The sequence below is a fragment of the Medicago truncatula genome, chromosome 7 (genome assembly GCF_003473485.1).
Source record: "Medicago truncatula cultivar Jemalong A17 chromosome 7, MtrunA17r5.0-ANR, whole genome shotgun sequence".
Taxonomy (NCBI): domain Eukaryota; kingdom Viridiplantae; phylum Streptophyta; class Magnoliopsida; order Fabales; family Fabaceae; genus Medicago; species Medicago truncatula.
The window spans coordinates 27,668,004-27,740,092 of NC_053048.1; the positions used below are offsets into that span (position 1 = coordinate 27,668,004).

At 32.0% G+C, this 72,089-nt stretch overlaps 5 protein-coding genes and 1 long non-coding RNA gene across 6 annotated transcripts in view; 2 read left to right on the forward strand and 4 right to left on the reverse strand.

Moving 5' to 3' along the window:
* LOC11421107 (uncharacterized) overlaps positions 1–4,754 on the forward strand; it is a 5,762-nt gene extending 1,008 nt beyond the window's left edge. The window contains exons 2-4 of the long non-coding RNA XR_003006765.2: positions 1,097–1,638; positions 1,732–1,834; positions 4,524–4,754. This is a non-coding gene — a long non-coding RNA (uncharacterized lncRNA). The remainder of the gene's footprint in view (positions 1–1,096; positions 1,639–1,731; positions 1,835–4,523) is intronic.
* Positions 4,755–10,143: 5,389 nt separating this feature from the next.
* Positions 10,144–13,327, forward strand: LOC11405430 (vesicle-associated membrane protein 722). Its single transcript, XM_003622921.4, has 5 exons — positions 10,144–10,481; positions 11,403–11,544; positions 11,629–11,749; positions 11,945–12,007; positions 12,835–13,327. The coding sequence occupies exons 1-5, from the start codon at positions 10,292–10,294 to the stop codon at positions 12,982–12,984; spliced, it is 666 nt and encodes a 221-aa protein (XP_003622969.1). The 5' UTR covers positions 10,144–10,291; the 3' UTR covers positions 12,985–13,327.
* Positions 13,328–14,468: 1,141 nt separating this feature from the next.
* Positions 14,469–20,887, reverse strand: LOC11410880 (pantoate--beta-alanine ligase). Its single transcript, XM_003622923.4, has 4 exons — positions 20,182–20,887; positions 15,904–16,017; positions 15,546–15,677; positions 14,469–15,198 (listed from the first exon to the last, which is right to left on the reverse strand). Exons 1-4 carry the CDS (start codon positions 20,752–20,754, stop codon positions 15,082–15,084), a joined length of 936 nt encoding a protein of 311 aa, XP_003622971.2. The 5' UTR covers positions 20,755–20,887; the 3' UTR covers positions 14,469–15,081.
* Positions 20,888–21,498: 611 nt separating this feature from the next.
* On the reverse strand, positions 21,499–25,717 carry LOC11409859 (protein SULFUR DEFICIENCY-INDUCED 1). The gene is made up of 4 exons (XM_003622924.4): positions 25,467–25,717; positions 24,088–24,300; positions 23,680–23,835; positions 21,499–22,238 (listed from the first exon to the last, which is right to left on the reverse strand). Exons 1-4 carry the CDS (start codon positions 25,596–25,598, stop codon positions 21,837–21,839), a joined length of 903 nt encoding a protein of 300 aa, XP_003622972.1. The 5' UTR covers positions 25,599–25,717; the 3' UTR covers positions 21,499–21,836.
* A 33,550-nt stretch (positions 25,718–59,267) lies between these two features.
* On the reverse strand, positions 59,268–62,448 carry LOC11426232 (protein SULFUR DEFICIENCY-INDUCED 1). Its single transcript, XM_013593339.3, has 4 exons — positions 62,205–62,448; positions 61,345–61,557; positions 60,772–60,927; positions 59,268–59,873 (listed from the first exon to the last, which is right to left on the reverse strand). The coding sequence occupies exons 1-4, from the start codon at positions 62,370–62,372 to the stop codon at positions 59,472–59,474; spliced, it is 939 nt and encodes a 312-aa protein (XP_013448793.2). The 5' UTR covers positions 62,373–62,448; the 3' UTR covers positions 59,268–59,471.
* Positions 62,449–70,896: 8,448 nt separating this feature from the next.
* LOC11415491 (glycine-rich protein DOT1) overlaps positions 70,897–72,089 on the reverse strand; it is a 5,208-nt gene continuing 4,015 nt past the window's right edge. Inside the window, exons 7-8 of the mRNA XM_003622930.4 lie at positions 71,950–72,012; positions 70,897–71,623 (exon numbers count right to left, since the gene is read on the reverse strand). Of these exons, the coding sequence (XP_003622978.1) occupies positions 71,199–71,623; positions 71,950–72,012 (488 nt within the window). The 3' untranslated portion in view covers positions 70,897–71,198. The remainder of the gene's footprint in view (positions 71,624–71,949; positions 72,013–72,089) is intronic.

The following is a 72,089-nucleotide window of genomic DNA, read 5'->3' on the forward strand; positions in this document are numbered from 1 at the left end:
AACAGGCAACCCTATCTTGTCTATCTTACCAAGGATAAAAGGGTAATTCTACTATTCTAGGTGCGCCGGTTCAGTCACAATGTTCCTTGTTAAGACAATTTCCCTAATTCTAGGTGCGCAAAAATCAATTATTTTCCGAAACTAACATGCCTGGGGCGCTCATACCACACCCAAAGGGTGCCTAGATGTTATTTTGTGTGCATGGGTGCATGAAAACCACCTAGGGGCGCATGAGTGTTTTTCTGCGTGCCCGAAACGCATGGTTCACACCTAGGGGTGCAATAGTGCAATTTCTCGCATGTAATCGCTTGTTTCTTCGCTTGGGACTTGGAACAGAATTCCTCCTTCTTGTGATGTCTTTCGAGACCTCTTGAATCACCATCCATTGCCTTCCTAAATCCTCATAGATATTTTGTTTTGCCGTTTTGCATGATTTTTCCTTGAATTACATCAAAAACACCCTAGAACTGCTTCGTTTCGAGAAAACTATAATTACATGATTCGAAATGAAAACATTAAAAAATGTCCCAAAAACCATAGGCAATTGCTCTAAAACTCCTGTAACTTGGATCAAAACTAAATAAAAATGTTTGTAAAAATGCTTACGTAAGATGACATGTCATCAATAATCTATCTATTCTTTATTATGAAAGGCTAGATAATAAATAAAATAACTAATGAAAGGTTTCTAAACAAGAATGAACTTTAATTATAGCCAAAGCGACAAATATGATTCATCAATGTACTTTAGAGATATTTAATAATTATTCTAATTAAAAAAAGGATTTCTTACAACGACATAATTATAAAAATAAAAATAAAAACATGTTATGGTGTAAACATACAAAGAGGTTTGTTACTATATAATATGATCAAACCATTTTATATTTGTTACATATGAAAAGGTAAAAAAAAATGGATGAAACTCTTAAGTTTGTATATATTTTGATCCTTTTTGTTTCCCTATGTCTTGTTGTAGCCGATGGCGTAAAGAATATTAACAGTTATTATTCTCATTCTCATTTTGTTGCTTATTTGATACACAAACTTTAATCCAATTTTAGTAATATTTCGTCATTCTTATTTTACATTACAGGAGAATGCACACAAACTAGTGATTGTTATAATTACATGATTCGAAATGAAAACATTAAAAAATGTCCCAAAAACCATAGGCAATTGCTCTAAAACTCCTGTAACTTGGATCAAAACTAAATAAAAATGTTTGTAAAAATGCTTACGTAAGATGACATGTCATCAATAATCTATCTATTCTTTATTATGAAAGGCTAGATAATAAATAAAATAACTAATGAAAGGTTTCTAAACAAGAATGAACTTTAATTATAGCCAAAGCGACAAATATGATTCATCAATGTACTTTAGAGATATTTAATAATTATTCTAATTAAAAAAAGGATTTCTTACAACGACATAATTATAAAAATAAAAATAAAAACATGTTATAGTGTAAACATACAAAGAGGTTTGTTACTATATAATATGATCAAACCATTTTATATTTGTTACATATGAAAAGGTAAAAAAAAATGGATGAAACTCTTAAGTTTGTATATATTTAGATCCTTTTTGTTTCCCTATGTCTTGTTGTAGCCGATGGCGTAAAGAATATTAACAGTTATTATTCTCATTCTCATTTTGTTGCTTATTTGATACACAAACTTTAATCCAATTTTAGTAATATTTTGTCATTCTTATTTTACATTACAGGAGAATGCACACAAACTAGTGATTGTTATAAAAAATATCCGTTTATTCCTTGGGGAAAAGTGAGGTGCGTTAAAGGTCGTTGCAGATTGGATATGTAGTTAAGGTAAAATCATATTTCTCTTATTAATATAAACCTTTCAGTTTCTTTTTCTCATCATAATGTTGCTACTCTTATGGTTTTTCTTACACTTTCGTATTATCTGAACTTGATAACCTTGCATTTTCTTACACCTTCAATTGAGTGTGTGTCAATATATATATATATATCTCTCTTAACGTAAATGTGTGTGTGTTCAACTGTTAAAATGTACGAGGGGTACTCCAACCGACAAAAAATTCCAAAAACCTATAAAGGAGAAGCATATTAAATATATTATGAAATTGTTAAAACTGTTTTCTTTGGAATAATGTGAATATGTTTATCTAGGTGTTTGATATATAATATAAGAAAATAAGGATTGAGTTATATAGCTCAATAGAAGAGATAAATGATTGAGTTTTACAACTTTCAAAGGTAAAATCTAAGTAAGTAACCTAACTCATGGGAAGTACACAAGAATTTAAAATTATAATTCACAAGCAGTAATTGAATAAGAGTATTTCAAAATATAAATTTTATATCCTAACATTAAGGTGGGTATGATGGTTGGATTAGGCAAGTATATCAAATCGTTTACCAAATAATAAAATGATAAGTAGAGTATCGTATTCATAGGGATTATCGTTTCGTCTAAGCAATTTGTGTTACTTATTTGAGAACAAAATAATATAAATGAGTTAAGGGTTTAGAGTTTGCAAAGTTAATCTGTTTGTAACAGAGCAAAGTTAGTTGTTTGGTTGCATAATGTTAATTAACAATCAAGTCGCGTTCAGTTATTCTAAGTAGACTATCTAAGTAATGAGTTTGTTGGGACGTGATAACCTAATCCATTTGTCAAGTTGCACCTTCTGGTCGTGTAACGCCCTAGTCGTTAATTTATTTATTTTAATTATTTAGAGTCATTTGTATGATTTAAAATGGTATTTGTTGAATTATATGGTGTGCATTATTTTATTATATAGTTTATTTTAATATAATTAGAATAATGTGTGAATTAATATTATTTTGGAGATTGGGGAGTTAATTAGGATTTAATAAAAATTAAGGGAGTTTAATGAAATAAAGGGGGAGTTATAGTTTTGGGAGTTAGGAAAAGAAAGAGTCAGAATCAGTTTTTACGTTAAACAAGTTTTGGAGAGGAAAACCAAGAACAAGAGAGAAGAGCCTAGGAACCGATTTTGCTGTGCAATCTTTCTGCAAATCTAAGGTAAGGGTGAGACTATCTCTCAATAATCATAGTATATAATTTCTGAAAATTGTTTTAACATGAATTGTTCTTGAGATAAAAATTGGGAATTAGGGTTGATGCTGATTCTGAAAGGAATGGTGTAAGAATCATGTTTAATGTGTTGTAATTTGGTGTTCAGAATGATTTCTTAATCTATAATGTTGTTGTGATCAGAATTTGAATGAAATTAGAATCTGTTGGATAAATTGGAGAAGTTTTGTATGATTGCTAGAATGATCTGAATTGTTGTTGTTGATGCCTGATTTGTGTTCCTTTAGATGTCTAGTTGTGTATAGGACCTGTAAACATCTGCTGGAAAACATTTAGGGTGATCAGGGGATTAAAATTGAGTTTTTGGAGTGAGAAGAGGTTGAACCCGTAGGTTTTTGCACTGCCCAGATGAATGGTCGCTTAAGCGAACGACCCGTCACTTAAGCGAGCATTCAAGCAAGCTGCCCAAAATGCGATTTTGTCAGTTCGCTTAAGCGAACAGTGAGCGAAAATTTAATTTGATTCTGCCAAGAGTTCGCTCAAGCGCACCATAAGTGAAAAATCATTTTCATTCTACCAGAAGTTCGCTCAAGCGAACCGTCAGCGAGCGGAACCCCAACTTTCTGTGAGCTGGTCGCTTAAGCAAACTGGTCGTCGCTTAAGCGAAGATGACCTTTGTCAGCCACTTTTGAACTTTGCCTCGTGCACTAGGGGATCCTTTTGAGTATTTCTAAATGTTCCTTTCAACGTGTAAGACCATTATATATACCCTGAATCCTACTAAACACATTGTTAACCGAGTTGGTATAATTTAATGAATTTTGGATTGGAGTGAGTATGAAACCAAGTGAAAATATATTATGTAGAATGAACTTGATGTATTAGTATGATTGTTATTAATTATACATTTTTCTGATGTTGGACTGGTTGTGATGAAGTTGTTTAACTATGAAGTCGTATGTCATATATATATATATATATATATATATATATATATATATATATATATATATATATGCATTAGTTGAGTTGTATGTAGATATATACAAGTGGGTCAGTTGCATAAGCATAAAAGTGGGAGAGCTTCGGCTCTGGAACGCCTTGTCGTTCAAAGCGGTGGAACACTAGTTGTTCAAAGCGGTGTTTAGCGGTGAGGACTTATGTCCTGAAAATGAATGCTTTAACCATTCATTAGCGGGAGGGCTTCGGCCCTGAATATGGTACCACATGCATAGTTGCATTTGTCGAGGAGTCTTAGAGGTGTTGTCATGGCATTACATGAGTCGTTGTTGTTGGTCGAATTGTTATATTTTGATGATGTTGTTGATTATGAAATACTTATGCATATTGAATAATCATTGATATTTTAGGGTGTTAGATTCAATTGATGTTATTATATATTATTATTATTATTGTTTGTGAATCTCACCCCTTCTGCTTGAAAATGTTGTCATTCCTATGGGTAACTTGCAGGTGATCCTGAGTAGTAGGTGGTGGCTCAAAGTGTCTAGGGCTCTGATACGTGGGATGGGATTTTAATGTTACTTTCATTCCTATGTATTAAATTTTGGAACTTGATGTGTAGCCCTATTTGATTGTTGAATTATGTTGTTGAGGCTTTTATGCCAAAACTTTATTGGAGAATTAACATGTTGGATGTGGTGATTATTTAATGTTAAGAAAATATTTCCGCTGCATAATTAATGATGTGTATTAAATAGATTTTATATTCTATTTACGAAATTTTGAATATGTAGTGTGACATGCCCGTTTGGGAATTACTCTGATGCATGTTTGTTTATTAATTATTTGATTTTGGGAAACGGGGTGTTACAGGTCGCACGGTGATCCTTACGTGCGAGGTCTTACTCTCTCGGTTGATTTCGGTCTATCCATCCGCCTGTTGAGTTGCACCTACTAGTCACAATGTGATGCCTACGTGTGGGGTATTACTCCCTCAGTGGTAATTGAAACATAGACTTAAATTAGTGTTCCTAAATTTCCAAAGGTATGGTTGCTAATGTTCGTAAAGGTTTTCCCATCTATGAATCTTAGAAGTACATATCACACTCTCCCTTTTAGTTTTACAAATGAGCAGCCCTATCAGCGTCTACCTTACCAAAGTACGAGGAGAATGGAATTACTGGGTTGATTTAAGTCGTGAAGTCACTTGTTTCGTTAATTACTAACTAGTTACATCCTACTTTCAGCAAATTTTACTCAATATTAGTTATGTCACCTCCTAAGTACTTACTACCAGGGTCCGCTCACTTTAGATTTCTTTTGCTGGTTACTAATTAATTACATCTTGGTTAGACATATATAAATATTAAGATATAAATATCAATATTAGGCCTTCTCATTACCTAAATGCCTAAATCAAGGTTGTGCTCCAGAGGAGACAAATCTTACGCACTATAGTAAAACAAAATAGCGAACAGAAAATAATTGAATAAACGAGTTAAATTAAATAATTATCCAACAAATAAAATTGAACCAACTCTAACCTAAAAAGATTTAGTTACCCATGCTAACTAAAAGAAATTACAAAAAAAAAAAAAAAAAAACACACACCTTAGAAAAAATTGGAGAAAGGAGAGAGAAACTCTAGTGCTCGCCTTCCTCTTGAAACGCTTCGTTCTTAATGAGAAAATAGTGAATGAGGAAGGCAGTATTTATTGGGACAGGTTTTCACCTGATTTTGGGTTAAAAATGCAGGCTTTCTTCACGAAAAAGTTACAAACAATGTCTTGGGCCGCAAGGCAAAGGCGCCAGGTGCCCCGGTGAAAGTTCATGGGTGCCTGGCGCCCCTTTCTGTGTGTTGGGGCGCTTGTGAGTACGTCCGCTGCTAAAAATGCTTGTTTCTTCGCCTTCTAAGGTGTTTGCTTCTATGCAAGATGTCTTGGAACTTAGGAACATAACTCCTCGCTTTGTAAAGTCTTTTAAGACCTCTTGAATCTTCATTCTTCATCTTTTCAAGGACTTCAAAAATCTTCGAATGTCTTGCTTTTCCGATATGCATGATTTCTCCGTGAGTTACATCAAAAACATCCTAAATTTGCTATATTTTGGGAAGAATAGAATTATAAACTCAAATATAGAAAACATTACAAATGTCCCAGAATCATAGACAAATTCTCTAATACTCCTCTGTTATGCTGGTAAAACCTATTAAAAATGACTGAATAACATGCTAAAAATAATGTTGACCGCAAAGTACATGGTGCACTACACATGAAACCAAATCCAATTAAATTAGTCATACATCTAAAGAATCAAAATAAATGATTTCAAAAGATAGATCATCATCGAGAAAATTATCTACATCAGTGACAATGACACGTCTATATATGGTTAGTTGTAAAATGAATGAAATGAAGTACTCCATCTATTGTCACCGACTATTCCTCGACAATATCTAATGAGTTATGATACATAGACATCCTTAGGTGACAATACACCCTTTGACACTCACACAAAAATTTGACACGTAGCCACATGTACCCCGCACAAGCACATTTTCTCTTACCTCTCCTTTCCTCTCTTCCTAATGTATGGGGTGTACAATGGTGTATGAGAATAAAAGGTGTCTATGTAACATTTTCCTATCTAATAAAGGGCAAAATACAAGGGAAAATATATATGAGATCGAAGTAAGTATACTAATCAATTAATAAATACATCACACAAAAGCAATAATATATCCTCGAGTCAATCATATGATACACCTTCAATAAATTGTCTCTCAAGTCATTCATATTCATCTGATGCATCCTGACCAACAAGTTGAAAATAACATTTGACAATCTTGATGTCACAAACACTCTCACTAATGGCATGCACGATCGAGCCATTTGACTTATCCTAACCCTATGTGATTTCCCTACTCGTATGTTCATCGTATTCCATAATGATCATTATTTATATATCTTTCTTATAATCCTCATGTTCATAATCATCAATGTTCTCATTAAGACTTATATTATGCAATCATACTCAAGATAATATATTATAAGGCATTTTAAACATATCAACACTTTAAACATATAAAGTACGTAAATCATGTTATAAAAAAGGAAATATATATCATTTATAACATATATCATATAAAAAATGATTTTATGCATTTTTCTACAATCACAAACACATGCAAAAAAGTAAAACAACACAAACAAATAAAAAAATCAATATTTTGTTCAATCTTGTGAGAAAACCTATAATGAAGACATATCTCTCAAACAATGATACTAAGAAATCACAAGATAATCCTTGGATATTATTACTTATTCCATCCATAGTAGGGCTTCAGTGACCCTTCACATATTATTTGAAATAAAATTTACCTAACTATTCATAACATGTATTGAATATTTTTCCCACTTGAGAATAGTACATGAATGTGTTGGTACACTAGTGAGTTCTTGTGGAAAGTTGGAAAGAATAAACACATAGAAAGAACTAGTGTTGGTATGACTTAAAAATGTCTCACATTGGAGAGGTACATACTACATAATAAGTGTTTATATAAGTGAGGGGTGACCTCCAAGGGTGTTCCCTTTGGGTATCCACTTTTCAACGTGGAATAATATGTTTTATCCTGAATTTGGGAACTCACTCAGATCACAGTATCTCATTCCACTTTGTTGTTTTCTTTTTTCAGGTATAAGCTATTTTGAAGTCAATCGGCTCCATATCACAATGTCTAGAGCTTAGGGTTCTTATTTTTACTTTAATGTTTCCCTCATTTGTAAGAGGACATCAAATGGTATTTAAGTTCTATTTTAGTTTCAAAACCTTGTGCTTCTAATTAAGTCCACTATAAAAGACTTTTATCGAGTAAACTTTTGGTTTAAAAATTTTCGGTTCTTACATCAATGGTATACACCAATCATGGAATCAAAGATGATTAATGTCGATGTAATTTACCAAAAAATTTAACCAATAGGTTTGTGTCATCAGATATCCTTATTGTCGAAGAAGAAGAGAAAGAAAAATAATATAACACTTTTTGTATCATGCCAATCTTATTGTTAATGATTTTCTTTCAATATCATTAGAAACTTTAGACGACAATCTCTCACTTTTATAGGGAAGATAATATGTGAGTTGATAGGCTTGCCAATGCAGGTTTCTTTGTTGTTGACCACGTTTTGTGTGATCAATTTTCTAATTATTCTCGAACTTCCTACTGTTACATCATAGGGTCGTGTCATACTCTCTTAAATAAGGCAGGTCATAAACTAAAAACTAACCTAGTTAATTCCAACAAATAAGGTAGATGAGATTTAAGGAAACCCTAATCACCGTTAAACATCTAAATCAAATAATCTAATCTTGCATTGTGTAGGACAATTAAAAAACCTGTTATTACTTAAATATATTATGTTAATTGCTAAGTTGAACGACAATTTCTGTGGAGACGATAACTTATTACTTTATTACTTGTTACTATTTGAGTGCTTCACCTAATTTGATTTTTTTTTTCTTTTTTTATGTTTTCTGTTTTCTTTGCTTTTCGTTTCTTTTCCCCTTGTAACCAAAAAAAAAAAGAGAAGGGTGGCTATAGGGGTGGCAAAAATACCCATGCCCACGGATACCCGTGGGTAAAATCGTCACGGGCACGGGATGGGTAGCTAAACGGGTATCAATGGTTATAATAAACGGGTATTTGACTATCCATTATTATATGGATACGGACACGGATTTGATTCTATCCATACCCGATAATAAATTAAGTAAATTATTAAAAATCCTTATATATCTTATCTTATTACTTAAAGTTGTTACCTTATTAAAGAAAATTTTACCGTCCACCTAAGATTCTCCATTAATAATCTAATTTTTATTTTTGATTTTTTTTTAATTCATCTTATTAAGTTCACCGTTTATACTTCATTTACATCAAAAAACATATCATATGGATTACGTAAGATAATGAATTTTCTATGGATTATGTATGATTTATGAAATTTTGAATAGATGTTTAAAACTTCAAGTTTTTTGGTAATTAAAAAAAAGTTATTATTTGTATAAAAAAAATAAATAAATTCATAAACCATGGGTACCCATGAAAACCTCAATACCCGCAGGTACCTACATAGTGGGTACCCACGAGGGTACGGGGCGGGCACGGGTATCATATTTATCCAACGGGACGGGGATGGGTATCATACTATCCGTACCCATGGGTACCCATTGACATCCCTAGGTGGCTATAATAGCACCCTATCTCTCTTCACTTTTGTCAGCGCACCACGTCATCCGACGAAGGTGACACAGCATGCCACATCAGCAAAAATGCACAGTCAGTTGGCCTAGGGGGTTTTTCAAAACAAAAATATTTTACAAGGATTGAATAAAATAAAAATTATAGGGGGCAAAACCAAAAGTGACCTATATTATAGGGGGTAAATGCCTATTAACCCTTAAATATATGTCATCTAGACTAATATACTCATAGAAATTCAATGGAAACTTTTATAAAATGACATATATTTCCTTTTGTTAAGTTTCTTATTTTCTTTTTATTCCAAAAATGTATTTATATGCTATTTGATTTTGAACTTATAAAGATGAAATCTTAGTCTTTTACATTTCTTACATAACATAATTACTTTTTGTCCACAATTTTATTTTGGTCTATGGTTTTCTAGTGAAAATTAAATTGTAATGTTGGATGAAATTAAAAACATTGTCGAAAACATTGCTGAAAATATGTTGTGCTCTAATTTTTTTAACTTGATTTTAATGTTGAAAACAAAAAATTGTTTTGTCTGATAAAAAAACCGCACAAACCGTTCCAACCGAAACCGCATTGGTTTGATTCAGATTTTATTTTAAAAGTCAATCAAATCAAACCAAACCAAACCGCATTATTTTTTATCTTATAGTTTGGATAATTTTTAACCTCAAAACCAAACCAAACTGCATCACAAACCCCTAACTAGACGTCGCACTAGTTAAATTTCAAATTCGAAATACACCATCGTACGCCAGGGCATTCACGTAATAACCAATAAACAACACAAGGGCAAATTAACAACAACTTCACCTTTTCTTCTATTTCACGTTTACTTACCATCTAAGCTAGCAAATACAAAACACACTTCACATTTATTTCCTTTCTCTTTTTGTTCAACACTTTCTTCTGCTACAAAATAACAAACCCTACTCATTCATTCTTCTTCTTCATCGCTTTCTCTCTCTCTACAACCGGCATTGTCATTCTCTGCGTCGAGACGATGGGACAACAATCGTTGATCTACAGCTTTGTTGCTCGGGGCACTGTCATTCTCGCTGAATACACCGAGTTCACCGGTAACTTCACCGCAGTCGCTGCGCAGTGTCTTCAGAAACTTCCTTCATCGAACAATAAGTTCAATTACAACTGTGATGATCATACCTTCAATTACCTCGTTGATAGCGGATTCAGTAACTTGCTTAACTCTTCTTATATTGATTTGTTTTCGTTTTGTGATTTTGTTGTTTCTATTTTTAGATTTGAATGTGTGTTAGTTGTTAATCCTTGATCTGTGTACAGTAGAATGGTAGTGACATTTTGTATTCGGTGTGCATTGCTTGATTTGATTTGATTAACATTTTTGAAATATGTGAATGGTTTTGTTGTTTGAATATAAATAAGGCGTAATAGGAAGTAATAAATTTGTGTGACTGATAATTGACTTGATTACATTGTCGATATATATCACTGAGACACTACATTGACACCGATATGTAGACACTGATAATAATTTAAGAAAATAAAAGTGAGTGAGTGATTGAACATAATTACATTGCTATGAAGCACATAAGCAGATACCAGACAGACACAAGTACATTGAAACTGGTAGTAATTTAAGAAAATGTCAAAATTGAATGTAATCACATGTGTTAGTGTGGAGTCAGACACCAGACATGTCTTCGATTAGAAAAGTCGGTGCTATGAATACTACATGTGTCGTGTCAGTTGAACATGAGGCACGCCTTCAATCTGAAGCGTCGGTGGCTAAATAAGTTGTATTCGATGTAGGTGCTCTGATACTTATTAACTTTAAGAGCAACATTTAAAATTCTGGTAGTAAAAATTATTTGTTGATAAAATAGAAAATTGAGGGGAAGTTTCTTTTTATAGCTATATAGAATGAAATCCGAGGAAGAAAGAAAACATTTGGTTGTTTCAGAAAATTTACTATCCCAAATGTAAATTGTGAATTAAATCTGGTTTTATTGTTAATAACTTGATTGTTTTTAGAATATTTGGTTTTCTCTTGGTGAAGTTTGGTTTTCCTTTTTCTGTTGAGGTTTAAAATATTATGAGTTTGGAACTGACTTGAAATCTGCTGAATGTCGTAGCTTACTGTGTTGTTGCTGTTGAGTCTGCTGGACGGCAGATTCCAATCGCTTTCCTTGAACGTATCAAGGAAGATTTTAGCAAGAAATATGCTGGAGGAAAAGCTGAAAATGCAGCTGCTAAGAGTCTCAACAAAGAGTTCGGGTATTTGCATATTCTGAAATTTTTATTTTGTTAATTTGATAGTGGCATACATTTAGTGTGAAATCTTTGTTGTTCATGGTGTAGATCTAAGTTGAAGGAGCAGATGCAGTACTGTGTTGAACACCCAGAGGAGATTAGCAAGCTTTCTAAAGTGCAAGCTCAGGTTTCAGAGGTCAAAGGAGTTATGATGGAGAATATTGAGAAGGTTTACCACTTACATCCTTATCATTTTCCCTTCTCTATTGCCAGGAAAATTGTTTGCAGAAACTAAACTTTCTCATGATTATAATTGTTGTTTCTATTTTTTTTTTATCAAGTGATCGTATTTAAAGTTGTTTAATCTACTGAATGTGAGTGTGTGAGATATGGAATTCTCTATAATATTTATCCATTTTGGCAGGTTCTAGACCGCGGGGAGAAAATTGAGCTTTTAGTAGACAAGACAGAGAACCTTCGCTCTCAGGTCTGTTGGTTTCTATAATTTCATTTTTTATATTAATAACCTTTTAGCACAGCAGTTTTATAAAAGTGCAGGGTGATAGCTTGTTATAGATGGTACAAAATCGTCCCCTGCTCTCTCCTGCACAACTCAAAGTTGTGTTTTTAGTTTTCAATATTGAAGTCGTTATTATTGTAAGCATACGCATCTACAATCTGAAATTTGATACTAAATTACTAATATCCAATCTATACTTTGTGTAATCTTCAATCATAAAAATGGTTTTGGACAGATGCAACAAAGACCCATATATAGTTAATAGGCAAGAGGATTTTCATGAGCAATTATCAAACATTATATGTAATGATAAATGTCATAGTTACATGGAATGGAATGTTGTAATAGGTATGTGATTCATGTGGGTTTGCATTTTGCCACATTTTCGTTTTACGTTATCACAACAAAGACTTAAAAGGTAAATCTGGTATATTGTACACAATATTGTTGAGTGTTAGTAACATTAGTAAACCAAATTTTCTCAAGTACCTTTTGATGCGTGTATGTTTGTAAAAACAAATCATCAGTAAGGCAAGCATGTGTACAGTAAGGCAAGCATGTCTATATCTATTACACGATTCATAGTATCGATTAATTTTTTGAGATGGTGTAAACTGTAGTATATTTCAGACATGGTATTGTTTTTCTTCGTTTCTTTACTTTCAAACACTGAATTTGGTTCACATTGTACCTCGAAAGATTGATGTCTCTTTAATCAAAGTTGACTTTTTTGAAAAAATTTCAAATTGTTGGCTATCATTTTTGTGACTTTCAATTCATATATGATTTTGCAGGCACAAGATTTCAGGCAACATGGAACCAAGCTTAGGAGAAAGATGTGGTTCCAAAATATGAAGATAAAGCTAATTGTTCTGGGTATCATAATTGCCCTAATTCTCATTATTGTTCTTTCAATCTGTGGTGGCTTCAACTGTTCTAAATGAATGAACCTTTCCGTTGGTGGCTTCAACTATGTCAAAGTCTCTCCCACTCGATATGATTTTCGCTAGCTGATTGCAATTGCCTCTACTATCCATAGTGCTTTTGACCTTTTGAGATTTACATTCTTCTTACATCTATGATATTCATCAGTTTTATATGACACTGTTTGTATAGTGTGCAATGCTAGTCTTCACTTCACCATTTTGTCTCACATAGTTTAGTGCTAATTTGTCGTTCTCTATATAGTTTAGGTGGGATTTTCAGCATTTCGTGAGGATTATGATGTTTTCTCTATTACAAACCAGCCATTGCTTAGTTAAGTTTCATATTGCCTATTTTTCTTTACCCTGCATATGTGATTTTTTTTTTTTTGTATTTACATTGTTCATCTGTAGCAAGCCATGCACTGTGATATTCTTAAACATTGACAGTTTGGGTTTGAACTTTTGTTATTGAAGAATGAAGGTGGAGAAAAATAACCCAGAATCCTCTTCTCTTTTCTTCTAATAAGGTTTCCTTGTCCTCCATAAAAAAGGAACTACCCTTATCATTTGATGCTTTCATTCCCAAACCACGCCTCACCACCACTTTCATCTTCTCTAGCTCAAAAAATCCATCAATGAGGTTGGCTTCACATGATCGTTTCAATGAATCCTTCATGTAGACCATTCAAATACACATTATGAACTCCAATCCATTTACGACACCCACTGCAATTACACTCCTGACAAACCAACATCAAGCTTTCCCACCTCAGCTAGTAACCAGCTCCAACATTGCCAACCCGAATAACTTCACCATCACTATGAAGTTCCTTCCCTAAGACTGATGAGCGATCAAAGGTGCCCATTCACGTAGAGAAGCATGTTACAGATATGGTACTTCAGTTGTTATTGAAACGTGACATGTTTCTATACATAGTGTGGGTTTAGAACAGGAAAATCCTTGTTTTTCTACCACTGCCATGGTCTCAGTTCACCGGAGGGTTAAGATCAGATTGACACTGATATCAAGGCAACAGTATGACTAGGCACCCCTGTTTTGTAGATGGGCATCACCCCTCCAAAAGAAGAATCATTCAACTTATTGAACACAAACTAGCCATAGGAGCATGTCATTGAACTTATCCACATTTGTAGTTGATGTAGAAGAAATTATCATAATCTTGCAGCTAATAAGTCATCTTTAATGTGCAAAATTTGGTCCTAATATTAATAAAAATTCTAAACAATATTTTGAATAACGATTATGGCTTTTGATAATTTATGTGTGCTTGAGTGTTATAATAGATATCAGGTTTTGTCCAAATAATGATCCGGATAGTACTTGATTAAAGAATGACAAACAAAGACATACACTCACATTGAAGTGTGTTTCAAAGAGTTGTTGTTATCCTGTCCTGGCTATAAGCAAATTATTCTCCAAGATCAATTTTTAGATAGGGGTCAAGCATTTAAAAGTATGTAATTAAAATCACAGTGGCATAGTGAAGAAAATTCAAAATCCAAATTATTGTATAAATGAAAGAACTAGAAATCATGGTTAAGAAGAGCAAGAAAACCCTGAAGAGCTTAAACAATTCATCAAAAGGTTGAAAAAACTAATCCACAAGGTTAGCTTGCAGATGTTCACACAACCTACTCCCTAGCTATCCCCAACATATGCTTTGTACCTTGTGCTATGCTCTGCAGTTGTCATAGTTTTGCTAGAACAAAACCATACCAATAAAAATAATCTTGAATGAACAGTGGCTTATCTTGCTAGAACAAAGCCATACAAATACCCGTCCAAATTATTCCATTCCACATTTTGCAGTCACCAAGCTTCAATCCTCTTCTCCGCTATCATTGAGCTGTTATTCAGCATATAGTTAAACCTATAAATAATATATGCAAGTATTTTTTGTCCAGTAAAGGAAAAAGACCAGTTCACTGATTCCTAACAGTGACATAGGTAGCAGCTCGCACAAAATATCATGGGCCGGTAAAATGATTGTCGAAAAATATCTCTATATCCTATACTCCATTGACTGCTAACCCCATGAAATGCTAACCAATAACTGAGATGACACAAGGTTAGATTAAATTATTGCAGCCGTTTTACAAGTTGATTTCCATGTTGTCTATAAGCCTGACTTTCCCAAAAAATGCAGCAATGCAGAACACAACAGGACCTTTGATAAATTTCACTTTCTCTAAGCTCTGTTGATCAACAATCTGCATGAAAAAAGTATCAAGTTAGTAGTTAACATTGTAAAATACCTAAATTTATTCATAACCTCTTAATTCCCTATTGCTTTGGTTTAATTAAGGCTCTGATAGATGCAGGCATATTTCAGATGGCATACATACATCAATCAAATAAGTTTTACATTCATGAATTTGGTCCTCATAGGTTGTAAATAAATTATGGAGACAGTGTAAATAATTTAGGAGGGTTGTAAAGTTGTGCATGGACTAGACTACCAACAGGCCAACCACAGAACTGGGTGCTTTTAGATGAAGTTTAAGTGAAGGTTTCATTACACTCAACTCAAAATAAATAAATAAAATTAACATCTCACCTCAGCATAATCAATTCTTCCCCCAGCTTCAGTAATACATTGGATGACTAAATTCCTCAATTTCTCACAATCCACCTGACCATCTTCTGCCGCTGACTTGGCTGTTGTTAATGATTTGCTTATAGATAGCGCCTACAAAAGGATTCGAAAGTGTTACCAAGCTGAAGATGGAAGACAAATAATACGAAAAAATGGATCAAGGGGTTTGTAGTTTTTAAAGCCGGAAAATGAAGAGGATAGCACATCAGAAAGCTTTATATTGTCAACAATACATTATCAACATTATTTTTATTATTGGACTAATATTAAATATCATGGCATGTTTCGGATAATCAAAGAACTATGAATAAAATAAAACCTTTTCCCTCTCTTCAAGTGAAAGATGTACATTGCGTGAACTCATCGCCAGGCCATCATTTTCCCTTGTTATTTCACAACCTATCACTTTTATAGAAAAATCAAGATCTCGAACCTGCAAAATTATTTATGGACAATAACAAAATATTATTGACCAATCACCGGAGAAAGGTTCTCAATCAGGGTTTCAAACATACACTTGCACAATTGTTACAACAGAAAGTATTAAAAAGAAAGGAATTGATAAGGTCAAGGTTTCCCTATGGGTTCTCCAAGAAATTCGAGAGTCTCGGATCTCTCCTTCCCTAATCTTATTCCAAATTAAATTACTCCCCTCCCTTTTTCATAACTTTCCTATTTATACAACAATTCATAAAACACGTATAACCGTCATATATAATAAAAACTGCACATATACAACAACAACAACCATTTGTGCAAAAAAAAAAAAAACAACAACAACCAAGCCTTATCCCACTAAGTGGGGTCGGCTACATGAAAAACTGCACATATAACTGTCAACAAATAATAGAAACTGCACATATAACTGTTCCCTAATGAGAAGTCTAATAGTATCAGACAGTGATCAAGCTTTTCAGACAGTCCGGAACTACTTTGATGCCATGTTCAGCCTACCATCCCAAATGGGATTCATAAACATAAGTAATCATTTGAAATCTTGAAGCATACTTGTAACGTTTCACAGGGTTGAAGCCAAAGCAATGGCCAAGGTGGCGGATTGCTTTCGGCTGAGTTTTGATATGGTGCCAAATACCATAGTTCAACTAAAAATCTAAAATGAGCCTCCTACATTTTTAAGCTGTTCAATTGATTCGTCAAAAGTGAATAGTTAATACCAGAAAGGCACTTGGTGTTAGATGAGCTTATAGGCAGTTTTGTAAAATAAAATGAAGCATTAGGGAACAACATCATAAACCTTAATCATCCAACCATTGCCAACCTCACTTTTAGAAGCATAGGGAACAAGGGTATAACCAGCTGATGTAGCAAGAATGAGAATAACACACAATGACATAACTTAGGTACTCATTTTATTTTTTTGAAACAGCATAATTTTATTTCAAACAAAGCAGCCTAGCACAAGGAGTGCAATAGGCTGGAAGGAACAAAAACATAGCCTTAAAATTACATCACCACACCAGGAAAAAACCAACAGCCGCAAGGCATAAAAAGGCTAAACAGATGCCACAAAACACAGCAAAACAGATGTCTACTACCATCCAGCAGAAAAACAACATGCCAAGCAAACAATACACATCAGAAAACCCTTATATCAGCAACACAGAAGCGGCTGTACAGACCCAACAGAACTCCCCTACAGCTTCCAAACCAACAGCAGTCCTCACCTCCTCTTTAGGCACTCTCTAGGATTCCACGACCACTCATAGAATAGACAAGAAGCAATCTTGAGCCTACTCAAAACCCAAAACCAAGACAACACTTTTATTTCGTCGATAATCTCATCAACCTCCTTAAATTGGTTTTTAAAAATCTTCGCATTTCTCTCCTTCCAAATCAACCAAATTGTGGCATGCCATATTAAACGAAAACCTTTCAAAAGCCGCTTAGAGGTCGCTTCACCATTCCAAGATTCGAAATGCACATACAAATTCTGAGGTGTAATGAACATATCTAGCCAATTCAACACTCCACGCCAAATCTTAGCGGCCACCTCACAATGCAAGAATAGATGAGTAGATGACTCCTCCCTTTGCCCACACAACACACAAGTAAGGGGCACCTCCGGATCTAAAATGTGCCAAAACACAAGGTTTACTTGACTGGGAATTCGATCAATAAGTAAAGTCAAAGAAAAAGCCACCACTTTGGAAGGTGCCGGACTCTTCCATAAACTTGCCAACACCCTTTCCTCCAACGCACTCAACCCTTCCTCTAAAAGTAATAAAGACTCCAACACTCTATAGGAAGAACGCACCGAGAACTTCCCACCTTCCTCCGGAGTCCACGCCCAATCATCTTCATCATTCCCCAAAGTGATCCCTTCAATGCTAGCCACTAGGGTACTAATAAGATTCGTTTCCCACAAAAACGGATGTCTCCTCCAAACAAGATTCCACCGACGCACCCCTTCTTGCATCACCGACACGTCCCGCACCTTAACCTCCTTTTGAGATGAGATAACAAAAAGTCGAGGGAACGCAACACACAAAAGTAAGTCACCAATCCACCTATCCTTCCAAAAACTAGTGTTACTCCCATTGCCTACCTTTCACACCACCCTATTTGTGAACCAATTTTTGCCCACGCTCCCCTCCAAAGACATCAAATCTTTCCACCACAGGGAGGTAAACCTTGGCCACCTAAACCCCTCCACCGGTGCCAAACCACTAACTTGGTCCCCATACTTTTAAATCAAGACTTGCTTCCAAAGGGAATGCTCCTTTTGAAGTAGACGCCATTTCCATTTCGCTAAAAGACTCATATTCACCACTCTCATATCCCTAACCCCCAAACCTCCCTTTGATCTTGGATGACAAACCTTCCTCCATTTAACCCAACAAGTATTACGGCCACCTCTAAGACCTCCACAAAGAAAATATCTTTGTATCCGGATCACCATCTTTAACATCTTCGCCGGAATTTTCAAGAAGGATAAATAGAAAATAGGGATTGCATTTAAGACGCAATTAAGAAGAACAGTTCTTCCGCCGAGACTCACATACTTATTACTAGGGGTGTGCATGGTTTAAAACCTAAACCAAACCAAACCAAATATTGGTTTAGGTTTGGTTCTTGAAACCACTTTCCGGTTTTCTAGTAAAACCGGTTCGGTTATGGTTCAAAACCGGTTCGGCTACGGTTTGTAATAAAAACCGATTTTTTAACTTAAAGAAAAAAAGAGAGAGAGAGAAACAAAAAAAGAAAGAAAGAGAGTTTCACACGCCTCTATCTCTCTAAGGTTATCAGATCCATTTCCATGGTGGTGGATCCATTCTATCGTGACAGTTTGATATTTGAAGCTTATCGATCCAAGCTTACAAACAATCTACGTTTTGATGTCTTCTATGCCATCATCATCAGGTATCAATGAACTTGCTTTCTCTAACAAACTTGCTTACTGATGTGAGTTTGATATGGAAGTTACAATTCCGGGGAAGAAGATGTGATTTCGGCGGAGAAGTTGTGATTTCAAGAGGAAACGCTGCGATTCGAAGAGGAGATAGTGGCCTCCAACAAGGACGACGGTGACGGAGCTGCTAATTGGAAGATTATCGTTCGATTGGGGTAGGATTAGGAGGAGATTGAGTGAATATTTAGAACCGGTTTCTAAACCTGTTTTACATGTGGTTACAGTTTCTGTAACTGTTTTTTCAAAATGGACTGGTTCGGTTTTTTAATCAAATGGTTTTGGTTTTAAAATTTTGAAATGATTTAGTTAAGGTTAACCACAATTTTTGAACACCCCTACTTATTACCCCAAGAGTAAGCCTATTCCGCAATTGGTCTAACAATTGATAGCTAAATTTATTTAATATTAGTTATAAGTTCTTTTCATAAAAAATCCCAAAAAGCGTATATGTAGATAAACAACTTACAAAAGCATAAGTTATTTACATAAGCAACTTACAAATATTCAGGCCTTGTTTAGAAAAACAACTCAATTAAGTGCTTAAAGCAACAAAAGATACAATAAAGTCAAAATGGTTTCATATAAGCTATAAACTATCTACATAAACAAAATAGCTAACAGACAACTTATAAATTGTTTTCATAAGCTCTTGCAAACAGTTTCACAAGTGGTTATGCAGGTAGATAAACTCAAATAAATAAATCAAAACAAACAACTAGTTATCTCTACAGCACCGACACTTCATATTGAAGATGTGTCCAATGTTCAACAGGTAACAGCATCCAACACCGGCATGACACCAACACACATGATTACATTGAATTACGTCATTTTCTCAAATTATTATCAGTACGTGTGTCTCAATGTCGGTGTCATGTCAGGTGTCTATATTCGTGTTTCATAGCTAGTTATGTCAGAAGATAAACGCAGATAAGCAAGCTACGCAAATGCATCCTAAACATTTCTCAGCTGCCCCCAATTGGATGGGTCCCTGCATATAACCTATCTTGGAGAGCTTACTGAAAATAAGCTTAAAACAACTTATGAACATGTCATAAGTTATTTCCATAAACTCTTTAAAACAAACTCACAACTGTTTATATCACTAGATAAACCAATTCAAACAAGCCTCAAAACTAAAGGAAAAAGAAGAAGAAGAAAAATTACCATTCTCTGAATAACTCTCCACTGCTGATAATCCTTTTTCCCAAATACAGCAAAATCAGGCTCAACAATATTAAACAACTTAGTAACAATAGTAGCAACCCCTCTAAAGAAAATAGGTCTACTCATTCCACAAAGACCCTTTTCAAGCCTCTCAACTCTAACCCAACTCTCATGTCCAAAACCACTCTTTTCAACACAAGAAACAACCCCATCACCCTTTTCACCACCATCATCACCATCACCATCACTTCCACCATAATCATACAAATTCTTAGGATTAAAAACAACATCAACACCACCAGGAACATTGATAAGCTTTTTCAAATCACCTTGAAAATCAGAAGGGTAAGTGGAAAGATCTTCATTAGGTGAAAACTGACCAGGGTTAACGTAGATTGAAACAACAATGAGATTGGCGTGTTTGTGAGCTTGAGTTATGAGAGAAAGGTGACCTTGATGAAGGTAACCCATTGTGGGAACAAGTGCAATGAGTTTGGATTGGGATCTCATTGTTCTTGACCAGTTTCTCATTTGGGTTTTGTCTCTGATTATTATGGGTTCTTTTTGTGCCATTTGAATCAGAATTCAACTGGGTTTCGTTGATGGGGATTGAAAATGGGTTCAAACGACGAAGAAAAGAAGGAACGGACGAAGGTAGGTGGAGGGAGAAATGCGTGCGTGAGTGCTGAATTGATTGAATCTACGTGCAAAAACAATTTACAATATTTTATCATTCAAATTAGAGTAAATCATCAAATTGATCGGTGTTGGTAAGACATTCTCAAATTAGTCTCTGAACTCTATTAATATATTTTAAATTAGTCTTTTAAGTTTCTCAATTAGGTATTTGTTTTCATGTTTTTGTCACACGACGAGAGACCAAATTGAAAAACTTTTGACAAAGATGGAGACTAATTTAAAATATTAATAAAGTTAGAAACTAATTTGATAATGACCTAAAAAACTAATATTTTCTTAATCGCACACATCTGTTTATTAATTAATCACAGGTCCATTAAAATTAACTTATTTTTGCGTTTATGCAAAACTACTTATGCAAATAAATAAGTTTTTATGTATTATTCATAAGTTTAATAAAATAGTTTATGAAGACAAAAAAACTATTTATGAAAATATAAATTTTATTAATGACAATTTATGAATTGACATAAAAATTTACTTATTTGCATAAGCTATTTTTTAATAAGCTAAAAAATAAATCATTCCGATGAGTCCCTATATCACATGTCAAAGCGCATAGGTAGTGTTAAATAGAAGACAACGTGTCATTTTACATTGTGATTGAGCTCTTCAATCTATAGCTTTTCAAACACGTTTATTCTCATCACTGATAATTTACATTGTGAAATTCACTGCAATTCATGGTGTTAAGTGATACTTTCACATCAACCCATGAGTCAATCGATCAAGAAACTAGAAACATATTGCCTTATTGTCTTCAACTTACACTTTTGAGGACTATGTGATTTTCAAACAAGCATTTAAAAAGTTCACACCTTATCTTATACACCTCTTTCCAAAAAATGAAATTAAAACCCTCCACTATTATGGAAAAGAAAGAAAGAAAAATCTATCAAAAAAAGAAGCTAGTTTCACAATCCAAAAAAAGCTATGTACAAATTTTTTTAAAAAAATTAACAAGCTAATTGATCTCTACAAGAAGAAATCTCTTCAAAAATTGGAAGTCTCTTTGATCTAACTGGACCCCATTCATTCATCAACTGTTCTATCCCTTTAATGAACTCATCATCCATAACCAAAATATCCAATGGACATGGTGTAGGTAGCAAGGATCTCAACTCTTCTAAGAGATCTTGAGCCCTTTTCTTTGACTTGATATCATCTGAACCTGGAAGTTCTCCTTTTAATATATCATCAATAATCAACTGTGCCTCTTCATACCGTGCTTGTCTAATGAGACATAGACCCAAATTACATGCTTTGTTACAATCTGGATCGATCATTTGGGCTTTCCGATACACCGCCTCGGCCATCACGTAGTTCATCTTTTGCATGTAGGCCCAGCCCAGGTTTCCCTGTGGAAAAATGTTTAGATAAATAGGTACAAACAAATCTTGTAACCAAGTATACAATAGAAACTTAAAGATGGAAGCAAAATCTAACATAAAAGTATGGAAACAAAAAAACTAGGACCCACTTACTCAGACAAAAATAGTATACAGAAAATATTTTATGTTTACACTTTAAATTACTAAAGTGCGCATTGTTTTTAATCTCATTTCTATTTTCAAATATGTATACAAGCATATTGAAAACGATATTTCTTAAAATTTCAGTATCTGTGTAATAATTATTACAAATAGCAAACAAATTGAAAATAAAATAAAAGTTTTATAATTGTGATAAAAAGCTATAAGCAGTAAACATTCCTCAAGGTCTAGCCACTATAAAACTAATTACATTTTATACACCAACAACTCTTGTAAGAACTTTCCATTTCTCAAAATTCTATACTTTTTTTTTTTTGAAGGAACAAAATTCTCTACTTGGTGTGTGGATACAAATGATGGGTGACTCGAACGATAGACTTTGATATAATATCAATTTGTTACATTGAGCTTAATTCTTCTTTACAAGACCGACTTTCTTTAAAAAAAAAAATCTTCGCAAATCCGACTTGTAAGAGATGACTTTCTTTATATATCTTTTCTATACGAGAATTAGGTTTTTTCCAATAATGTATGTAATTGTATTTTTCTTGTGTTATCCCTCCGATTCCCAGAGAAAAGGGGCTCTACCTTCTGGTAATCCAGAGTTCGACTAGGAGGTAAGTAAAATTTGATCAAGAATTGTATTTGTCACACCCTTTACTTTGTCTTGAAGTAAGTATTTGTCATACTTAAAAGTACAAAACTCAACAAAATCATAAATAGATTTTATTAAATCTGATCTGATATGGACAGATAGATATATGACTGCACACCTAACTGTATATTAAAGTAACTGGTCCAACTTAAACTACAAGTATCTCAAAAAACATTCTTATGTTTCCAAATTCCACCTTAAATTTCCACTCTAATTATTTTGGTGTAAACCCTCTTCCCTCTCCTTTTTTATAGGTGGACCTTTAAATGGACCCATATGGAATCTATTCACACAAAACTCAAAGAACAAAATCATATATTCGATTGTGTGGTGTATAATCATAACCTGGCTGTAGTATATGAACACATCTTATCTTATTTTTTAAAAAGGCCTTATTCAATATGATTTGATGTGGACAATTTATTATTTTTCAATATCATTTTTGCCAGCTTTATTAGCAGTGACCTAACTATGATCTTATAGATAATATTTGTTCCATTGTCCCACATCACTTTATTTTAAATCATATTACTTTTTACATTACACTTGTCGATCAATGTGCAAGAACTAAATTATATATTTACATTAACATTCTGCAAAGGAGAAAGCATAGTGTGTAATCAAAAGAGAGGTTTAGTTAAGATAAATTACCAGTAATCTTGAAGTTTCTTGTTTAATAGAAACTTGAAACTTCTTGCCATGAGACCGTGCAGTCTTTGTGAGTTTCCCATTGAAGGCTTCACCTTGGTAGATCAATTTCAGCTTTTGCTTCAACAAATCTATTTCCTCGTCTATTTTCCCACATTTCTGTCATTCACAAGAAATTCTAATTAACTTAGATCTAATTAATACACTCAAAGTATAAAGACACTATATTTATTGTACAAAAAAATAGCATGTACATTCCTTGCTGATTAACCGGACATTTTAACGAATCAATTACAAGTTGTACACATTATGCTTCAAATATTGACAGTATAACAAATCTTTACACTAACTGCATACCAATTGAATCTAAATTATAATTGAAAAGAATAGCTTAAAATATGTGATTTGTACCTTGTAAAGATCAATTAGTACATTATCAAGGGATTCCTGGGATTGTTTGGAGCAAAGGCCTCGAAACGAAGAGATGGCTTCGATGGCTTCTTCGGATCTGTCTAATTGCTTCATCACCACTGCCATATCCTTCAAAGCACTATCCACTTTGTCCCCTGCATTTATTGCTTTCCAAAATAATACAATTGCAGCTTCCGGATCCTTCTCTACCAGCTACATAATTCACATTATATTGATATTATTAGAGTGAACATTGTCACACACACACCTAGTAAGAAATTTGAGAGGTATAGGCAAAAGAACTTGTAATTAAAAGAAGAAAAAAAAAAAACCAGAGAACAGTGTAAAATGAGATTTGAGTGAAATGAATCTTACAAAGTATTAACTTAATTTTTAATTGAGGACGCGGTTACGGTTATGCTAGAACCACACTCTCTAACACACTTTTTCCAACACACTCACTTTAATTGGTTCAATTTTAAATGGGTTCCACTAAATTTACGAGGGGCCTAGATAATTTACTGGGATCCATTTGAATTTCAACAAATTATAGAGTGTGTTACTATCGATCCTCATATGAAAAAATGCAGTTAATTTGATCGAAATTGCAGTTGAGGTAGCATTATGAAGAACAACAAACCCATTATATTGTGGCTGCAATTGCAGTTTTTTTTTTTTGTAGACCCTAAATCAAAACCACTGCATATTAACTATAAATGCAACAAAATCTGGATTTGCTTGTCAAAAAAAAAATCTGGATTTGTTCAAATCTAAATTATATATTGTGAACATTTTGAAAGCCATCCAAATTACTTGAATCCATTATCAAAATTAACAAGCATTTACCTCCAAACTATATAATTTGTTATTTCAAATATATTAATCACCTTTAACTAAATCTATCTAAACACAAAATCACCTCACTTATATATCTCACTTTTAACTAAAATCACGATAGAGATAGTAATGACATCAAAGTCCTAGCAAATTATTTTGATTTACTTTTTTTCAAGTATTTTGATCTACTTTTAACTCCGAGTAAAATAAGTTTTTGTTCCCCGTAAATATACTACATCCGATATTATTCTGTATATAAAAGAAAGTTAGGTTAACAAAATTTAATGTATTTGGTCCAATTTTTTAACCAAATACATCAAAATTTATATACTTTCTCTTATGTATAGAACCGAAGACGGTATTATTTTTCGTTTTTAGTCTCTCTAAATTTTTGCTTCTAAGTTTTAACAACAGTTCTAGTCTGATAGATTCATGCAAAATATTCAAACAATTATTATACTAAGAAAGTAAAAATGAATCTATGTCATTAATCAAAGACAAGGACAAATAAGAAAAAGAGTAATTGAAGTGTATCTATATACCTGAGCATGTTTGGCTCTGACATAAGGACTATCACCATAAGGAACCTTGTAAAGTACATGATAAATGTCTTCTTTTTTTCCTTTTGATAATAACAAACTCTTGTTCTTGTAACTGCCTCTTTCTTCTTCCATTTTGTTAGATGAAGCTTTTTGAGGTAAGAACTTGTTGGTACTTTTTTTCTTTCTGTTATGTTATGAATAATACATTACATGCTTGCTTTTGAGTTTCTTCAACTAAGAGGAATAGGAAAGAGAAAGAGAAATAGATGTAATGAACCTGGATGGATTTGCGTCCTAGTTCATTTGAATTTGGTGATTGCTTATAATAAGTTGATCAACGACTATTAAGAGACGGTGGAACCAACGATTGGACACGTGTCGACTTATGATTTAGTTTCCGAAATAATAAGATACCCACTTTTCTTTTTAATTGTATATTTCTTTTCAATTGTATATTTCTTTTTAAGCACAAGTTGTGCATATTAGAGAATACAAAATTACATACAACAATAGAATGGAGGTCATTGTGTGTCACACACACCGTGAAGCCAACTTTTGTGTAGATGTCCTCGCAGTGATAGGTTGTACAAGTGGTTCGAATATGATTATGGCTCTGTTTGGTAAAAATAGCGGATAGCTGATAAGCTAGCCGATAGCTTTTAGCTGATAAGCTAGCTGATAGCTTATAGCTGATAAATTAGCTGATAGCTTTTAGCTGATAAGCTAACTGAAGTGTTTGGTAAAAATAGCGGTTCAACTAGCTGATAAATGTAAAATGACATAAAGGGTATTCTTAATTCATAATAAAAATTATATCATTAATTTAAGTATTTGTAATTTTGTAAACTAATTTTCTTTAAAAAAAAAATACTTTAAATTTATTAATTTAATATATCCTATGTATTATAAATTAAATTAAATTTTATTAACTAAAATTTTGTCTTATATTTATTATCATTTAAGTGTTTCCACTTTATAAAAAAAAATAACATTTACCTCAAAAACAAAAAAAAAAAAAGGTAGCACTAATAGAGTAATAATAATAACAGAGAATAAAGAAAATAACACTTACCTAAAAAATAAAAATAAAAGTAACACTAATAGAATAATAGTATTTTGTTTCGTAAAAAAAAAACGAAGGTATATATTTTTTTTAAAAAAAAAAAAAAGGTCAGCTGATATATATATACAAAAATTGGAATAAAGGGATAGTAGTCTTTATTACGTAGCTTATTATAAAAATTATAATGGATAAAAATACAATTTAAATGAAATAATAAGGGTAAAATTGGAAGAAAAAGTGAGAAGTTATAAGCTATAAGCTCAAACGCTACTTGAAATAGCTTCTGAAAAATAGCTTATAAGCTCGTGAAATAAGCTATAAGCTCATAGTGAAAAAGTGTTACCAAACAGAGCTTTTTTTGTCAAACGAGCTTATAAGCTATAAGTTAAAAGCTAAAAGCTCTTTTTTAAGTTAACCAAACAGACCCTATGTATAAGCTATTTTAAGCTCATATTAGTTCGTTACTTTTTGTTGATTATGTTGGGATGTTACATCCATATAGCGTTGCTTTGTAGTTGTTTTCTTAGGGCTTAGGCTTTCTTTGTTTTTGTTTACACATAAAAATAATTATAATGTTTGTCGAAATTGACAAATAGGTGATTAAACTATAATGCGAGAAAGCCTCTTGTCCGTGTGAAGGATATATGATGTTGTAACAATCGAGCAAGGGAGATTATTCTTTATCAAGGCCGCTAACTCAAAACGTGGGCCGTCAAAAGCTTAAAACTAAGTCAAAGTAATGTGGGACTGGACAGTGACGCGACAAACCTATGATCACTACTCTCAATGCCAATAACCACTTTGAGGAATTGGGGAGAAGACATGATCTCTAACGGAGTTGCGCACAAAATGACCTTGTCAACAGATCATGTCGAGGGAGAGGAGACTGAAGCTGAATGTGGGCACCACGATCCCATTAACAAGGGAGTTATTACACAACTCTTGTGAAATCATTCAAATGGAGTTTTCAGCATTGTATGTCATGTTGTTTGTCTAATAGACAATAGTTACATTATAAATATTATATTCATACATTGTAATTAACGCACTCAATCAATCAAATAAGATTATTTTACAACTTTTTATTCATTTATCTTTCTGCTTTTATTTAAGCATTTTTTTATAGTAGTTTAAACCCAAAAACAATTGTAACTAACACTTTACTGAGAAGTTACAGAACCCAAACTTAGGGACAATGCTTATCTCGTAGCGTTTATCACTTAAATCAAAGAGAATCACAGTTGAAAAAACTCAACCAATCTCAACTGATTTCAGCTTTCATCAACATTTTCTATAATTTTTTGTTTATATTTAATATATGAGTTAGTTAATTAGTTAAGTTACTTGCTAAGCAAGTAGAAGTTAGTTTTTGAATGTATTTACCTAGTTAAGTTGAACGAGCCTAAGTTTAAACGGCATATAAGAATTTCTAGTCAAGACAGAGAAGAAAAAAGATATAGAAAATAACGAGACAAGTTGAATATAAGATTGGAATTTAGTTCAAATCCTTTTACCTCCGATTCTTTTATATGATTGATATTTTTTATTTTAATTTTAATACTCTTAATTTTTTTACCTTTTTAAATAAAGTAGAAGATTAATATTAATAATAGTGACACAAACAGCATAAACAGTTATTAGACCTTCCATACCAATATCAAATGGTCATTTAAACACTTTTTAACAAAGTTTGAGGGAAGAAATGATCAATTTGTGACAATTTTTTTATAAACAACATTATATATTTTTTTTCTTAGCATATTATGGTGCTCATATTTTCAATTTTGATATAAATCTAAGGTTCCGTCTTATCCCTTGAATTCTTACGGGGAAATAACTCTTTTAATTTAAAATTCATACAAGAGATACGTAAATCTTTTAAATAATGTTCAAATTAGAGTTCAAACTTGAATACTTTCAATGGAGAGTTTAATTTAGAATTTAATTAAAAATTGATATTTTTACTTTTAGGTTAGAAATTCAAGTGTTACTAATTTTAATTATCATTGTGTTATTGTAACAATATGCATATTAGGAAGTTTATTACAGTGGTTCCTCTCTATGTTTCTCAGCCAAATAAGTAGCATGTACAACATATACGTCTTATATTGTCTGCACATAACTTGTTTCAAGTGGTTGATAACATTATTTATGATTTTATTTATCATGTCTTTCACATGCAAAAGGACTCTCTCATGTCCCATGAAAGTCCAATCTTTTCCCTTGATTTACTAGGTGGGAGGAAAAAAAGAGATAGAAATTTGAGAAAAATTAAGTTTAATGGTTGATATCTATACACTTCAGGAAAATATGAGGAAAATAAAATTGAAAGAATCCTCTCATCTTTCACACGTGGAGTATTATTATCGCTAAGAACATTAGAGCATCTCCAATGCTAAAATCATATTTATGTTCTTGAAGCATTTTGGTGAGGTCCAAAGCTGCCACATATGTATTAAGAACATCTTTTCATTTTTACTCCAATACAAAGAACAATATTTATGTTCTTAACTTACATTATAAGGTCCTTCAATTGGCCCCACATATTTTTATTTATTTCAATACTTATTTATATATTATAAGTGTGTGTATACACATAATTTAAACAATTCTTCCCAACGGTAATAAAGTATATTTATTCTAAAAAATGTCAAACAATTCTTTGCAACGGTTACATAATTAATGTTTTCAATTTTTTTAAAAATAATGAATGTTTTCTTTTATTTATAATAAAAAATGAAATTCTAGAATCATCTACTCCTACTACCCAGCATACCATATTCTCTCAAAACTCCTCAATTGCCATTGTCGTCTCCCTTTTTCCTTAATTCTTTCATCTTCGTTTCTTCTAACATGAGGTGGTTTCCTAAATATTTCATTTTTTTAACAATTCTCTCACATGTTTAATACCAATATGAGATAAAAAAAATAAAAAAAAAAAATCAAGAAAAAAACGTATATTGAAGAAGAAGAAGAAAACTCAGATCTCAAATCGAAGGAAAAAACTCAGATTCAAATGGGGAAAATAAAACTCGAAATTAAGATGATGAAATTGGTTGTGTGTGATTTTGCAATTGAAATTATATAATTTGGAATTTAAGTTATTTGATTTAGTGTTTGGGTTTCTGATTTTGCATCTTCTCTCTCTTTCATATGCTTTTTCTGACCCTTATCCTGCTAGAACTTGTTCTCCCTGAAGAACAGTTCTCCAGCATGTCCTCCATGTCAGCCAACTCCAATGGGACATAGAACTAAAACAGGTTCTTGAAGCTTAGAACATTTCTGAAGAACATCGCTAAAGTTGCTCTTACTAACTACATGCCTGCTCGTCCACCATGTATTATATTATTTTTAAAAAAAAATATTCAATGTCAATCGTTAGTTTGTTAGAGGAAAGAGTATATCCATGATCACTTTACCATTTCAATTCCTATGTTCCCCCCAAAACCACATTATTTGTCATGTATCAAATATGATTATTTAAGTCATACATGTCATGTGAAAATGATTATTATATATTAAAAATATAAAGTGATCGTAAATTATAACCTTATATTATCAATATTTGAGAGCAGAAAATATAAAGTGTTCCTCCCCAAATCGTAAATTATTACACAACTCTCGTGAAATCATTCAAATGGAGTTTTCAGCATTGTATGCCACATTCAGCTTCAGTCTCCTCTCCCTTGACATGATATATTGATAATGTCTTTTGATGCCATAGTTTGACCTTTTCTTCTTTGCTCATAAGACAAGTTGAAAGATGTGCTTCTTCTTGAGATACCCATAAGTAACAGTTGTCCTTAGACCTGGTGCCTTTCATAAGAACTTCACCTTTCTTATCAGTAATCTGACATTCAGGTTTGCTGAAATTCACTTCTAATCCTTGATCACATAGCTGACTTATGCTAATCAAGTTGGCAGTTAATCCTTTCACTAGCAGCACATTATCAAGTCTTGGCATTCCATGCTTGATCAAGTTACCAATACCTAAAAAATTTCCTTTAGCTCCATCAACAAAAGTAACATAGCTACTAGCATAAGATCTCACATCTTCAAGGTATTTATCTACTTTAGTCATGTGTCTAGAACAGCCACTGACAAAATATCAGTCTTCCTTAGATGATGCTCTTAGGGAGGTGTGAGCTATCAACCCAGATTTAACACATCTTAGGATCCACTTCTTCTTGGGTGGTTTCTGATTAGGTTGTTGAGATTGTCCATGCAACTTGAAAAAGTATGGTATGATATGACCCCTTCCCTTACAATGATGACAGACCCAAGAATTAGGTTTCTTATTGGTCTTAGAACCCAAATGTTCCTTAGGATGTTCCAACATCTGCTTGCTTTCAGTTAAGTCAACAGTTCCTGCATCAGTTACAATTTTTCGATCATATTGTTGCTTCCTCACTATTCCACAATCTTTTAGAGCACATGCAGAGTTTCTGTTTCGTTGTTTCATGTTTAAAGCTTTATAATTAAAGTCAGTACTTTTAGGCTTCTCTTTGTTCTTGACTTCAAGGATTTCCTCCAACACATTTGTTCTTGTAGTCATCATTCTAACTTGCTTCTTTACATGCTCCAGTTGAGAGTTTAGTTGTGTAACCTCATCATTGAGTTCTGAAATTTTGACAAGATTCTCACTTCTTTCAACTTGCAGTTGGCTGATGATGTCTTCTTGTTTCTCAATCATCTGACTCATATCAGTGTTTGTGGCCATCAGTTCATTGTAAGAGACAACTAACTATGTATCTGACACGACTCTACCAGTCAATGCAGTGACATTTTTGGCAGATTCATTTTTCACTTCTTCTTCTAAGTCATTTCCATCTGACCATGAAACAACCAAGCTTTTCTTTTTTTCTTTTAAGAAAGGTGGCACATTCTGTTCTGATGTGACCATGGCCTTCACATTCATGACATTAAACACCCTTGTATTGAGTATTCTTCTCATTAATTCTTGCCATCTTCTCTTTATTTGGTTGATTGTCAATGTTGGACCTGTTGTTTTGACTATTAAACCTGGACCTTCTGCCAACCTGTTTAAAGATCTTTTTGAACTGTCTCCCAAGTAGCACTAGAGACTCTGTTAAATTTTCATCATCTTCATGATTTCCTTGTGTCTCATTAGTATCAACATTGGACACAAAAGCAATGTCATTGCCTATCTTATCAGTCTTGCTATTGATGGTTATTTGAAAGTTTTGTAGAGACCCTATCAATTCATCAACCTTCAAACTTGAGATATCCTGAGCTTCCTCAATGGCAGTTACCTTCATGTCAAACCTCTTAGGTAGGGATATGAGAATTTTCCTAACAAATTTTTCATCAAAAATTTTCTCTCCAAGAGAATCAAAGGCATTGTCAATATCAAGAATATTCAAGTGATAATCATGTATGCTCTCATCCTCCATTATTCTAAGATTCTCAAATTTTATGGTAAGAAGTTGAAGTCTTGCACTTTTTACTTTGGTAGTACCTTCATGTGCAGTTTTGAGAATCTCTCAAGCATCCTTAGCCACGGTACATTGCTTGATCAATCTGAACATGTTCTTATCTACTACATTGAACAATGCATTCAATGTTTTGGAATTTCCAAGAGCAAGTTCATCTTCAGTAGTGGTCCATTCTTCTTCTGGTTTCAAGACAACTGTCTTGTTTCCATCTTTGTCAAGAGCCACGGGATGTTCCCAACCTTTCAGAACTGCTTTCCAAGTCCTGCTATCAATAGATTTGAGGAAAGCACTCATACGTGATTTCCAATAGTCATAGTTTGACCCATCCAATAGATGTGGTATGTTCACAAATCCTCCTTCCTTGTCCATCATGCTAGAAAGAAACTACCCTGGAGCTCACCCAAAAACAGGCAGGGTGCCTGCTCTAATGCGAATTGAAATTCTAGCACACTAGTTTTAAGATGTTCAATGCGATGTTCTAACACCAAAAACACAGAAAACGAATGTTCCGTTCAATGTTCCAAAATTATGATAACAAACATAAACTAAACAAGAAAATAAATGACAAGAAGGTAAAATGGCACAGACAGTTTGTTGATCCAGTTCGGTGACAAACACACCTACTCTGGGGGCTACCAACTTAGGAAGAAAATCCATTAGTGTAGTCCTTATTCTAAAGTTCTCAACAAACTACTCGTTTACAACTACAACCTATGGTTATCAGATTTAAACACAAAATGGTGAAGTTACCTTCAAACACAAACTACAACCTTGCTTCAAAGCTATGGTGTAACACATGAGTTACAACTCAATAAAAAATCATTAACATGTATCAAGGTGATACAAGAAAGGCTCACAAATAAAAAAAAATTCTAGACTTGCATCAAAACGATACAAGAGAAGAACACACTAAGAACACGACTCAAAACCCTAAAAACTATTCTTTTAGAAATGACGACTTGAATGAATAATTAGGTCTTGAAGTCTTCCTTATATACTGAAGCAATATGGGCTCAATAACCTTGTTGGGTTTCAGAACAATGTAGATCGTTCAACTGATCTACATAACAAGAATCAGTAACAAATAAGGAAAGTCATAATATGTAGGAACATCTTTAGGAACTTCCAAACATATCCAAATATTCCCTAAAATATTGTTACTCCTTTAGAAATAAAACCACAACTGATTCTGAACAGATATGCGCGTTGCTTGGTCAGCAAGATATGAGGACGTGGATTCCTTAATAAGATAAAGCGCGCGTACAATCAAGCATAAAACAAGGCACACTGAACCGTGCCAGGATGTTGGAACATCATATCCAACATCTTACAGAAATGCCTAAAACATGTTGGAACATAGTATCCAACATCACAATCATGAATATTTATTTTAGCAATGATGCAGCCAATACAAATACCCAACAATAGAAAAGTCTCCAAGGTGTACCTGGTTCGATTTTGTCTCGGTGTGTTTTTTCATAATTTTTTAAAAAAGTAAAAATTAAGGTTAATTGATGCAATTAGGGTTACAAGACTAAATACGAGTAGCAATATGAAGGAACAAAATTCTATTGATTTTTAATATCAAAAGTTAATGTTTAATAAGTAATTTTAACCTTTTTCTAATCTAGTTTAATTTAATTTTAATTAAAAAAACTACCCATAACTACCCACGTTTAGCATCATGGTATGGCTTTTCAAATTTTCTTGTTCACCTTCTTTTTTACATGCTCTTAATTCAATGATAAATAATTTTGTATAAAATTTACAATAAATAGTGATGCAAGTTTAGTTAAGTAAAATTCATAAAAAGAAAGTTTTTTTGTTTTTTATGAAAAGAAAGTTTTGTTAAATAAAAATTGTCAATTGAATTAATAAATATGTTTATCGTCTGGGAGATGAAAATATTTTGAAGTAAATTTAAAAATTTAAAAAGAAATACATTAAGTAATAAAAATTGTATATATGATTTATAAAAAAAAAATACAAATATATGTTCTTTTACGTCATTTTATATTTATCAGCTACTTCAACAACTAATTTTACCAAATACTTTTTATTTTAAGGGTTAATAGGCTTTTACCCCCCTGCCATTTAGGGGTCTTTTGGTATACCCCCCTGCAAAAAAAAAAACTTGGAGATTCCCCCTTGTAAAATGTAGATTCTTTGGTTTACACCCCGCAGTCCATTTGATTGGATAAATTAGCTTATGTGGCGCGCTGATGTGTTATTTTATTTAGTTTTGTTTTTTTTTTATTTCCACGTCGGAAACAAAATATTTTTTTTACAAAAAATAATACTAAAGATGCGAAATACCTAAAATACCCCTAAGCATTTTCTTCTTCTCTTCTTCCCAGCGAGCCTCTTCTTCTCTTTTCAAACTCTCAAGAATAATATAAATTTTTTTCAAACTCTCAGCAGCTCAGAGAAATCCATAACTAAGATTCAACACACCATCAACACTAACAACATATATTCAACACAAGTCCAAAAATAATAATCAAACAGTGACCTTTTCTTTCTTTCCTTCCACAAATCCAGAACTGATACAGAACAAAATAAGACTCCCACACTACTAACATAAACACGCCTAAAACACAGACAACACCACTGCTTGCGCTACCAAGACACTCCCAGCACCAAAACAACAAACAAATCAAACCCAAAAACGTGAAATAGATCGTGAAACATGTCGGAGATGCGAAGCAGATGGTGAAACGAAACCGGCGGCCACCGTAGGCGTAGGAGTGGCGGTGTGATTAGGGGTGAAGCCACAACATGTTCAAATCTGATTTGTGGAAACTGATTTAGAGGGTTTTGTTGTGTGGATCCTTAATTTCGAGAAGGGAGAGGGTTATTGAGGATGGAAGAGAAGGATGGGTTTGTTGGTTCCTTGGAGAAAGATGAAGAGCGATCTGGAGAAGAAGAAATGAATGGAGAATTGAATTTTTTTCCTTTTTTTTTAATTGATTCCAATGTGTTTTTTTTTTATAAAAAAAATAATTACAAATTTATTAAAAAAAAGGCAGCTGGGATAATAATTGTTGTGTTATTGTTTCAATTTGGATCTCAAGGGAGTAAAGAGATTGAAGGGAGGTGGAGTAAGAGTAAGAAGAAAAAAAAGCTGGAAAACGGTTGATAGAAGAAGGAGATAATGAGGAAGAAGATGAAGATATGATGTTTTTAATTTTTAATTTTTTTTAAGTAATTGTTAATTAATAAAAAAATGTAGGTACAAAATAAATAAATGGAAAAAAAATAAAAATCCAACTCAGCGCGCCACGTCGTTGATAAATGCATAGTCAGCACGCCACTTAAGTTAATTTATCCAGTCAGGTGATCTTAGGGGGGTAAACCAAAGAATCTACATTTTACAAGGGGGAATCTCCAAGTTTTTTTTTTGCAGGGGGGTATACCAAAAGACCCCCATATGGCAGGGGGGTGAAAGCCTATTAACCCTTATTTTAATAAGTTAACTTTTCAGCTATCAGCTAATAATCATCAGCTATAAGCTAGTTTTTCAGCTATCAGCTAGTTTATAACTTCTTTTTACCAAACACACTCTATAATGGTGGTGTAGTGATAGATTATGCGATGTTATTGTATTTGAGTTGATGAGATTAGACTTGTTGTAGTTGATTATGATGGTGGTGTAGTCGTGAGATTATGTAATATTGTTTTTTAAAAAGAGATTATGTGATATTGTTTTTTGAAAGGAGATTATGTGATATTGTTTTTGAGTTTATAAATTTATACGGACCAAATATGCAATTCAACAAAAATATTTCTATTTCTAAAGTATTTGATCCATGATCAATCCATTTCCGACACCGGTTTTATAAGGAAATAATCTCAACACCCCAATTTTATATATATAATTTCCATATATCCAACTTATAATTCACTATTATAAATCAAAAGTTTTCTTTTAGAAAAACTAACGAAGAAAATTACTTCCTTCATCTCATAATAATCTAGCAATTTAATCATTTCACATATCTTAAAAAATGTATAAGTAAAATGATTTTAAGGGTCCTTGTCAAATAGTAATGCATTTATCATCATTGTAAATATAAAGTGAAAGATATTAAATTTAGAGCGAAGACTAATTTGAGTGTAGAATTGAAAAAAGATAATTAATAGGCTTAAGTACATTTTTTACACATTCACTTTTAAAAAGTTACGATTTTGGTTCTTTAACAAAAAAAGTATAATTTTGGCCTCTTTCATCCAAGAATTGCTGAGAAGACGTCACATGTCTCAAAATAGGGTCCACAATCACAGTTTTTTATAAAGATAAAAGGTCAAAAAAGTATATTTCTCTTCTGTTAGAGGATCAAAATAGCATATTTCCCTAAACATTGAGTCACTATTATCATTTTTCTAAAAGGAGGCTAAAATCGCTACTTTTACAAACTTAGGGAGTGAAGTGTCTTTAAGCCTAATTCATATTGTATTAAAAAATAAAATAAATCATTTATTTTAAAACAATGTTTTTTACAGATGAGTAATTTATTATGTAAGGATTGAGTAATTAAGTGATAAAAAAAACTCGTAATTAGAGGGAAAATCAAGTTGATTACATCTGTACCCACTTCATATTGAGTGCTTGATTATTTTAAATTGTTAATTACTTTTGACTACTTTCTCATATTCTCTTCTCTTCTGAGAGCTTCCTAGTTAGCCTACTTATAGCATGATTCATTGTATGAGACAACACAAACGAACCCAATATCTTCTTCTGTATACATCAGTTGGATATGTTTAACTTTAATGATACATGAAACACTGACCTGGCAAGAAGTGTACTAGCATTAGAGAAAATTAAGGAAAATGCTAAAGAACATTGTTATGGGAAGTTTGTTAAGAAAAATTAAAGTAGAAATCTATTTTTGAAAAATGATGAGAAAATATATATATACTACTTTTTGAATGGTTAAAAATTGTTATTTTTATTGTAACGTTTCTACTTTATGTTTATATGTCTTTTAAAACATTCGTTAACAAAACTCAAAAGTTAAAATACACCATCACATGAAATTATTAACATGTAATTTTTTTTACAGGTTTTAATATGTATTTGACAAGGCATGAACGCTGCATAAATTTTAAAACTACAACACACATAGAATTTTGTATTAAATATATAATACATATTCCAATATAAAAGAATCGATATCTTAATCAATTGATGATGGTTCATAATGTATCAATTTGTTAAAAGTTTGAACTTTTATATCAAAAGATAAAATTTAATCACCTGGATGACAATTATAAAATAATTATTTGTTCAAAATTTTATTAATTTTGATTTATTAAATATTTTTTTAAATGATTAATTTTATTTTTTCAATATTGAGAAACATAGACCATATTTACACACACACACAAATAAGTTTTAGATCCTCATAAATATTTTTTTGTTTTTAGTCCCTTTATTTTTTTTCTCTAAACAATAGTCCCCTAAATTTTTTTATCGGCAAATTCGGTCTCAATGTTAAAGGTTTTATATGCGATATTGTATATCTATATTTGTTTATAGGGGTTGCTTCAGACTAGCATAGAGTCCAATAAGAGTGGCCCGTCAGAGTAAAGTCCACGTGATTCTGAGCTGAACACATGAGAGGTGCACCAGAAGTCTTGTGCATCTTACCGCACTGGAGCACTCCCCCAAAGCAATCTCCATATCGTTGAAGTTCTCATTAACGGTCTCCACAGATTACAGAGGCAGCTATCAACCCTTTTGCCTATATAACTGTGACCAGGCGTCACGTCCAATGTATGATTCATTCACCACCTTTTCGCACATTTTCCACATATTTCATATACTAACTTGAGCGTTAGAGTGCTAATGTGTCTGCAGACACCATTCTACTCTACCATATAAGCCTTCACTCCACCGTACCAGAATCTCACCTTCCATCGCCTCAAAGCCAATAACGTATTTTTAACTTAAGTATTTGGTCCATATGAATATATTATCTTTTGTTTTTACTCCCACTATATAATGCCACATATAACTTATTTTGACAATGAAGACCAATTTATTGACGAAACTTTTTAGATGGACTAAGAAGAAGAAGAAAAAGATATATTTTTGGAATAAAAATTCATTTAACTTATATTTGTTTAAGTGCAAAATTATAAGTAAACCATTTGTGAGTATATTTACACTATTCAAGTTGTCTCAAATGAATAACAATCAAACCAAACTCTATGTATTGTTCTTAGTCATTATTTCCCTAAATTTTTAACACACTTGTTAAAAATCTATCAATCACTCTCCCTCTCCAATAAGCCGGCCCTAGTTTTCTCTCTTTAAGTTTTTTCTTCCAGTTTCTTTATTGAGGGGTGGTTTTGGGTCAATTATTGACATGAAATCACCTCTCTTCATCTTTTTCTCTTTATTTCAATCTAAATAAGTGATTTTCACATAGATCTAGGGTTTTCTTTTTGATTTCATCATCTAAGTGTGGTGGTTTGTTATTCGTCGTCTTGTGCGACATTTTTTTAATTTTCCGTCTTCTTGCGGTGTTCATCTGATTCATATTGAAGATCGATTATTCAATCAAAGATTTGAGCATCAACGTTGCAGATCCGGAGGCCATGAATATTTCGGTGACTTTAGTTTTATCATATATTTTTGTAGGCATTATGCCGTTATATGCTATTAACTTGGATGCTGTGAGTTTGTTCACAGATTCATCATTTACGTTTTTAGCGGTGTTGAATGGTGTAATCTCTCTCGATTTGAATGAATGAATATCATTTTGTTTTTGTCAAAAAAAAAAGTTGTCTCAAATGAATAGCAAATATATACGCATAACGGTTCACGAAAGTTAAAAAAGAATATTAAATTTGCTGGTAATTGATATAACTTTTATTAATGTACCCAAGAAAAATAATTAGTTTATATTATCTTAATAGTGTTTATTGTTGACGGTAGAAAAGAGGTAAAATGATTCCGAATATGTTGGTAAAGATATAATTAATATAATTGAATAATTAGCAACTTTCGGACATTAATTAGCAACTTTTTAGTGCAAAGATGAATATTTTTTTTCTCTAAAATAATAACAATAACTTAAAACTCCTTGGCTTCAAAATAAAAATAAATAAATTTCTCTTAAAATTTTCAAAACAGTAAATCAGAGTTCTTACATTAAAAGTATAAATTTTTAAGGATCAGACATTTGACCTTTTCCTACCCAAGACAAATCCTAGTTGGTCATAGTTGTGGATGCTTGTGAAAAGTTTTCTCAACAAGACTAATACTAGTGTCAGAAAATAGTAAGCCTCCAAATGTGCACCACTGTTTCACTTGTGCCTTCTTCTACTAGATCACTTTGCCTCCCTGACGTCACCGCCAAGGAGGAAAGACGAATTAACGGTTATCTGTCCAAAAGTAAGGGTCATCTCCAACTAACAAACATGGTACAAATAGGCATGCAACATAGATTTCATGAAAATAAAAATAAATGAAACATATATGACACATTACTCCAGTTTCATAATCATCACCCTGAGCACCAAGTTACACTCTAACTAAAATGCGTTAGTTCCTAATGGTCAATCTACATGTGCATGCTCATGATCCGGATTTCACCTCTAAACGGAGCCAATTGTCCCACCATTGGACAATATACCCCACCATTCGGTAATAACTCCTAAAAATTCGATGTTCAGTACCCCACCATCAGTGGTGGATCTCTTTGGTGGCCGGCGGGAGCCACGGTATCCCCCAAGATTAACTTATATAGTATAATAGGTATATAATATTAGCAATATTTCGCTGCTGCAGTGGTAAGGGGTGCCAGAAATTGCCTAAGGTCGCGGGAACTTGAACCCATGTTCTCTTCCTGCTTTCAATCAATTCATACCACTAGGCCAATTATTAATTATTGATATAACTTGAAACCATTTAATATATATTCTATAGAAATTTGGCACCCCCAAGAATTTAATTCAAGATCCGCCACTGCCCACCATTGGGCATTATTCTGAATCATCTAATGCATATGAATCGTCACTACCCCACCATTGGGTAGTAACTCCTAAAACTCGATGGTCAGTGCCACACCGTTGGGCATTTGTCTGAGTCATCTAATGCATGAATATCTCCGTAAATACCCCACCGTTGGGTAACTCCTAAAATCAAAAGTCTAATATCCCACCATTGGATATAGTTTTGAATCACCATTTTAGTTACTTAAGGTTATTCACCCATAAACAAATAATATTTATATTAAACAACACCACATAAATAATACCCATAATATTCATGCAAAAACAACATCACCAAGATAATTATCACATCACCAATATATAGCACATAGCACTCATTTCAAAACAACAACACTATAATAATCATCACAACACAAATATATACACACATACACGTACGGAAGCGCGTGAAGTGATGCCCTTACCTTTGCAACAACGATCGATTCTTAAATTTCTTACTTCAGTAGTCTTTGTCCCTCTACCTCTATACCTTCACAGTTAAGAATTTCCTTAGTTCTGAATTCTACTAATCTTTATTCCTACACAAGATTTAGGTTCGGTAAGGGTATGATTTCTTAACTAAATCCTACTAATTTTTTTGTTGATGGAAATAATAGCTGTTAATTATCAAGCGTGTTTAACCCATCAAAATAAACCCTACAACATTATATTCTTTTAAATTTAACAAAATAAAACACAATCAGGATATGTAAATAAAATAGGATGTTAGCTTTATCAAGTATACTTAGATATTTTGAATTCAATTCGAACCAGTATTGTTACAAGAGTCCCTTGTCGACCAACTATAGCCATTTCAATAAAATAAAATAAAATAAAACAGTATTAACATTCAAGATATGTTAATTAATGAAAATAATTTTGACAACTAGTTCTCTGACTCTAAAACTTAACTTTGACCACTCAAAATTATATCCATCCTATATATCTTTTCTAGTACCCACCGCATATAGTATATACATTACTATTACCATCAATTCTATTCTACACAAAAATAATCAAATTAAAATCTGCTTTACTCTCAAAACTTAGACTTCCTGATGTTTCGACAATCATTTTACTCAAATCACATTATGTAATGAAGGACCAAAAAAAGTTTTATTTCAAACTCCAAACGTACCTTAGACCTAACAAAAATAACTGGAATAGTGCATAACCAAAAAAGAAGTGTTATATAGTACGGGAATTATTTTTACGGAAATTCACGAACGCTTAGCAACCTGATCACTGTTTCTATTGTTATGCAGTGCACTATGTCTCTATTGTTATGCAATTTAGCCAAAGAAAAAGGTGGTCAACACCCACCGTTTCAATTAATTTGCTGCACCGTTTGTTTAATTAAGAATTCATTTTATTATTGTTAAGATTAATTCCCTCAAACAAAAAAAAATCAGTGTTAGGATTAATTAAAGAGTGCTAACCTTTCACGACCCAAAAAAAATAGAATGCTAACCTTAAACTTTCTTTTTATTAATTAAATCACTTACTTTTAAAAATAAAAAATAAAAAGTGTCGCAGTTTTTTTTTTAAGGCATCCGTGAATTTTCGTTACCATAGTTCCGTACCGTTTAGCATTTTTCTTACCAAAAATAGTTCTCTAATTCTAACTTATGATAACTTTTGTTTTCTTCCAAAAACTTAACTGAAAACTAGAACAACACAAATTGCAATCATGCTCTCTTACATGCAAAAAGTTCACATCAATGTTCCTTTTACACTTAAAAGTTTGACCACTAATTCAAAAAAAACTCACTTTTAACTTAATGAAGATTAATAAAACAGCAGTCCATTTGTACTCAATGGTTAAATTCATATGGACATAAATGACACGAAATAGGGAATAAATTCCATAAGGAAATGAAAGAAAAATAAGTAAATGCAAGAGCAGCAGTTACTAAAATTTGAAGATACTTTTAGAACAAAGCAAAAACACAAACTGGAATATGGGTTTAACAATTCAAAGTTTTTCCATAAACTTCACTAAAAGGTGTCAAGGGCATAAAATGGTTGAATTCTCTAGCAATAAGTATTAATGAAAAATTATAGCAAGAGTGAAGAAAGTCTTAATATGATGTCTAATTGTTGGTCCTAATTAATTCTCTTTTCTTTCTCTTTCAAGAGTCTCTCCAATGATACCTTTCTCTATAAGTTCTTTTCAATTTTTCTAAGTGTAGAATCAGTAAGGAAATGAATGCATAGAATGAGAGAGGCAACCGACTATTGTTCATGAAATAACCTCCCACTAACCCCTTCCTAAATGAGTGGCACTATGCTTAAGAAGTGGAAAGTGAAACTGACCATGTAACTAGGAAAGGAGGTTACCTTGTTTTCTTTTAAATACATGTCCCCATTTCTTTTCTATAATTATGGATCACTCAAAATAATTAATTAGTTTAATAGCAACATGATATAAAGATGAAGAGAGACGTGCTACAGGTACACACTACACACATTGAAAAAAAAGAAAAAAAAAAGTTAGGGCTAGTCATGATATGATACGGTTAACTACTATTGCATAAGGTAATTGAATCAAAGATCAAGTCATTTTTCTTTATCATAATAATAGGCATAAATAGTTATAGGGTACATTATTTAATAATTGTAATGGATTTTGGCTATATACTTTGAAAGAAAAATACTAAATAATAATATTATCATTCAATAAATTACAAAGGTAAATTATTTTAAAGTCAACTTAAGATAAAATAATCTAGAATAAAAATATGATAAAATACCGGGATCTTACACATAACAGTTCACGAAAGTTAAAAAAGAATATTAAATTTGCTGGTAATTGATATAACTTTTATTAATGTACCCAAGAAAAATAATTAGTTTATATTATCTTAATAGTGTTTATTGTTGACGGTAGAAAAGAGGTAAAATGATTCCGAATATGTTGGTAGAGATATAATTAATATAATTGAAAATTTAAATATTATCTTATAAAAAGGGACAATTTTTTTTTTCAAGAGGGTCTTATATAGGAACGAAGATAGAAGATAGTGTAAGGGTGTTATACTTGTCATTTACATGGTTCTAAGCTTTAATGGTTTGTTTGGAACTGCAAAAACAATAAGGAAAGAAAGCAAAGTGGAAAGAAAGGTTGTTGAAAAACATTCTTTCCCTTGCATGGTTGCATTGTCTCAGTGGAAAGAAAGTTTAATTATGATGGGGCCCACGTTTGGCATGGGTTCAAAAATTGTAAAATTACAATACTGGTGTTATTTGAATAAAAAAATTCCAATGGCATGTGCTTTCTTTTTTCTCACCTGTGACTTTGGTGGCATTCAACATTTATTACTATTATACATATATACACCCATCCATTAACATTTTTTCTTGTAAATTAACGGTTAATAAAATAATTCCCATATAATATTATGCTACCGTTAATTTATTATTTGTTTTTTTTTTATTAATATATGTTACTTTATGTAATAGTACAATATCAATTTTTAATGTAAGGATATTTATGTCATTTTAATAAACATAGATCTATCTTTCCTTTATCTTTCTTTCCTCTTTCTTTCATACCAAACGGTCAAATAATCATCTCACTTTTCATTCACTTTCTACTCACTTTCATTCCTTCAACTATCTTTCCACTTACAATCTTTCCTTTCACTTTCTTTGATATTCCAAACAAACCCTAAATGTCCTAAGCGGCATGAGCGGAGTTTCTTAAACCATCTCTAGGAGGGAAGTTCACATGTCCAGGTGACCCATTCGAACCAATGATCCAAACCAACCCAACATGTATTGTGCTTGAACCCTTTTAAATCCTAATCCAACGCTAACTAACCCAGTTAAACATGATGTGGTTCATTTCGGATAATAAACTTGTGAATCCAAATTTGTGAATCCGACCGGTTCAAAATATTGTTTTTGTAAACATAATTTAAGACTTTTATGTGTTGATCTAGAATTTTTTTCAATTAAATTCATGAGTTAAAATTTTAAATCGTAGAATTTAGTCCAAATATTGAAATTATATGAAATTGATAGCTATTTAACCATATACTTCTTTTTCCCAATTTATTTATCATGATCCAACTCAAACCAACACTTTAGGTTTGAAAGAAAAATACGTGATTTTGACTAAACCTAAATCAACGTAATTCAATTTGATCTGATGACAAGTTTGGTCAAAACCGACTCCTTGGCTCTTCAATTTTAAGAACACAAAAACCATTTTGAGCATCCGAGCACATCTAAGATACACTTCATATATGTTCTTTGTTATTTTTGGCATTTGAGGAAAAAATTATAATTGTTCCTTAAAATTGAGTTGGCAAAATATGTCTCACTCAAACCAACTTAACAACAATATTTGAGCTCTAGCATGTAGGGAATGGAAGAATCATCCAAGCTTTGAACACTTAAAACTAAATTAGTCCTTGAAATTAGTTGTGAATGTCAAATTAACCCTAAGTAGGGTGATAGTCCAAATTTTAACGGATTTTAATGGCTTGAACCGAAACAAAACCGCAATCGATTGATTGAATCGTCCGGTTCAATTCGATTTTTGAAACATTAAAGTTATATCACTGGCAGGGTCTTGTTGTCATTCATCTTGTGGATAACGCCAAAAATTGGAGTAAAATAAGACAATGTTTCAAAATAGTGTTCAGCAACAAGTTCTCATCCAAGCCATCTCGTGGAAATAAATACAAATGTGTATGAATGTCTTTAATTACTACTCCGACAGCCACTTATGCATGTGAGTTTATAAAAAATTTGTAATTTCGTCTATACAACAAAACAAAAACAAAAAAGTACCTACTTGGAATTCATTTCATTTCTTAAAAGAAAAGAAAAGAAATAGAAGACTCTTTCTAAAAGATAAAGTAAATAGAAAGCAAAAAGAGAAACGAAAAAGAATTCTAAGAAAAAGAAGATAAGGATATTTGGTTAAGCCATTAAATTACCTACTGTAATTCATGATCCAAAGTATTATATATAAGTAAAAATAAAATTAGAGAAGGCACTCTAGGGCAACAATATTAATAATTGTTCACATTTTTCTACATTAAAATTGCATATCTCATACTATCATTTACCATAATATGATTGATCTCAGAAATTTGGCCAAATTCACCAGTGGACCAAACCCCATCAGAACCATTAACACGAGGATTAGAGAGACAAGAAAGTATTGAAATTGGTGCTTGAAGAATAGCATATATAACTGAAAAACCACTCCATCCATGCCCATGCTGTCTTCTTCCTCTTTCACCTCCAAACATTGCTACTTCAACCCCCCTATTCCCTTCTTCAAACATGTTCTCATCTGCCACCTTAGAACTCTTCTTCATCTTATAAATATTAATCCTTCTCACTGCAGCTACAAGATGCCACATCTACAATTTGATAAAATTGAATTTAGAAGAGACAATAATTATGTAAGTACTACTTACTAGCTTTGATTATTTTGAATGATATTTTTCAATATAAAGATATGATGAACTTTGAAGAAGAAATTGATTATATGATTGAAAGGGTCAACCTCTATTTATGAGGGTTAAATGATAATGGTATTAAGTGGTGGTATTGCTAGTGCTAGTGTTTATCACCAAAGTTTTTTATGGGTATCTTTTAGTTTAAAGAGCCAACCAACTATCACTAGCATATTTTTTTTATTCATTGATAATTATATGTGGGGTCTATTCAAGCCCAACATGCCGACAAACCTACCTAATAGTACAAATTATAGTCTTCATTTGTCAAATTATGGGTTTACAACTTTACATAATAGATTTGCTATATACATATAGTTATATACTGATTTACTATTTTACCTAACAAAAGGGTCAAGCTTTTTGAGGTATAGTTCTGTTCATTTTGTGGTATAAATTAAAGGGTCTCAACAAATTGAAGCTAAATGACAAAAAAGCTAGATAGCTATAGATATTATCAAAAGTGTGGTAATTCTAATCAATCATTTGGATGAGTAACTTTATCAAGAAAGAATCATCAATTACCCTCCAATGATTTTTCTTTGTATGACATTGCATTGCATTGCATTGTATGGTAACAAATTATGATTGTTGATGCAAAGTTGTATAGATTCCCCACAAATTTAGTCTGTGTTGGGGAATCAATGCCGATACCTATATGTGATGGAGACATATGTGGTGGCATAGATTAGTACCATTTCTCCACTAAAGATTAAGACTCTCATGGTTATCTATTATCTATATTCCTTTCTTGAACCTTGAAGAAAGCCAAGATACGGATAGATATGCATATTATTTTAAACTAATAATTAGAAAAATCATGGTATTGGATTTTAAACTAACCAAATAAGTTTTGTATAATATATCTTAATATGGTACATGATCTTTGTACTTAGGGGTGGTCCTTGGGGACAACTTGATGATGCCAAAGATCAACTAGCTGGCCATAGTGGTCCCTCACTAGGAAATAAGATATTTTTTTGGTGAAGGGTATGGGGCAAAAACCCTAACAAGAAACTAGATTAGAGAACATGCAGGAAGGAAACTTGGTTGACATCGGGAGTTCGAAATGAAAGTCAGTACTTTATTAACACAATAATGTTAAGTTGATGCTTTTTTTTTCCTATTTTTATTATACACGCTGTGTGAAAAGATATTTTAGTAGTTTCACCTCATGTGAAAGAGAATGTTGGATGAGGTGATAAGGGTCATATGGTCACATATCATATTTACGTGTGGTGGTAGAAGACGTGTCTATCACTTCTGGTGGTCAATATATTCACCACTCTAATTAAAAAAAATTCAAAGTAAATTTAACGAAAATCAAACTCATGTAAGCAAATATTCTATTTTGATAAAACAAACTATCAAATACTTGATTAGCTTCCTTGGTACATGTTTCATTTGGGGACAACCCAAGAGTGAGCCTTGTGACAAACTTTTCTTTTTGAGGGGAGCCTTGTAACAATCTAAGTTGAGTAAATTAATTGCAAAGAGAGAATCTGGGTCATGGCAGATCAATATCGCATGGGATAGGGACAATTGCCCCACAATATTTTTATGTAAATCATAATAAAATTGTTCGTTGGTGGTTTAGAGCGAGATCCTAAAGAATCCTTTATTTTTTTATCTTCGATCGTTAGTTTTTGACCAATTTGCTCGAAAAGTGTACTTTGGTGGAGTTTTATTTATTTTTTCTTTGGAGTTCCCTCTCTTTGGTGTTAAAAGGTTTTGTCTTGGTTTTGTCTAGGTGGCTTTTAGTTGATTTCTTGGTGCTAAGGGGGTTTGTCCTCTGCAGTCATTGCTATTCGCAAAGTGTAATATGGAAATGCATGCATAAGAATAATTGTAATTCGTAAAAGGTTGCATGTTTTAGGTTTTTGGCATGAAATTATGTATAAAAGAATAAATTTGTAGAACGTTGCATATTTTATGGAGTCATGCTAACTTGTATTTTTATGACACATGCTAAAGATTTTTTAAATGGTACATATTTATTATAAAATATAATTTTCTTTTACAAGTATAAAACATAATGTTATTAGACAATTTATTTACAATAATTTTCAATCTCTAGAAGAATAAATTGACACGATTTTCTAGACAAAATTTACACTTTAGATTCTTTAACATGTCCTCTAAGGACACAAGTTAGCATTTCCCTTAAGATGACACTTGTTAAGGATACAAAATTTACCAATTATTTTTATTTATTTATTTCCTAAAAAAATGAAAATAATTGATATATTTTAAGTAGAAAAAGTTGCTTTTTAAAATTTTAATGCATTGAATGCACCTTTTCTAAGACAAACTTTCTTCTTTAAGCTTCTTAAGAAGTGTTCTTACTTCTTAGAACACTTGTCAGTATTTATACTTTTTTTTTTTTTTTTGAGAAAATACTTTTTGTTAAATGTTGTAATAGTTGTCTTATCAATCATGGACTAGTATTTTCTTGCACTTGCCAAAAAAAATTATGTTTATTAGAGTCAATTACAACTTGGGTCGCTCCTTGATACTTGATAAGCAGTCAATATTCCTCGGTGTTATTTGTTACACTTAAAAAAAATTATTAATTGTCATAATTATTTTGTGAAATAAATAAATAAAAATGATCGATATTAAAAAACAAATTATTTCACCAGGCGAGATTTGATGGTTTGAGATGGTGAGATTCGAATCCTTCAATTAATTTTGGTGGTTTTAGACGAGTCTTCCCAATCATTTCCAATGAACCAGTCTTCATAAGCAGTAATTACTACTACTGGAAATTTCAATTGTGGGAAATCGAATTACTAACTTATTGTGAGTTAGATTAGGCGATATTGTGTTGAACCAAAATGAATTTTGAACAATAACTTTGAAGTTTTGATGATTACAAAGTATGAAAATACAATTTGATATGTTAATGTGTTTTCAAGTATGTAGTATCATAAAATTAAGGTTTAAATGTATCATTGGTCCCTGCACTTTCATCAAATTTTGGCATTGGTCTCTGCACTTTGTAAAAATATTGGTATTGGTCCCTCTGCTAACTTTCTGTTAAAAAAAAAACACAAAACTAACGGAGTGCCACGTGGCCCAATCATTTCACGCCACGTGGCACCAATATCAATATTTTTACAAAGTGCAGGGACCAATACCAATAGTTTTGTGTTTTTTTTTAACAGAGGGATCAATACCAATATTTTTACAAAGTGCAGGGACCAATTTCAAACAAAAAAAAGTGTAGGGACCAATGCCAAAATCTTATGAAAGTGCAGGGACTAAAGACATATTTAAGCCTAAAATTAAAGTATGACTCTTAAAGTCAAGTTTTGGTTATGAAATATAAGATTTTGAACACCAAGGAGAGCATCTGAAGGAAAATATAAGCTTGTATAACTTATAACAAGTTATGTGAAATTCAAAACTGTTGGTTTGTTGGATCCTTTTCGGTCGAATGAGAAGTCTCAAAATTCATGTTGATTAGGTTTCTGAATAGACAATTTATCTAATTGACTTATATCGTAGACTCCAATCGTCAGAAAACGATTTACTAACCTATTGTGGGTTAGATTAGAGAATATTGAATGGTCGAGATTGTTAAATTCAAAATTGTTTGTCGTTTTGATCATTTTTCAATCTAATAATAAGCCTCCTTTCATGTTAACTAGGTCTCTGAATGGACAGTTTGTCGGGACTTATATTGAAGACTCCAATCGTCGGAAAGCGATTTCCTAACTTAATGTGGTTTAGATTAAGGGATATTGTATGATCAAGATTGTGAAATTAAAAAATGTTTGTCGTATGGATCATTTTTCAATCGAATGAGAAGTCTCATTTCATGTTGATTAGATTTTTAAATGGACAGTTTGTCGGATTGACTTATACCAAAGACTCCACTCGTCAGAAAATGATTTTCTAACTGATTGTGGTTAGACTAGGGGTAGGAAATATTGAACGGTCGAGATTGTGAAATTTAAAATCAATGGTCGGCTTGATCATTTTCAGTCAATGTGAAGCCTCCTTTCATGTTGACTAGGTTTCTCAATGGACAGATTGTCAAATTAACTTATATCGAAGTCTGTTTAATAATGTAATAACTCCTATCCTCCGTTTGTTAGACAAGGTAAAGATGTTGTCCTTAGGTTGGTTGAAAGCTAAAAAAGCTATCTTTGTTTTTGGTACCCAGCAGTGGTGGTCATGCCCTCTTGTTTGTTTGGGTATTGGCTAACGTAGTCCGGTTGGGACGGTTTGTAATTGTTGTAACTCTTGGTTCCTGTGGTAGTGTCTAAGGCACACCTTGTGCTCTAGGGACTGCTTTGTTATATATTTCATTTTGGCTTTTTCAAAAAAAAAAAAAAACTTATATCGAAGACTTCAATCGTCGGAAAACCATTTCCTAACTTATCCTGGGTTAGATTAAGGGATATTGAATGGTCGAGATTGAGAAATTCAAAACCATTGGTCGCCAGGATTATTTTTCAATCGAATGAGAAGTCTCCTTTCATGTTAACTAGGTTTATGAATATACAGTTTGTCGGATTGACTTATACCGGAGACTATAATCGCCGGAAAAAGAATTCCAAAATTATCGCGGGTTAGATTAGGAGATATTGAACGGTCGAGATTATGAAATTCAAACCTGTAGGTTCGTTTGATCCTTTTCAGTTGAATGAGAAGTCTCCTTTCATGTTCACTAGGTTTGTGAATTGACAGTTTGTCGGATTGACTTATACCGCAGACTCCAATCGTTAGAAAACGATTTACAAACTTATTGTGGGTTACATTATGGGATATTATACGTTCTCAGTGGTTAGTTTGTTAGATTTACTTATACTGAAAATTCCAATCGTCAAAATTGAATTATTATTTTATCATTTCATAATAGAGTTTTTCTATTTACACCCCATGTTTTTCTGGTTACACCTAAATTTTCTTAAAATTTTTTTATAATACCAAAATTGCCCTTTTATATAAATTTTCTTAAAACCCTAATTTTATTCATTGTCACTGAGTTTCACCCTCTTTCACCCCACAAGCGATCACGAGCAAACAATTTGATGTTCAATATCAATCTCCATGAAAATTAAAGAGTGAATCAAAATATTTTTCATCCATACTCAATTGGATATAAGTAATTGAATTTCTTCTTCTATTTGCAAGTTTCAATTTTTTTCCTTCAACTGCACTGATGCACTGTACGATTACGGTTTTAATTTACATTGGTAAGGTTAACTTAAATTCAGTTTAAGTAGGTTCATGTAAACTAAGTTTACATGAACCTACTTAAACTGAGTTTACATGAACCTACTTAAATTAAGTTTACATGAACCTACTTAAACTGAGTTTACATGAACCTACTTAAACTAAGTTTACATGAACCTTGAACCTACTTAAACTGAGTTTACATGAACCTACTTAAACTAAGTTTACATGAACCTACTTAAACTGAGTTTACAGAACAAAGAAAACACAAAATCGCAGAACTGAGAACCCATAAGAAGAAAAACACAATCGATTGAAGAACAACACTTGCTAACCTAATTTGCTTCGAATTTTCTTTGAAATCATGAATGGACGTGAGAAAGTATGGTTTTGAAAATCTTCGCAGAACACAATCGATCGATTGGAGAATTATGGTTTTGGAAGAGGGGTTTTGGGGTGTAACCAAAAAAGAAGGAATATGCTTTTTGAAAATCAAATTTTATGAAAGGATAATCTTGTCATTTTGGGGTGCAACCATGATTAACTAGGGTGCAAGTAGAAAAACTCTTCATAATATTATTCAAATTATTATTTGAAAAATTAATTTATTAAAAAAGGAACTACCTCACTACAATAGAAATAATATTCAGAATTTTAAAGAGTTTTTTTAGGTAACTAATTTTAATCTTATTTACCAAATATATTTTATCATATTTGGTAAAAAAAAAAAAAGGATTTTTATGCTAGTTATAATAAAAAAAGTGAAAAAAAAAAAACTAAAAAATGTTTTACTACCATGTTAGTGGCTTATATATATATATATATATATATATATATATATATATATATATATATATATATATATATATATATATATATATAATTACTTTATAGAAACGACTTTTAACTTTTGAGAAGTTACAGTTCTTTTGAACACGTTTAAACAGAAACAATTATTTTGGACATGTTTCAAACTTTTGTTGGTCTGTAGACAAAAGACAACAGTTTGTTTTGGACACGTTTCAAACTATAGCTGGTTTAGTAGTCTTAACATCTATCTAGCAGCTACAACATCTTTATACACACCACATGTGTAAGTAGTTTGGGTTGGACAGTCGGTCGGTTAGGTTCGAAATCAGTTTCAAAACTTGAAACCGTTTAAACCAACTGTTGTATATCCTTGGCCCATATCCGACCAACTTAGGCATCAATTTGGTGTAAACTGTTAAGCTGGTCAAACATGTGGTTTAGTTCAGTTAATTCTGTTTTGTATATATCAAACTTTGCCCAATATATTTTAAAAAATTAACCTAATCAAAATTATAAGCTATACTTTAGGTATTCAATAAAACCAAGAATAATCATTTGGCCATTCATATTAATCTTTATGGCCTGTCAATTTTCTAATTGAAAATTTAAGTAAAAATCAAGAGCAATCTTTGTTCTACAATATATTATATTGAGCTTATTTGCACTGACTGATAGCAAACATGCACAACACAACCAATATTAATAAATATTATAGTCGTCCAACAATATAAGTAATATAATATATTGCAGTCATTCAATATTTAAGTGAGTAAACGTTGAAATTAATGTCGCTGACTTTCAAAGCATAGGCTGCAACATGGCAAAACACAGAATGTTGTTGTAGTTGTTACTGCACAACAATAGAATGCATATAAGTGTTGAAAAAAAAAAAAAAAAACCTAAACAACAATATGTTCAATGTTCTAAATTTAAAAATATGCATAAATGATGTTTGAAAACAAACCTGAACTGCAGCTTTCTAGAAGTCTATAACAGTCTAAATCCCACTGAAATTGCAGCAATCATTTTAATAAACTGCAAACTAAAATTACTTAGTAAATCATAATAATTGCACTAGATTAAAGATAATTCATTATAACAAAACAAGCAAGTTTTATCAGATTACTTGCAAAAGGACATGCCATAGATAATACTTCATAATTCTTCATTCTCTACATCTCTAATAGCATGGACATAGGTTGATAGCTTAACAACAATATCCTAACAATAACTAGATTGATGAAATCTCAATTTAAGTAAACAAAAATCAACTAGTATAACAAACAACACCAATTTTATATTAAGATCAACCAGATTAATCCTAAGGTTAAACTATTTTATAAGTTTATTGACATTCATGGAGAAGTTAAAGGGGGAAACTTGTTAAATGTTTAAGATGCATAAATTCATTTTAATTTTTGCTTAATGTTTTTTAACAAATTTCACAGTTAGTTATATGATTATTGATTATCCCAATTTTATGTTTTTCAACAAATGTTTGTTGAAACAATTACATAAACTAACTTATTGTTTTCTATTATGTTCTTAATGTTGATTATACAATTGTATATATTAATTTTTAATTTTTTAACTTTATTGTATTGTCTTAAAAATATAACAACAATCATCTTTCTAATAATTTTCAATGATAAAGTACATCAGACCATCCTGATTAGTAATGACATGCAAGTATAACAAGCACTTATAAAATCTCAATTCAAGTGAACAAAAATCAACCAGTATAACAGTAAGCACCATACTTATACTAAGTTTAACTAGTTTAATCCTAAGGTTAACACATTTTATAAGAATGAAAAACGCAACTTAATAAATATAAACATACCAATAATTAAGCATAAATCAGTATAACAAACAACATAAGCAGCAAGTTCCATCAACATTAAACCATGTCCACATTCACAATGGAGACAAGCAAATGAAGCAAGTTGCATTCCATATCATCATTCAAAAGCAAAGTCATGTGTTGTACATTAGTATTGAGTCATATTTGACTCCAAAATATCCAAAAAAAGTAATTCATGCATGACATTAAATTACTTTTGATTAGTATTACATTAATTCAGTACTTCAAGTATGAGAAAGTAAAAATAAATAATGAATTGTATATCATTGAGTGAAATTAAACAGAAATCTTAATTGTTGGTGGTGTAACACCTGCAAGACCAACTTTGAAGCCACTTAACACTTGTCCAATTTCTGCAATGCGTTCAAATCAATAAAAGAGAAATAAATTAATTTATTATTCAATATCAAATACAAAATAAAATACTTTCTACCAAAAAAAAATACACAATAAAATACTAATTTATCGATAAGTTACTAAATTACCTTTAACGACATTCTCTAACAATTGATACTCTTCACTCAAATTAATAGCTTTGACAACATATCAAAGCTTCATCAATATTTAAACTCTAGGAACTCATATAAGTGTTTAAAACCCTTCTTCCTATGCTAAATGCGCTTTTACTAGCAAGTGTTGACGCATGTGTGGTCAAACAATCTCTAACCATTATTGCCAAAACTGAATAACAAACTTCATTTTTCTTCCACCACACAAGAATGTCAAATTTTTCATCATTGTTTTAAGGTGGATCACTTAAGTACCTTTCAAGGTCATTTTGTTAAACAATTGTTTCCTTTATTTCAAATGTTGTTTAAACTCATCTGCATTTGCGTTAAGTGATGGATTTTTGGAAAGGGAAGGTTGTTTAACTAATGAATTGCTGTTGCTAGATGGCCCAACTTTAGATTTGTACAAATTGTACTATTTAAACAAGTTAGCTTGCACACTCCCAGCCCTTTTTTTTGCCAAATCACTATCAACCCCATACAAATCACCAAATGACCACTCATTATATTCAAACTTGTACCTAAGATCAAATATTACTCCAAAATAAAGTAATTGGTTCATTTTCACAATATTTTCCCAATACTTATCATACTTTTCCTTCATATATACTCCCAATACTTTTCCTTCATTGTTGCCTTTTGAAGATCACACAATATAGAAGCTAGGTTGTGAAATGTAGTATGCAAAGACACTTGTTGAGATGATGAAAACATCTTTATAGCATCATAGAATTTTTTTAAGAAACTAACAAAAACTTTAACCTTTTCCCAATCACTAGAACTAGGTGGGCCAACTTTGCCTAACCACTCCTTATACCCAACATCCTCCCTCTCTAACTTCTCAAAAACTGCTTGAAATTTTTCGGCGGCATCCAACATCATGTATGTTGAATTCCACCTAGTGGGAACATCAAGACAAATGTGATTTTTGCATGTTATCCTTGAGATTTCTATGCATTCTTTGAATTTTAATGCTCTTCGTGGTGAAAATCTAACAAACCTAAAAACATTTGCGAATGCTAGAAATAGACAAATCTTGATCATTTAAGTCGCCCATTACTACCAAGTTCAATATGTATGCCACACACCTCATATGAAAGTGATCATCTTCACCCATTAACCAATTCTTGTTCTTAAGTCTTCTTTTTAAATAAGAGACAACCACATCATTCGAAGAAGCGTTGTCCACGATTATTGTAGACACGTTTCTAATCCCCCACTCTTTCAAAACCTCCTCAACTTGCTTACCAATTGTTTCTCCTTTGTGATTTAGTACTAGGGTGAAACTAATTATTCTTTTTTTTATAGTTCAACTATTGTCAACAAAGTGTGCGGTGATGATCATTTAACCAAGGTTTTGAACAGACGTCCAATTGTCTGTGGTTAAGGCTACCCTTCAACAATCAGATTTTAAAAATGCCTTCAGTTTCAATTTATCATTGAGATAAAGTTGGAAACAATCGCGAGCAATTGTTCTCCTTGAAGGTGGGGTCATCAGAAGCAAGGTCATCAGAATCAAGTTCATCAGAAGAATCTCATCAGAAGCAAGATCACCAGAAGTTGAAGTTCATCAGGATATGCAAGACTTAAAGCTTCAAAGGTTGTTCAATGGATTTAATCTCGTCTAAGCATTGCAGAAGACTGGAAGAGTAAAGCAACGTCCATTTTGAAAGGATTTGAAGGCATTGGATGCTTGTTATTCAAAGAGCGTTGACAAAGTACAATTGTACGAAGTGTACAACCACTACCTCCACTACTCTGTTTTTGTCTCTACTACAAGACAAGAAAAACAGCTCTGCCTGCAACTATGTCCCCTCTCAATTGGAATGGATTTGAAATTGATTCTTCATAGGACAATAACCATATCAGGCAAAAGATCATTGGAGATTGATCAAAGCTTCAAACGACTTTATTTTGATGTGCTGGCAATTCACAACGTCTCTTTCACACCTCTATATAAAAGAGTGAAGACTTAGAGATTGGCAAGGACTCAACAACAATTTACAAGAGCCAAAACTCTACTGAAATTGTTCTGTAATCAAAAGTTCACTTAGAATTTCTTATCAACTTTCATATCTTAGAAATTCTAGAGTCTTAAGAGTCTGTATCTGATCTATATTAGGAACACCACTAATTGTATATCAAGTGTTCAACTGCAAACATTTTTCTATGTAATTCTGTTTGAATTAGAAGTCTCTTGCAGTTGTGCTCTAGCATTTGAAGTCTCTTGATTGTGTTCAGGAGCATAGGAAGTCTCTTGCAGTTGTGCTTGAGCATTTGAAGTCTCTTGCTAAGTTTAGCAGTGAACAGTTGTAATCAGATATTACATTTTAGTGAACTCTCCTTGGAAGTGCAAGGGGGACAGGACTGACTCCCGGTTTGTGGAAGGAACATGTATAATTGCTTTGTGTCTTTCTTCTTTCTCTCTCTGTTTTTATCCGCTGCAATTTAATCCTGAACATCACTTCAGAAATAGAACTCTATCTGCTTCTGATCAGTGTTTTCAGCTTAGGAAAAAACGGAGAAAAAGTAAACACAATTCAACCCCCCTTCTTGTGTTTTTCTCACCTTCATATTAAACAGTAGATAGTAGAATATATTTCTTACCTATATTTTTTAAGGCACGATAAAAATCTAGCCAAACACATTAAGTAATCATATAACATTACAACCTTTATTGATAAAAGCAGTAATGAAAGATGGACATTCAAAAAATAAATTATACATATATTCATAGAAATATAATTACTCAACATAAAAATAAAAATAAATAAAAATAAAAAAACATCACAACAAATTATACTCAACCCAAAAAAAAGAAATAGCACAACAAATTTCAAGTTATTGCATCATTTCCTTCTTCAGCGTCCATCTCTAGTGTCTCCAAAAGCCAAAAAACACAACATAAACAAGTACAAAAAATATTAAATTAGAAACAAAATCTTTGTTAATTTATGAACATATTGATATGTGTAGCTTTCAATATTAAATATTCAAGTCCTTTAAAAAGGTATCTGTCAATTTCAAACAAGTATCACCTTTGAAATATTTATGAATATATATTAGCTTATAAATAAATGTATAAAATAAATTACGAATATACGTTTCTTACGAATATATTTATGAATGTATATTAGGTTATAAACAAACATAAATAAATTACGAATGTGTAACTTAACAGTGAAAATAAATTTTAAAAAAAGTATAAAAATATGAACATATATTAGCATAAACATATAGCAGACCACCTTAGATCTTAAATGTGATAAAGTCTTTGGATAATTTCCTAACCATAGAGAAGCATATATTAATAATGTTTCAGTGTTAACATTGAGTTGATTGAGAAGTACTGTGGCTTCACTACTGAAAATGTTTCAGCAATTTGTATCAATAATGTAACACTAAAGGCCTTGTTTGAACATGGAAAGATAGACTTATATAACATCTATGCTCCATTGTGTCATGACTCCTCTCTGAAAAATGGTTCAACTGGTTAGATTGTAATAATAAAAGAATTAGTTTGAACTTTCAATTAAAAAGTTTTATTACATGTATTTCTTTTTGGTCAGAGGTAGCCTAGTGGCTAGAATTCACCTTATAAGGTGAATAAGTGGGGTGTCCGGGGTTCGAACCCCGGCCCCTGCATATAACAATGCATTGTCCCTGCCAACTGAGCTATGCTCACGGGGACTATTACATGTATTTCTTCTAATTATTGCTTATAGTGGTCGAAATTCGCTTAAACCATGTTTCGGTAAACAACTTATTTTCCAAATATATGAATAATTTATTTCTATAACACATGATAAGATCAAATAAACTCAAATTATTTTTGTATAATTTATAAGCTCTTTCATAAGTTGTTTTTGTAAGTTCTCTGCAACATTGGACATGCCTCTCCTTTGGAAGCTGAATTTAGTGCCTTTATGTTGGCTATTGACAAAGATAAGGAGTTGCAAATTGATAGGCTTTGGCTGGAATCAGACTCCATTGCTGTTGTGAATGCCTTTAACAAAGCAGCTGGAGTTCCTTGGCAGATGAGTACCAGATGGCTTAATTGTTTGATGTACTGTAAAAATATTAGTTGCATTTGTACTCATGTAGTAGAGAGTGTAGAGAGAATGAGAAAATGTTTTCAATATATACTTGTAAAATATGTGGGAATATATATAAGAAAGAATGACAATGCTGCATGTTGGTGAGTTTTAGAACAAACAAAACTTAAAAAATGGTGAAAAAACACTTTGAATTGATTCACTCATTTAGTAAATAGATTGACATCTTCAAAAATGAAATATAGGTTTATATGAAGAATTATTTGATTAGAATGAATAACGAAACGATTCATCCAATATTTCTGTTTACAACAAATAGATTCACAATATCCTTTCTTCTATATGAATCGATTCATATGAACGATTTTTTTATAAAATGTAAAAATTCCTATATAACCCAAGACTTTACATAAAAATTAAAAAGTTTTTCCCCCTAAGTTTTGAACTAAATCATATTTCCAACCAAATTTTTATGCAAATATGCAAAAGAAAATTATGCAATGATATTGAATTCTAAATAGAGAATCCTTGAGAGCTTAGCTCAATTGGTATGGACAATACATAATATATGCAAGGTCTGGGGTTCCAACCCCGACCACCACAAAAAAAAAAAAAAAAAAAAAAAAAAAAAAAAAAAAAAACATGATACCTAAATATTTAGTACCATAGCAGAAGTACCAAATTTAACATAAGACAATAAACATAAAATTGTGCCAAGCACCTTAATATTATCAAAACAGAAAGATCAAATGCTAAGTATACACAATAAAATTCAAAGTACAAAAAAGGGAATCTAGCCATCTTGGTTTTGGTTTCAATTAGAGTTGAAAGAGTGATCTGGATAGTTGGTGTTGAAGGTATTTGGTGACATGGTGAAAGCATTGTTGTTTTTGATCCTCTGAATTGATGATTCAATCATTGTACGCCTCGCATCATGAGCATCAAGCATGTTCTCCATACACATACGCATCTCAGCTATGGAATCAAGTACGGCTTGCAAGCCAACCGGATGAGCATAATCAGGATCATCATCTTCACTTTCAGCTTCACCAATCACTTCATCATCACCTGCAACACCCCTCCCCTCATCCATTGCAGCCTGCACCTCATCAACCAAAATCTCACCAGCAGAAACATAGACACAATCATAGCACCCCCGATCCAAACTCGCTCTCAGTGTAGTACCAATTCTTATTAGCATCCTGATAATAGTGCATTTTGTGCACAACACACTAATCAAATCCACTCCTATCAGATTGTCCCTTGAGCAAACTTGTAACAATGTTTATTCGTTGGGAATTCAACACTTTCCAAATAAAACGACAATAAGGGAGAGCACGAAAACTAGTCTCCCTATACTCAAGAATCTTGGAAAATGAAGAAACATTTGGAAGTTGACAGGACTGTGATTATTCATCATTAATTTACCAAATACAAGCAAACCTTATTCTATATTTTTCCTCACCATTTTAAGGAGAAAAAGGGCAAAGGAAGAATACGAAATCGGAGAAGAGAATGGACTTTTTGTCCAAACCTAGACCTAAGACAATATATACAACATAAGAACATGAATACAAATATTAACATGCCAATTGATCTCTAAAAGAAGATATTTCCTCAAAGATGGGAAGTCTTCTTGATCTAGTTGGACTCCAAACATTAAGTAATCCATCAATTCCTTTCAAAAGGTCATCATCAAGCCCTAAATCATCCATAAACTTAGGCTGTGGCAAGTTTGCACTCAATTCTACAAGCAATTCTTCAGCTCTATTTCTTGACTTGATTTCATCAGACCCTGGAAGTTTTCCTTGCAAAACTTGTTCAAGGATTAAATAGGCTTCTTCATAACGAGATTGTCTCATTAAGCATAAGGCTAAATTCAAAGCCTTATTGGCATCAGCATCTATCATTTGTGCTTTCTTGAAAACCACCTCAGCCATCATGTAGTTTGTCTTTTGCATGTAGGCCCAACCTAAGTTTCCCTAAACAATCAATCAATGTGTTAATCATTGAACCTTGAACCCAAAAATAATCATTTTTACAAAGAAAAAAAAGTATTATGATGTACCATTGGGTTGAAAAAAAATTAGACCAATTTTGAACCCAAAAAAATAAAGAATTAGACCATTTTTTTTTGCTTAACGCCTCTGCGAAAATATTTATCTGATTTTAGTCTCTAAAATACAAAAAATTGTTTTAGTCCATATTATTTTATTTTAAAATTTATAATCTTTATTAGCTTTAAATATGCATTAGATCACTGTAAAAATACAATTGTTTTCTTTTAATCCTTATAAAAATATTTTTTTAATTTTATTCCTCATAAATATACCTGTTTTGCTTTTGATCTCATTGGTTTATCAATTTTCTTTTTAAAGGTAGTTCATGCAAAATTTGTTCTTATAGGAATTGGTCTTGTCATATGTTGTAATATTTATTTAGTCCTTTATCTCACTCATATTGGAGGGACTAAAATCAAATACTCTATAAAATGACCAAGTCATATATAAGTAAATTTTGCAAGGGCTAAAACAAAACAACAGAGATAAAAAACAAAATGTAGTATGTTTACAAAGGTGAAAAGTAAAAATATTCGTACAAGAACTAAAGCAATATATATATATATATATATTGCAGGACTAAACACATATTTAAACCTATTTATTAATTTTCGAGTTAGTCCTTTTATGATCTATATTGTAGGTACTAAAGTTTATATTGTTCAAATATTACCGGGACTAAAACAAATAGTGTCAATTAACTTGAATCAATCACATCAAAAAAGAAAAGTTAACTTGAATCAAAACATGTTTGGTTTAATCTGAAAGCAAAAGGAAAATAGTGTAAAGTTAGATTAAAAAAAGTCAATGATTTAAGTACCAATAGTCTTGCTGTTTCTTGCTTGATAGAAACTTGGAACTTCTTGCCATGAGAGCGAGCAGTCTTTGTCGTCCTTCCATTAAAGGCCTCACCTTGGTAGATAAGTCTTAGCTTTCTTTTCAATAATTCAATTTGCTCCTCTACTCTTCCACATTTCTGATTTACACAAAAACTAAATTAGGTTTATTGACAAATGCTTACTACCAACTGACATTTTATATGAAAGGTGTGTCCGAGTTTTAGCCATTTGTCATGTCAGACAGGGTTCGACATCCACACATGTGATTATACAATAACTTCTAGCCAAAAACATTATATATAAAAGGCGTGTCCGAATTTTAGCCATGTGTCATGTCAGACAGGCTTCGACACTAACACCTGTGATTATGCAATAACTTCTAGTTTTTTAACATTATTACCGGTGTCAGTATCATGTTCAGTGTCTGTATCAGTGCTTTCGTTAATCAAATCTTATTTACATGTTAATAAAAAACAACATAGACCGATAATTTACTAATTATATAGAGCAAGTAAAATGACCATAATATGATAATTGAACATGTTTGGATATACCTTGTAAAGATCAAGAAGTACATTATCAAGTGACTCTTGAGAATGTTTGTTGCAAAGACCTCTAAAAGATTTGATAGCTTCAATAGCTTCTTCAGCTCTATCTAATTGCTTCATCACAACAGCCATATCCTTAAGGGCACTATCCACTTTGTCTCCAGCATTGATTGCCTTCCAAAAGTACACTATAGCTACTTCTGGATCTTTATCCACCAACTGAATTCATACACATTGATATCATTATTCAATATTAAAGCTTAATTTACATGAAAAATACTTCAATAATTGAAAACTAAACTTCAAAGTTTAATCATGTAATAACCAAAGAATGTAAAAAAGTAGAATATTTTTATGTCATGAATAACTCAAAAATAATAAAAGGAATCTTAAAGAAAAGATAATCCTTGAATCTGAAAGATTCATGGAATCTTAAGGAAGACGATATATAATATAGGTGTAGTCTCTCCGTACCAAAATATAAGTAAAATGATTCAAAAAGAGAAATATTTTTGGTACAAAATTGGATAAAAAAAATATATTGACTTTTTACATGCCTTTTACTGCCTATATTCTGTTATAAAGTGAGTAAGATTTAAGAATTAAAGTTACTTTGTCACTACTGAAAAAGGTAATAGTAAATTAACTGAAAAGTAGAAATGTTTCACATCACATACTTCAACTTAAAGTCACTGATTAAACTATAGTGAATTATATATAAATCTCCAGAACTGAAACTAATGTAACATAAAATTTAGAGATCAAATTAAAAGGGATAAAGATGGTGCAATTTCCACATACAATAATGCATATTAATTAAGCAAACAACAAAAAGTAAAGCTGAAATTAAAAAAAAAAGTACCTACCTGAGCATGTTTGGCTTTGACATAAGGAGTATCACCATAAGGAACCTTATGAATAACATGATAGAGATCTTCTTTCTTTCCTTTAGAACTTTTCTTCAAGACACTAATTCCTTCCATTTCTAACACACAAAGATGCCCTTTCTGTTTCTCCTCTTTTTGAGGGCACATGCACCTTATGATGAAGATGGGAGAGATTCAGTGAAAATGGGGGGTCTACTCTCATAAAGAAAAACTAACAACATAGGAAGATAATATATACAAGAAACTTTGGAAGCTAACAACTATGAATCTGGATGGAAGTGTGTCTACATTCCATATGACATAAATCATAATGTTCCCTATGCTAATTGGTTTCAGCCACGTGTCATTGTTTTATTGAATATTTTTTAGTTCTTTTAATTAATACTGTTTATATTAAATAATGTACAAAATTAACAATATTAAGGTATATTAGAGTGATCTTAAGTTAATGTATCGACGGTCATTAGATCGATATCAGATCTCAATCTACGGCTAGTGATATAGCCGAGTCGAGTATGTGAATGTTTCAAAATGAACGTGATTTTTTAAAATGTACTCACTAATTTATATTTTATTGTAACAAAATTTAAGGAAAAAACACATGTATTTAGTCCAAGTTTTAGATCAGATACATATACTATAACAAAAGATAAGGAAAAAAATTATATTTTATTGTAACAAAAGATAAAAAAATAAAAATAATAAGAAAAAAAAACATGTATTTAATCCAAGTTTTAGATCAGATACATACACTATTTAATTTTGTTACCCAAATAGTTTTTTTTTTAGGGATTTGTTACCCAAATAGTTAGTAAAATGGTTATTCTCTTTTTTTATATTCATTGTATTTTTTAATATGCATGTAAAAACATTAAACGATATTCACTTTGACATGAAGAAAAGTAAAATAGTCGGTTAAATCACTTGAAAATTTATACTTCCTCTGTTGTTAATTATAATCACCCTTTAGAAAGAAAAAAGTGTCCCTAAATTAGAAAGAAAAAAGTGTCCCTAAATATAAGTAATTTTTTAAATTTTTAGATGTATTTATTATTATTTTTCAAACATAATCCTAATTAAAATTACTAATTTATGGGAATATGAAAAAGCAAGATTAAATTTAATAATAGTTATGCACATAATTACATTTCAATTTGGATTTAATTCAGCTACTCTTTTTTGTGGTTGTCGGAGTTTGAACCCGAACTCCGGACCTTGCATATATTACGCATTGTTCTAACAATTGAGTTAAGTTCACGTGGACTACTTCAACTACTCTGATGAAATGATAAAAGTTTACATTGTGAATCGATCATAATCGTTTGACTTTTATCTTAATCGTTTTTAATATTAGGGACATAAATGGCTATGATAAATTGACAGTGTAAAACTCTTTACAAGTGCATAAATATTAAACTCTTCTAATTTTTCTTAATATATATTAGAAATCATAAAAAGGGAAAGGGAGTATCTATTATAAACTGGCAGTCCCATAAGTACATGATTAATTGCTGACGATATCCCGGATTTATACCAAAATAAAGAGTAACTATGAATTGGATTCATATTAGTGTCTGCATACATTTCTTGGTATTTTGTTCATTTAGCATCCAAATCCTCTGTTGACTATATACTGAAAACATAATTGAGGCTGGTGTATTTTTCCTTATCGGTTAGCATTTAATCAATTACTAAAGTAGTAGGCTAGCAGCACCTAATTATAAAAATAGAATAGAATATAATTTAATTAGTATGCATATGTGTATAATTTTCATCTGGCGGTGGGTTTTATCACCGTCGCGACGGGTGCTATGGTTGGTGCTCGTGTTTTGGGCAAAAATTGTACGGGTTGGTGTGATTTGAATCAGTTATGCACTTTCGGGTTCCGAGCATGTGGGTTATGTCGGATGGCCGCTCCATTTGACGGAGGATCCAAATTGATGGGCCAAAAATAGTCGTACAAACTTGATGTCTTCTGTCTCAGTGAGTGGTTGGTGGGTGGACTCGCTGCCGTGTTCGTGGTCGGATTCATTTCCATTGGTAAAAGGTTGGAGTTCAGACTTATGCCTAGTTTGTGCTTGTATGATCGCTTGATGTGGGCTAGAAATGGCTGATTAATTTGTTGTTGATCATCGCAGTAAACGGTTGGTGCGTGTTAATTCGTTAATTACCGTGTTGGCGGTCAAGTCCACTCCCCACTTGCAAGCATCTGTTTGTGGTTATGTATCCAAGTCATCCTGTTGATTGATATGAGACTGTATGGACTCGAAAGAATCGTTAATGCTTGTTGTCGTTGTTGCAGGAAGTTGATAGTGCGTGATCCGATTTCATTTTGACGATCGATTCATTCGTCAAACTTTAGACCCTCTTAATAGAATTGTTTAGGGTCAGATCCACTTTGTGGATTTTTTTTTGTTTTGCTCGTTATGGTTGTTGACTGGGTCAGGTTTAATGTCCCCCAAATTTTTAAGTAATTTTTCCCTTTTTTTTAATAATATATATGAACAATTGACAATATATTAGAGTAGGGTACCAACTTAGTTGAACACTATTCTTTTTGATATCATTTTGCTCTTGGCTTATAAAAAAAAATCAAGGTTCTCTAAAAATATATTTTACATAGAATTTTTTGGGGGAATATAAAATGAGTTAAAAAGAAATATATTTATATGATATTAACTACTAAGTAAAAATAATAATTTTGGTGCCCCTAAAAAGACGGTGCCCTGAGTTGTCGCCCCTCCCACCCATCCTGAACGCAGAGGCCGAGTTGGAACTCCGAACACCCTACTTATTCATCTTAAAGGTGATTTTCTAGCAATCAAATTATTTGAAGGAAAAAAAAAAAACACAAACATATGATTATGTCTTGTTATATAGACAGACCTCTCAAGGAAAAAAAATGTCTTCTTATAATATTTGTGCGGAATGCCAAAAATTTTAAAAATTATTCAGTTTGTATAAAATTGTTAAACTCTTGTTTTAAAAGATAAAGTGTAATTATTAAGTATAACACATTTAAGGTTAGATATTATAACACAATTAAAAAACTATTTCTAAAATAATAAACTTGCTCAAAAAATCTATTATAGACTATTTTTTAATTAATATTTCCTGTTATTCAAAAAAAAAAAATATCATTCCACATATTTTCACAAAAAGTTTGAAGCATTAATTCAGCCTTCTATAACAAAAAACAAATTTTCAAGTATTTTATATATAAATATGACCGGATACATTAGTTATTTAATAAATCTAAAATGTTTTTTACTTATAAATATGAATCGAAAGGAATATGTCGTTAAAAAACTTGATTCAATGTAGTCTCTCAATCTGCCTATTTTATACATTTTGTAATTTTTATCTCTCCATTTCAAAATTCGATATTTGTTCCCTATTTTCTCAAAATATTTGACATTTTGCCCACATGCAAAAGTACTAGGACCAGTTTTGATGATGTGGCATGTGATATGATCAGGCAACACTATTTAGGTGAATTTAGACAAACTTACATTCATCAATGTCGTACAAATTAAAATAAAATTATCCTTAAAAAAAACCTAAAGTAAAACTAATTCATTTCAAAATTTAATGGTTAAATAAAACCAATTTTGATAAAATTTGAAACACTAAAACCCTTATGCAAACCTCAACCTTTGTATTATACCCTTCCAATTTTTTAGTCTGGGTACTTCATCTTTTCACAAGTATCCGTACTTCAAATCACTATATTAATATTTGATATATTGAAAATAGTCGTGTGATTTGTAAATATTATCATACCGACTTTTTCATATCAGTATATAAACTTTTGCTTCCACATATATGAATTATATATATTCATGAGTAGGAATTATTAGTTTTTTTTTTATAGAAAAAATATGACATTATTAGTTGAGTGATGTGTGATTGAACTTCACTTTTGTTGATTATCATTTGTCATACAACAAGATCAAGATGCAACCAAATAATACTCTACTTTTATTTGATGTAAAAAAAATCGTATATATCTTTTCTATAATTTTTTTAGCTTTAGTTTAGATAAGCAAATGATAATTCCAACATAGAAAAACAACATCAACATAAGCACAAAATGAGGATGCTACTTCCAAGTTCATAGATAAAAACAACTCCGTACACTATAGTAACACTAACAGATTACTTACGGTAAATATTCGTTTTTGAGGCTCTAGTTTTAAATAAAATTATCTTCATTCATAAGTTGAAGACATAAAGGGTAGTAATCATTTGGCCTATTGTGACGTCAGAAAAAAATGGAATATTCAACCGAACCTAGACAGGAATCTGGTTTGATTCAGTGAGATGCAATGCAACATTGAGTTGTGAGATAAACAACGACAGCGCACTGCATATGTTTTTTCTATCTTTCTACGTCTAATTGTTTGTCATTTTCTCCAATGAATATACAGCGTTGGGATTGGATCATCTTCAATTTCATGACTTTGTACTTCTTCCGTCTCATAATAATTTAAGTATATGATCCGATATATACTTTATTGGAGGAAGAAAAAAATGGGTGCTTAGTAGGTAACAGATAACTATATAAAGATTCTCTCTTCTGAGTAACTTACGGCTCTCACATTTAAAAGAAGTAATAAAATATGTATAAGTTGAACCCAATTTCAAAAAAAGTAATATTTTATGAGGAAATTTATAATTAAATAAATAAATTATTTGTGTTTAATGATGTAAAGTTAGTAGGACATATTTAAATATTTTTAATTGGAGTCTTTATTAGTGTATATTGTCGTTGGAGTCATTGAGTTCTTAATAAATACTTTATTAAAAATTATAAATAAATGATGTGTACATATGCATCTATTTAAGGAGTTCTTATTAGTGTACTATCATTATTGATGTTCTAAGTAAATAAGAGAGTAAAATGGTTTTAAGTATTTTTGTGAGGTATTGGTGCATTTACCATTATCATAAATACAAAGTGAAAGATGTTAAATTTGAGAGTGATGAAATTAGTACTCCCTCCGTCCCTAATTATAAGACCCTTTTGAGAATTTTTTTTGTCCCTTTTTATAAGACCCCTTTGTTATTTTCAACTACATTAATTATTTCTTTACATACATGCCCCTATTTATTATACATCTTTTTCTTCAATCAACAATAAGTAGCATATGGAAAACATAAACTAACTCTCTCTCTTAAGGATAAAATTGTAAAAACAATAGTGATTACAAACAACTTTAATACAAATATCCACTTTCTTAATTCCCGTGATTTTAGCAAAAAGTTCTTATAATTAGGGACGGAGGGAGTATTAATTAGATTATATAATTAGAAAAAAGATAATTAATATTACATTGAAAAATGAAATTGGTCACTTATTTTGAGACAAATATATTTAACAAATAGATCATTTATTGTAGGTCGAATGGACTACTATCTTCATCCTTATATATATATTATCTTTTTGGAAAAATTATGGGAATTAAAAAAGTTAGGAATAGTATTATATTTGTTTGCAATTAGTATGTTTTTACAATTTTATCCTTTAAAAAAGAAAGATAGTTTATGTTTTTAGTGTAGTATTTATTGTTGATTGAAGGAAAAAATATAAAATAAATAAAGATATGTTCGTGAAAAACTAACTAATGTAGTTGAAAATATCAGAAAAGTTGTATAAAAATGGACAATTTTTTCTGAAAGAATCTTATAATTAGAGACCAAGGCAATAATGTACGAAAGAAAATGATGAAACACAAATGATAACATAGTAGAGAAATAGAGAGAAAGTCATGGTGACTTTCCCACCATAAAACCAGACAATCATAATCCAAGAATATACATTAAGCATTCGGCTACAATATATTTTTTTTAACATGTAAACTTGTGTTCAAAGAACATAAGTTCAAAAAAAAAAGAAAAAAACTTGTATAACTAACTTGCACCATAAAGTAAGGTACAACTTTTTTTTTATCAAAAAATTCTAATGAAGAAATGACGTATCAACCTACGGTAGGAAAAAAAATTAACCCAAAAATCACTCACAAATAAAATATTCACTGGAGTTCAAAACCTCCAAGATTTGTTTTAGTATTATTTGATGATGTAGTTTTATCACATCAAAAATAAGTATTGAGTTATCGTATTCACATGAACTCGTACAATATCAATGTCTTCCGACAAAGATTATTGTTTTAAGTTAAGAGTAGAATTTGTTTGTTTTTCATAAAATTGTGAAAAGTGGTAAATGGAAAGCAAAACAACGGAGATATGAGATTGTTGGGATTAGACTTCTTCAACCACTTTTTAATATATCATCATGATCGACTACATAGATTTAAGATTTTATAGATCTTCACCTTTCGCTCTTCATACATTTTTGTTCCCGATAAATTACGAGTGATCTATCATATCAATTAACTTACGATTTCTCGCTCAATCAACCTATACGATAACCTTAAGATTCAACAGTGGTTTGTGTATTGTTTTGTCCAAAAAAATAGATTGTGTTCTTTGGGATTTAAACTTTTGTGCATATTTATCATCAAAGATGAAACTTTTCAATATTTCAATTTGAATTCTTGAAAGAAAAATAAATCAAAAATGGAATTCGAAATTTGTTGAGGTTGTCCTTCCTCTCACCTTAACAAACAAAAGCAAACACATTTTGCATATTTGATTCCATTGTTGAGGGATAATTCAAAATTAGTCAATTAGTTAGCTTGCGTGTTGTGCAGGTAACTAGATAATAGGTGTTTAAAATTCAGATTTGATGTTATATGGTAGTTAATTGATCAATGGTGTTGATCCCATCACTAATAGCTCAACTGATGCCCATAAAGTTGCGCACAAAGAAGCGAAGAAGAAATATTTTAGTGTTGTTCATTATTCATTAAAGTTTGAGCCTTGATATTTCTGAGAAGGTTGGTGAAGCTCAATCATCAAAAGAGGTGTGAGATACTCTAGCAAAAGTGTATGCTAGTGATGAAAATATTGAAGAAATTTGAGTTGCAACACTGCAATAGTGTAGTGTCACCAGCTGAGCCCATATTGTAACTGTCAAGAGACACCGATTAGAAGGCTATTGATGCTACATTTTTTAGAAGACTCGTAGGATCATTGAGGTACTTGTGTAACACAAGACCTGACCTAGCCTATAGTGTTGGAATAGTAAGCAAATTCATGGAGAGGCCAAAAACTTCTCATATGGTTGCAACTAAGAGAATCCTGAGATACATAAGAGGTACTATAAAGTATGGTATACTATTTCCTGCACTTGAAAAGCAATGTGAATGCAAGCTGGTTGGTTATACATATGTTACTGGTGTGGTGATATAGAAGACGGGAAATCAACTGTTGAAACGGTGCGAACAATTCTAAAAAAAAAAAAAAACTGGTCTATTTTAGTACATGCATACAAGGTTCAGATTATAGCATCTGAACTAGGTTGTTCAACTTTTCAGGTTAGGGGGCAAAACAAACCCCCCCCCCCAAATAATTATTAGCTCGAGGTATTCGTACCTGATGTAACAGGTCGTCTGGTAAAATATAATATGTCGTCTGGTAAAATATAATATGAGTAAACCATCAAATTGGTCCCTGTCTTTGTACCAAATTCTTAATTTAGTCTCTGACTCTATTAATAACTCAAAATAGTCTTTGTCAAATGTTTATCAGATTGGCTCCATTGACAAATATTGAGAACAAATCATGAATTTGTTGCTTTGTGTGACAAATTTCTGCTTAGCAACACTTGTTTGTGTTGGATATTAGTTGTGGTAGAAAAGCTCTAAACACTAGTAGAACTATATAACTATATTCTCGAATTCAACGTGTTGCTTCTTCATTCTAATTTGAAATTTTAGTTTATTAATTAAAAGGTTAATAGGTCTTTACCCCCTGTAATATAAGTCATTTTCGGTTTTTCCCGTGTAAAAATTTTATTTTGATTCACCCCTTTGTAAAATATTTTTGTTTTAATTTACCCCCAAATAAGCTAAACAAAAACGAAAATTTCTTGAAAAAAAAAAAATTGGTTTTTGTTTAGCCTATTAAGGGGGTAAATCAAAACAAAAATAATTTTACAAGGGAGGAATCAAAATAAAAAAAATTCAAGGAAGAAAACCAAAAATGACCTATATTACAAGGGATAAAGACCTATTAACCCTTAATTAAATATCTATGTAATGCACAAATTAACAGGGGAGAACTCTCCTCACGATAATAATCTTAATTTGTTTGCTAATGCTAGCGATACATAGTCAGAAGAATTCTTTGCCAGTGACTTAGGAAAACAAAACCGCCCCACACAAAATTATTAGCTCGAGGGATTCGTACCTGATGTAACAGGTCATGTGTAGTAAAATAGAATAATATTATAAACAAATGATAATAGAGAAATGGTAAACATTATTCAACCTTTTTACATACAAGCTAACATTCAATCATAGTCCCTCATTTAAAAAATAAAAATAAAAAAAAAAGGTATTCAATTACAGTCCCCCTGAAAGAAAAAAAGAAAAAAAGGTATTCAATCATTGTCAAAAGGGAATATATGTTAAGGTGGTGATAGGAGGAGAATGATCTGCATCATGAATTTAGGACTCTCTTGCAGATGATATTTCACAATTTTCCACTTTCTAGTATACACAAAACTGACAATATAAAACAATGCTGCAAGCTTATCAGCAAATAAAAAAAAAAGAGCTACTTTGATTAAATTGAAAACCATATAGAAACCAGATACAGATAAAAATATGGTGTTGGCAACCATAAAAGGTGTAATGAATTACAGCAATCATAAAACCAAAGATGCTTTTTCCAGCTAAATCTAAAGATGAACAAAACCTTGCCCAAATCAGTTTCATGAAGAAGGAAAAAAAACATAAATGATGGACCATGAGCAACATCATACTATCAACAAAGTATTCTAATAACATAACTGCACTGTCAAGGGCAAGCATTTAGCAAGAATGAAATTAACACCCATTGCTATCATGCCTGGTTGTCTCCACCCCTACCACCACGTCCATCCATTCTTCCCCTACCACGGCCATAACCCTTGCCTCCCCTGCCTCTTTCATAGCCCATACCTCCACCTCTGCCTCCTTCATAACCCATACCACCTCCACCTCTGCCTCCTACATAACCCATTCCTCCACCTCGGCCGCCTTCATAACCCATACCTCTGCCTCCTTCATAACCTCCACCTCTTCCTCCTCCATATCCTCCACCTCTGCCTCCTCCATACCCTCCACCTCTGCCTCCTTCATACCCTCCACCTCTGCCTCCATAACCTCCACCCCTGCCACCTTCATAACCTCCACCTCGACCACCTTCATAGCCACCTCTTCCACCTTCATAACCACCTCCACCTCTACCACCTTCATAACCTCCACCTCTGCCGCCACCATAACCACCTTAATAATAGGAAACATTTGAAGATCAGCTTATGATCAGATTAGACATGGATCATCATCACAAATACAACAACAGTTTTCCATATTTGATTAATGGAGCATATACTAAGAGAAACATGTAACTAAGCAGCACTCACAGCTTGTATACTTCCAGAATAGAAAAGAAAGTAAAGATATAATAGGCTAATAGCAAAAAAAATAAGATGATAAACAGATGAGAGCATATACTCAGGAAACCTTCTTGGTGAAACAGACAAAGAAAATCCCCAAGACATTCATTATCATCAGATAATACGGGCAGAAAATATGTAATAAACTAAACTTACCGCGATACCCCCAACCTCTGCCTCGACCTCCCCCTCGGCCGCGATTAGAATACCCACCATTTTCTGTCAGGAACCAAGCACAACAAAAGTAAACTTTGCAAAAAGTAGCTAACACTATCAAAGTACTATAATGCTAAAAT

What these genes read in the sequence shown, in the direction of transcription:
- LOC11410880 (XM_003622923.4), bottom strand. Translation starts at nt 20,754, where the DNA reads ATGGCACAAAAAGAACCCATAATAATCAGAGACAAAACCCAAATGAGA. An exon ending in GGAGAGTTATTCAGAGAATG is followed by an intron (nt 16,018 to 20,181) that starts GTAATTTTTCTT and finishes ATAATTTTGCAG; the next exon opens with GTTCGAGATCTTGATTTTTC. An exon ending in GAAGAATTGATTATGCTGAG is followed by an intron (nt 15,199 to 15,545) that starts GTGAGATGTTAA and finishes TTTTTCATGCAG; the next exon opens with ATTGTTGATCAACAGAGCTT.
- LOC11426232 (XM_013593339.3), bottom strand. Translation starts at nt 62,372, where the DNA reads ATGTGCCCTCAAAAAGAGGAGAAACAGAAAGGGCATCTTTGTGTGTTA. An exon ending in TACTTCTTGATCTTTACAAG is followed by an intron (nt 60,928 to 61,344) that starts GTATATCCAAAC and finishes TGTGTAAATCAG; the next exon opens with AAATGTGGAAGAGTAGAGGA. An exon ending in AAGAAACAGCAAGACTATTG is followed by an intron (nt 59,874 to 60,771) that starts GTACTTAAATCA and finishes TTGATTGTTTAG; the next exon opens with GGAAACTTAGGTTGGGCCTA.
- LOC11405430 (XM_003622921.4), top strand. Translation starts at nt 10,292, where the DNA reads ATGGGACAACAATCGTTGATCTACAGCTTTGTTGCTCGGGGCACTGTC. An exon ending in AGTCTCAACAAAGAGTTCGG is followed by an intron (nt 11,545 to 11,628) that starts GTATTTGCATAT and finishes TTCATGGTGTAG; the next exon opens with ATCTAAGTTGAAGGAGCAGA. An exon ending in CAGAGAACCTTCGCTCTCAG is followed by an intron (nt 12,008 to 12,834) that starts GTCTGTTGGTTT and finishes ATGATTTTGCAG; the next exon opens with GCACAAGATTTCAGGCAACA.
- LOC11409859 (XM_003622924.4), bottom strand. Translation starts at nt 25,598, where the DNA reads ATGGAAGAAGAAAGAGGCAGTTACAAGAACAAGAGTTTGTTATTATCA. An exon ending in TCAGAGCCAAACATGCTCAG is followed by an intron (nt 24,301 to 25,466) that starts GTATATAGATAC and finishes TGAATTATGTAG; the next exon opens with CTGGTAGAGAAGGATCCGGA. An exon ending in TACTAATTGATCTTTACAAG is followed by an intron (nt 23,836 to 24,087) that starts GTACAAATCACA and finishes TGTGAATGACAG; the next exon opens with AAATGTGGGAAAATAGACGA.